This window comes from Amblyraja radiata, chromosome 2 (genome assembly GCF_010909765.2).
Source record: "Amblyraja radiata isolate CabotCenter1 chromosome 2, sAmbRad1.1.pri, whole genome shotgun sequence".
NCBI lineage: Eukaryota > Metazoa > Chordata > Chondrichthyes > Rajiformes > Rajidae > Amblyraja > Amblyraja radiata.
Window position 1 is genome coordinate 107,550,467 of NC_045957.1, and position 72,089 is coordinate 107,622,555.

The 72,089-nt window shown below is 43.0% G+C and overlaps 2 protein-coding genes across 2 annotated transcripts; both read right to left on the minus strand.

The window, feature by feature from the left end:
• Positions 1 to 3,724: 3,724 nt before the first annotated feature.
• steap2 (STEAP2 metalloreductase) lies at positions 3,725 to 26,869 on the minus strand. The gene is given in 5 exon segments (XM_033013128.1): positions 3,725 to 4,134; positions 5,130 to 5,488; positions 5,491 to 5,656; positions 11,620 to 12,113; positions 26,367 to 26,869. Coding segments are annotated over 4 exon segments (1,221 nt in total). The 5' UTR covers positions 12,112 to 12,113; positions 26,367 to 26,869; the 3' UTR covers positions 3,725 to 3,930.
• Positions 26,870 to 30,330: 3,461 nt separating this feature from the next.
• Positions 30,331 to 55,537, minus strand: steap1 (STEAP family member 1). Its single transcript, XM_033013162.1, has 5 exons — positions 55,365 to 55,537; positions 54,906 to 55,018; positions 45,617 to 46,108; positions 31,662 to 31,826; positions 30,331 to 30,981 (listed from the first exon to the last, which is right to left on the minus strand). Exons 2-5 carry the CDS (start codon positions 54,996 to 54,998, stop codon positions 30,667 to 30,669), a joined length of 1,065 nt encoding a protein of 354 aa, XP_032869053.1. The 5' UTR covers positions 54,999 to 55,018; positions 55,365 to 55,537; the 3' UTR covers positions 30,331 to 30,666.
• Between the last annotated feature and the right edge of the window lie 16,552 nt (positions 55,538 to 72,089).

The window sequence follows — 72,089 nt, forward strand, 5'->3', positions numbered from 1 at the left end:
CACCAAGCTTATGACCCAATGGTTTGCACATTGAATTCTTCATTTTTATGTAACTCTAAACCTTGACTCACTTCTCCCCCACCCCCTTTTCTTTACCCCCTCCCTTCCACCCCCCTCTCTTTTCTTTACCCCCCCCCCCCCAACATTCCATCCTCCAGCTTCACATTTCACAACCCTTCAATCCTATCTCACACCTTCTGTCTTCATCTCTGGACTGTCCAACCATCTGCCCAGCAAAACTCCCCTCACCTGTATCAACCTGCCAGGCTTTATCCTCCTCCTTTCTTCCAGCTCCCCCCGCCCCTTACAATCAGTCTGAAGAAGGGTCCAGACCTAAACATTGACATATGTACGTATTAAAAGGGCTCGACCAGAAACGTACTCTATGTTCTTCAGAGATGCTGCCTGACCTGCTGAGTTACTGCAGCACTTTGTGTCTTTCTTTCTACAGAGATAATGCTGAAACAATTGCTTTAGATATTGATGAACGCAAGGAGTGGAGATGTGAATGAACTCGTCTATCCTCCTCTGAAGGATAACTTCATAAAATGTGGTGCATTTATATCATTACCATGTCACAATCCCCTCAATCAAAACTGATGCAAGGTCCACTCTGAACAATCTAAAACATGAAAGGACGTGCTTGTTTGGGTGTATCTGCACATGTTTTGCAGTAGCTTAATCAACACTTAATCTAGAATTCATTGATATGCAATGTCGTTTAAAATACCTCAGATACTCAAATCTCCTTTGTCCTGAAAAAGTATAAAATCAGTGTAATTTAATCCAACAATAAATCTTATGAGCAAGCATGTGACCGAAGAGAATGGTTCCCCATTCCAGCATCTATTTTACACCAACACATTTAAGGCATCTACATTGCATCGTTAGGAGCAATGCTTAATTAAATTCAATTTGTCCTTTGATGATTTTTGTGAGCAGTTCTTCATAACAGTATGGTCATGTGCTATGAACATCAGATTTTAGGCATCTGACCTAATAGAACAGGACAAACGCCTGTTGACAAGTCCCGGAGTGAAAACACAGCCTAATTTCATTATTCCAGGAACATTTCTAATTTGGGAAAATCCTAACTGTCACATGATTTCTACATATAACAGCTTGTTTATAAGGAAAAAAAAACTTTATTAGCAAGTTAATCTTTTCCAATTCTCTACAGTTTTAAAAGATCCTAGATAGTTTGTTTAGGAACTTTTTGTAGTGATGATGGCACGGGTCTTTATCGTTTAACACGAAAAAAGGTTTGACAAGCAATTTAATGCCTTTAATTTGAAAGTACACATGATAAGTATGCAGCAGTTCTTCTGCAGACTTGATTTAAAGTGCAGTCAATCTGAGCAATATTTGACCAAGTTTCATTTCCTATAGTAAAGTTTTCTCCAAGCTGATATGATGATGATCATTTGGCTCAATTTAGTTCCGATTCAGTTAACCAAAGACTTGTTTTAAACAACTTTAAGGTTTCTCCACTACTTTACCACATTAAGTTGCAAAAAGCTCAACGTTACTTACTAAGTCCATATCCCTTATTTCTACTGTAATTTGATTCTAAATAATTCATGGGAATGAGGATATCTGTGGGCAACATTTATGGACTACCCATATTGTCCTTGCAAAGACGTGGCTGAACTATCTTCTTAAAATCTGCAGAGCTATTCATACTGTGCTCAGTCTGGCTTCTGGATGTTAAAACATTTTCCAAGTCAGGATGGTGTGTGACTTGGGTGAGAACATTCAGACAGTGGAGAGCTTTGCTCTTGCTGCCCGTGGCTACGTCAAATAATGATTTGTGGTGTTGTGGAAGAAGTCGTGGTGAGTTTTTTGATGGCATCTTGTAGATTTTTTTGCTGAGGAAATGCAAGATATCATGCTTTAATGATTATCATCCAGTGGCCTTGACATCCAACATTGTGACGTGCTATGAGAGGCTGGTTATGGCACACATTAAATCCAGCCTACCAAGCAACCTCGATCCACTACAGTTCACCTACCAAGTGCAGGCTCGGCGATCGTTTCGCTGAACACCTCCGCTCAGTCTGCCTAAACCTACCTAATAGAAACATAGAAAATAGGTGCAGAAGTAGGCCATTCGGCCCTTCGAGCCTGCACCGCCATTCAATATGATCATGGCTGATCATCCAACTCAGTATCCGGTACCTGCCTTCTCTCCATACCCCCTGAGCCCTTTAGCCACAAGGGCCACATCTAACTCCCTCTTAAATATAGCCAATGAACTGGCCACAACTACATTCTGTGGCAGAGAATTCCAGAGATTCACCACTCTCTGTGTAAAAATTGTTCTTCTCATCTCAGTCCTAAAAGATTCCCCTTTATCCTTAAACTGTGACCCCTTGTTCTGGACTTCCCCAACATCGGGAACAATCCTCCTGCATCTAGCCTGTCCAACCCCCTAAGAATTTTGTACGTTTCTATAAGATCCCCCATCAATCTTCCCCATACAGCCATGATCCAGAAAACACGAGAATGAATGTGCTCCTAATGGTGCCTGAACAGTACAGAGTTTCTTGCATGCTGAAATATAAAGAAAATGCTAAAAAAAAGACCCTGCAGGTTAGACAGCATCTTTGTAAAGACAAATAGAGTAAATGTCTCAGGTGTTTTGGAGACATTTGTTGTCAGGCACTATTTTCTTCATCCCAGTCATTCCTGGAATGTGGGCTTTTCTGGCGGGATGAGTATTATTGCAATTTATCAGCCTATGCCCAATGATGTCCAGGTCTAGTACTCTAGGTCAAAGCAGTTCTTCACTATCTGAGCAAATGTGAATTTGAATTGAACATGGTGCAATCTGTGTCTGTCTACACTTCTGATCCTTGGGTGGAGGGAAGATCGTTAAATGAAGCAGCTGAAAATATCTGGTGCTTGGACATTCTCCAGAAGTACTGATGTAATGATGTCTACAAACCAAGATAGATGCCTTCTACCTTCTTCTCTAAGAGGTATGATTCCATCAATCGTGAACCCCTACACCCTTCCCATTGCCCTTCCACCACTGATTTCTTATTGACTACAATTTTACTAAGCCTCCTTGTAGTAGCCATTTCTGCCACTACACTCCTTGATCAGTTACTTGGTCAAAAACTACCATAGTACTAAGGATTGTGACTCATTTCCATCTTTGAACACAGAGCACCTGTGCACAGATTACTGGAGACCAGTACCATTTGTTAACTGCTATCAATCTGCAGAAGAAAGAGAATGGATCAACATGCTTGCATCTGGTCATGTTTTTTGTGGATAGGATCTCGCTGAACAATTTTCCATTCTGTCAGATGGATGGTAGTTATAGTTGGGATAGTCCCTCCTCTGGCAGCTCGTTCCATACACCCACCAGCCTTTGTGTGAAAAAGCTATCCCTCAGATTCCTATTAAATCTTTTCTGCTTCACCTTAAACCCATATCCTCTGGTTCAAGATTCCCCTATTCTGGGCAAGAGACCCTCTGTATGCTGTACATTTGGACATATACCTTGTTCTGCTGGTAAATGTGCGGGAATCGCTGGTCAGCATGAACTAGGTGGGCCGAATGGCCTGTTTCCACGCTGTATTTCTAAACAAAACTAAATACAATTCTGCTGCCACAACAGCCTGACGCACTTTTAAAATCTCAGTTTTGCCCAATCCACCACATCTGCATAGAAACAGCTACTTGTGATGATATTTCAATGAAGAACCAGGTCATGTAAATTTTTCACCTTTTACTCCTCTCATCATCTGCCATCAGCTGAATCTGGCAGACATATACTATTAGATTTATTGGCTTTGGTCTGTTGGTAACAATGAATTGCTGCTTGCAGCAAATGAAAGCTTTTTGAACTATTTTTGTACATTTCCATTCTAATCAAATCCATTAAACAATCTAAAAATAACCAAAGTGGAGCTTTGAACATCAGTGCTGCACATCATTAATAATGAAAGAGAAACGTACGTGAATAAAGCTGAACTCCCTCCAATTCACTGAATTACTGACTGAAGGTATTGATGTAACTGCTAGCAGTGACAGTAAGCCCAGACTCATTATCCCAAAAGAAATGTACATTTCCATTCTCCACACCTCCTCTTCATTCCAGGAATTTTCAATATTGACATGAACCTATGGGAAAAAAAGTTACAGGTGAGAATTTGCTGCCGCTGGCAAGAGGCTTAGATATGACAATAAAGAAGAATTACATGGTCCATCCAAGAATGTGCTTGGTCAAGCAGCAAAATGGTCAAGAGAGGTGTAAGCAAAAGTGAATGTCATCTCTTGCTGTTCACCTTCAACATCCTTAGATAAAGGAATTTGTATAGTCTGAATTTCATACCTTGGATGTATTTGGAACAAGAAAATATCTCGGTACACATTTCATATTAGAATTTAGGTTAAAATTATAGGCCGTCGACTCAAAATATCATCTACCATGTCCTCCAACAATGCTGTCTGATCCACTTAGTTGCTCCAGCACTTTGTGTTTTGCTCAAGATTCCAGCAAATGCAGATTATTATTTCTCTCTTGAAACAATAGTCCTTTCTTTCTGCAAGTATTGCCTGACTTGCTGAGATTTCCACCAATTTCTGACCATATCAGATTCCCACCATCTGGAGTTTTTCTTTTATTTCCATTTACAGAGGGTGGATACACAAAATAAATCAGAAATGCTCAGCAGCTGATGCAGCACCAACATTGTGGATACCCATGGAACATTTGAAATGGTTTAGGTTTATTATTGTCGCACGTACCGAGATACAGTGAAAAAATGTGTTTGCAAGCAGTCCAAACAGATCAGATACTGTATGCTATACAGAATACAATCAAGTCAAACTGGTGCAATATATGGAGCAAAGGGTGGAGTTTTGTGTATCCACCCTCAGATACAGTGTGGAGAATATAGTTCTCAGTATTGCACCACAACAGTTCCTATGTCCTCAATGGGGAAGAGGTGTATCGGAGAGTACCCTAGGTTGTGGTAGAACCATTCAGCACCCTGATAACAGAGGGATAGCATGTTAACTATCTCAGGCATGAAAGAGTGGGGATGTCAACAACAAAGTGATTTTCAAAACAAAATCTGAGATAAATTTTTCTGTTTAAAAAAAAAAAGAATTACCTGCTGATAAGCCATGTTGAGGTAGAAATATCGTTCCGAACGTCGCATTGGAAGGCAAAGGCTGTAAACTGCATGAACAGAGGCAAAAAAGAAGCTCAATAGCCCAAGCTGCTTCCGACACTGTAGCCAATGTTCAAGCCAGACGGGAAACCGGCGATACTTAGTTCCAGAATATAACTGGAGAGCAGCTGCTAGCAATCCAGCCAGGTACACGAGTGAAAGGAGGGTAATAGCAACAACAGGCAAAGTCTTGTTCACTATTTCAATTGGAATTTTATAGAAGTCACTTTGTTTGTTCTTCACATAGGGATGCACAATATCACGAATGAATGAGTAGATGTAGAAAAATATGGCTAGGCCATTGCCACAAGCACAGGACCTCTCCAATGGGTAAAGAGATACAGAGGCATATTTTCTATCTCCTTTGCTGAAGACAACATTCCCATATCAACAGAATAAAACCCAACTGCCGGGCAAGTTCAATTATCAGTTTGTCGGGCTTCCACCACGTTACTGCAAATGTATATCTGATAATTAACAGAAAACAAAGCAAGTGTGAGCATATCCCAAACTATTTCCCATTGATAGCAACATGTGTAAAATATGATCAAACATACAAAAGATCTCAGAAATATTCTTATATCACATACAATGGATTAAATCTCAGTATCACACGTGCAGGGGTGGAAAACCCCGGGAGGGCCAGAGGGGACACGTTCCCCCCCATGTTTTGAGAGGTGGGGGACATATCCCCCAAAGTTTTTAAAACCCGGTGAAATCTCCGCTTTCCGCGAGACAGTGGGGGTGGGACTGATGATCAAGGGCGCCGATTGGACGAGAGAGACGTCGGTCAGTAGGCAATGGGGGCGGGACATGATGATTCAGCACGATGATTGGAGGAGGGAGGAGTGGGGGGGGTGTGGGACTGAGGATAGAGTGCGGTGATTGGAGGAGGGATACGTGGCACAGACCTGCGCCTCATCCGCAGCCAGGATCGATCCCGGCCGGCTCTCTGGCGCTGTCCTGTCCCCTCCTGAGTACCCCCCCCCCGCAGGTGGCTAGAGAGGTCAGCAGCAAAGATCCTCCGCTATAGGATCAGGAGTCAGACGGGCGCGGTGCCCCCAGGCCCACAGCCAGCGCAGAGAAGCAGCGCTTAACCCAGCTCAACTCTGCCTGTCCCACCAGGTGAGCCTACAGCCCTTCCTGGACTTGCAGGAAATATGGCCAGGGCTGGTATCCCGTCAGTCCAGACAGGGCTGTAGTTACCCGGTGAGACAGGCAGAGTTGAGCTGCATTTAGCGCTGGATTGAGCCTCCGAAGCCTCGCGCGTGTGTATGTGAGTGTGCGCATGCGCACAGTGGCCGTCAAAAATTGTGTCCCCCGGTCCCCTCCATGCTTTGATAGCGAGTTCCCCTCTTGCATACGTGATCAAACCACTTTGCTCTAACTGCAGTAAAAACATTAAACAAAGCAAACTATTTTAGCATGTAGTATAGTTTAGAGATACAGCATGGAACAGGCCCTTCAGCCCACCAAGTCCGCACTGAACAGTGATCCCCGCACATTAACACCATCCTACACACACAATTTACATTTATACCAAGCCAATTTTAACCTACAAACCTGTAATCTTTGGAGTGTGGGAGGAAACCAGGATAATGGGCAAGGGAGAGCCAGTGGATGTAGTGTACCTGGACTTTCAGAAAACATTGATTAGGTCCCACGTGGAGATTACTGGCAAAATTAGAGCACATGGTATTGGGGGTAGAGTGCTGACATGGATAGAAAATTGGTTGGCAGGCAGGAAACAAGGGTGGGAATTAACGGGTCCCTTTCAGAATGGCAGGCAGTGACTGTGGGGTACCGCAAGGGCTCGGTGCTGGGACCGCAGCTATTTACAACATATATTAATGATTTGGATGAAGGGATTAAAAAGTAACATTAGCAAATTTGCAGATGACACAAAGCTGGGTGATAGTGTGAACTGTGAGGAGGATGCTATGAGGATGCAGGGCGACTTGGACAGGTTGGGGTAGTGGGCAGATGCATGGCAGATGCAGTTTAATGTGGATAAATGTGAGGCTATCCACATTGGGTGCAAAACAGGAAGGCAGATTATTATCTTAATGGTGTCAAGTTTGGAAAAGGGTAAGTACAACGGGATCTGGGGGTCCTAGTTCATCAGTCACTGAAAGTAAGCATTGCAGGTACTGCAGGCAGTGATGAAAAGCGAATGGCATGTTGGCATTCATAACAAGAGGAGTAGAGTAAAGGAGCAAGAGGTCCTCCTGCAGTTGTACAGGGCCCTAGTGAGACATCAACTGGAATATTGTGTGCAGTTATGGTCTCCAACTTGAGGAAGGACATTCTTGCTATTGAAGGAGTGCAGCGTAGGTTCACAAGGTTAATTCCCAGGATGGCGGTCTGTCATATGTTGATAGATTGGAGCGGCTGGGCTTGTATACTCTGGAATTTAGAAGGATGAGAGGGAATCTTATTGAAACATATAAGATTATTAAGGGTTTGGGACACACTAGAGGCAGGAAACATGTTCCCAATGTTGGGGGAGTCCAGAACTAGGGCCACAGTTTAAGAATAAGTGGTAAGCCATTAGAACGGAGATGAAGAAAAAACTTTGTTACAACAGAGAGTTGTGAGTGTGTGGAATTCTCTGCCAGAGGGCGGTGGAGGCTGATTCTCTGGTGCTTTCAAGAGAGAGTTAGATAGCACTCTTAGGGATAGTGGAGTTAAGGGATATGGAGAGAAGGCAGGAACAGGGTCCTGATTGTGGATGATCAACCATGATCACATTGAATGGCGGTGCTGGCTCGAAGTGCCGAATGGCCTACTCCTGCCCTTATTGTCTATTGTCTATTGAAACCGAAGATCCGGGAGTAAACCCACGCTGCTCCCGGGGAGAATGTACAAACTCCGTGCAGATAGCACCTGTGGTCTGGATCAAACCCGGGTCACTGGCCCTGTAAGGCAGCAAATCTATGGCTACGCCACTGTTAGTAGATGCTATTGAAAAATTATGACTGGATTTTCCACCACACTCTGAGAAGTCACTTAATCCCAAAGAAAGGAATGGAGGAAATTAAAATGAAGGAATGGAAGAGAAATTATCCTTTCTACCTTGGGTTGCCTTGAGGTAGCATTGTTAAACTGCTGTCAGTATATGATCAAAAGTCAAAGTGTTACAATTCAGAACTACAACTTGTTAACAATCTGTTGACACTTCAGAGCAACTATTAAATGTGTATTATGTGCAATGGTATCTTGCTGTGAGTAAATCGTTGCCACGTTTTCTGAACAAGGGATTATAATTAAAAAGTGCTGTAGAGCTTCCCATAGTCATTATGTGCACAATATATTTTTCTTAAACTTATACGAGTTAACAACAAAAGGTCAACTACATTGAAGGAAGGCAAGGGCAACAAAAATCTCCTGATGCTGAAAAAATGAATTTAAAAACAAAATGCTAGGCTCCGGCAGCATCCCAGGCAGCATCTATGGGAAAAGAAGCCGAGATAACATTAAATGGCAGACTGTCAAATAGTTTATGTGGCATAGCGAGCTGAAGCAACAGATAGGAAAAAGGGAACATCTCCAAAAATGGTGTATACAGGATTGATGCCACAATAAGATGTTGAAGCTATTTGTTTGATTTGCTAATGAGGGCAGTTAGAAGAGACACAAACAAAGAATGTAAAAGCTATAAAATGCTGGGCTGTGGAAAATGCACATCAGATAACGCTGAGCTATTGGAGAGAGAAGAACCGTCAATATTGCAGGTACATGATTACAGAAGAAATGGTTAGTTTTGACATGGAGCAAGGTAGCTGAAGTTGTTAAATTTGATATCAATCCAGAAGGCCGCAAGGTGTCCAGACAGTAGACGGAGGTCTTGTTCATCAAGCTTACATCTGTTCTTGTTATATCAGTGCAGGAGTCAACAGATCAGAGTGGGAATGGGTTAGAAAAAATAAAAGTGGCAGGCAGCAAATAGGAAGCTCAGGACCCCTGCAAGTTAAATACATGATTTCTCCAATGCAGAGGAGGTCACATTGGAGTCACCAAAGAAGCACACTAGATTGGAAATGGAAGTGAATTGTCGATTCACCTGAAAGGATTGTTTGGATCCCTGGAGAGTGGGAAGGTAAGACACAGAGCGCAGGGTGATACATCTCCTACAATTGCACGAGACGAGGCATGTCAAGGGAAATGGTTAGTAGCGATGAAAGAGTAGATGAGAGAAACTGTGAAGAAAATTTGGTAGCATGGTGGCTCAGCGGTGAAGCTGCCATCTCATAGTGCCAGAACCCAGGTTCGATTAGGATGCTGTCTGTGTGGATTTTGTTGAGAGAGTTGAGAAGAGTCTCCACTTACAAGAACACCAACTTTATATATTGTAAAGTTCGATAGTGACCACAACTATGCTGGGGATAATAAACATTAACTGTAGTATTGAAATAAGCCCCCAAAAAAATTAAATCCAACATTACAAAAAAAAGTATAACATGTTAAGCATTTTTTATAGTCTGCAGATTAAGTTAAGGTGAAGTTGTTGAGATGAGTTGTGAAGCAAGGGGTTAAAATAATTTCAATCCTTTGAGCTGCTAGTGCAAACCTTTGAAACAGTGTTTAGATAGCGTTTTAGAGTGAAGAATAATGCTATATAAAGGTTTCATTTTCGACAGGACTATACAGAACATCTATGCATAACTAAAAACTCTGATGTTGTTATCTTCCGGTTTGGCGGTCTTTCTATTTGCGCAAAAACGGTTTGCGATAGCGCTACGATTTTTCGCCAGATCACTCACGGTTCACCAAATTTCGTTACGATTGGTTGAATGTCGTAAAAGTTAGCGAGGTTTAAAAATCTTAAAAACCACGCGTGCGCAGATCGATCGCTTCTCCTGCCAGCCAGCACCACACGGATTAGTCTCTTCCCCTGTCACTCCCGGGGACGGTCCGCCCCTTCCTGCGCCATTGCGTCTTTACTGGAGCCGAGGATGGGCCAGCGGAGGTTTCCAACCGGACTTTCAGAGGGACCCGAAGCAGCCCAGCGTCGCCCCAAGCAGCCCAGCGTCGGAGACCCTGTCCTGCCCTGCCCAGCTCAAGAGTTGGAGATGTCGCCAAATGGAAAGCGGAGACTCTGATCCCGGCATAGGAGAACAACCAGCGACCACTGTTCCCATCGCACAGCCAATTCCAGCCACTAAACCTCTGGTCCCCTCACTGGCTCCCCCCCCCCCCCTCCCCCGTGATGCCCCCCTCTCCCCATGGCCCTTCCCCCTCTTTTCGCCAAACTCACTCCTTCCGCCCCGCCCCCCCCACAATCCAACTTGCTAATTTGTGGTCAATGGTCAATTTTATCCATGTCAGAGTAAACAATGCTACTAATAGGTAAAAATATTCCAAAAGTCAATGTTAACTTATTCTAATAGAGAATCAAGTGAAAATGTTAGCAATCTTATATTTTTCCCTAGTGGTTTATCATTTACAAAGTATCACACCTTATTGACTTCATATTAAAAAAGGCTCTAGTGCTAATAACTTGGCACTTTAGACTTTTACACTTTGGAGCTGCAGCACCGAAACAGGCCAAAGGCTCACCGAGTCCGCACCAGCCAGCACTCACCCTGTGACCTAAACACTATCCTAGGGACATTTCACGATTTTCACTCTGTGTACTAAACACAAGGGAAAATTCACGATTTTACCAAAGCCAAGTAACCTGTAAACCTGTGGGAAGAAACCGAGCTCCCAGAGAAAACCCACAAGTTCACAGGGAGAACGTAATTACTCAATGCAGACAGCACCCATAGTCAAGATTAAACCTGGGACTTTGGCACTGCAAGGCAGCAACTCAACCACAGCGCCCTTATTTTATTCTCCAACTTTAGAAGGAAAAAAACGTGCTCTTTTATTTATACGAGCCATTTTTGCTTGCCATTTTTTCCCTTTTTATTTGTAAGGTTTGGCCTATTGCAATGACATTCTCTATCACCTAGACCAAGTTGTTTTCCCCTTTCCCAGTCCTAATTAAGGGTCCTGGACATGAAATGTTAACAACCTTTCTTTTCATAGATGCTACTTGAACTGCTAAGTTTTTTCCAACTTGTTCAGCTTTTATTTAAGATTTCTAACAGTTTTATATTCTGATACTCCTTTATTGTCCATTTTCCCTTATGGAACATACATTAAGACCAAGTAGTTGCACATTACCAAATAAATTGAATATTACCAGCCAAGAACCATGCTAACATATACAGGCAAAATTCTACTAAATTAAATCTAAATTAAAACACAAGCCTCTGTCTCGACATTTGATATATCCGAATTTAAGAGAATGAAACTTAAAAGCCAAATTCTTAAATGTTGCTTTGACCATTACAATCCATTTATAAATTTGTCGAGCAATTAGTCTAACCACAGATCTACAATTTGAATTCCACCGAAATCTGCAAATATTACACATCCTTACCTGTCGGTTCGCATTTCTTGGGCCAAACTGAAGTGCCCAGGCAGATATTACATTAAAGCCTTTTACCACCGTCGAATCTGGGAACAGTGAAGCAAGATATTCTGCATTGGCTTCTGGATACTGGTTTATTCGCATGTTGTTGCTCACATCCACAAGAATTTTGCCTACCAGCAAGGGCTTGAGGTCCCACAGGGAAGCATAGTGCTCGCGATGTACGGCAACAAATATGAGATCGGTTTTTATAACAGCATCCTCATGGTGCATGATTTCAGCAAGAGGAGGGAAGTACCCAACTGCTCGTTTGGGATTTCTGCTTCCTATTACAACAGAGTATCCAGACCGTATAAACCTGATTGCCAATGATTTGGCAAAATCGCCACTTCCCAAAATCCCGATGGTAGACTTGGACGATTCCTTAAAGCTAACTGTGCCATTTGGCAAAAAGGTCTCACTGGCTTCTTTGATGGTCCTCACGATGCAGATCGAGTCCATTGCTGAAAGAAAGAAAAGTTATTTTAGTACCTGAACATAATAACACAATCGATCTCCTTCTTTAAATAAACGGCCTGAAGCGAGAGATTAGGCAGAAAGATGGAAGGAAATGTTTTGATCCGCACAAAACTCTTTAAGCAGCAGTTTAACCCAAATCCAGAAAACTCCCCACTTCAAAAGGCCAGCTACAATAAGGGAAGGCATACCTCACAAAGCCACAAATGATTGGTTAGACGTCCCACAACAAGTTAGATCACATTCCTTCCCTTTCGAAGTCAAGAATATTTCCATTTTATAAATATTATATCATTATCCACCAACCCAATTCACAATTGCAAATATTCCCAGGTTGCAAGTGATCTGAAGTACAGCTTTACTTTCAGTCCTTGAGCTCCATGGCTCAGAATTAGACTTAAGATCAGCACTAAAGTTAAGAGTGTTTATATGTCATATGCACCTCAAACAGAACAATAAGATTCTTAATGTTTGGGACAAAGACCCATCGTTTATTTATTTGCCTCTGTACTCCACAATTTGAGATTTGTAATTTAAAAAAAAAAAAATCACACGTGGTTAAAGTGCATATTGTCAGATTTTTTTAAAAAGCCATTTTTACACATTTTGGTTTCACCATGTAGAAATTACAGCAGTGTTTATACATAATCTCTCCCCCCCCCGTTTGGGGATTTTTCTTTATGAACGAGAGAATTCTTCTGTCATCAGCTGTGGAGGTCTTCCTTGGCCTGCCAGTCCTTACGATTAGTAAGCTCACCAGTGCTCTCTTTCTTCTTAATGATGTTCAAAACAGTTGATTTTGGTAAGCCTAAGCTGATGTCTCTAACAGTTTTATTCTTGTTTCCCAGTCTCCTAATGGCTTCATTTACTTTCATTGGCACAACTTTGGCCCTTACGTTGATAAACAGCAATAAAAGTTTTCAAAGGTGATGGAAAGACTGGAGGAAAGACTAGGAGCTGAGAGCATTAAGGAGGCAATTAAACACACCTGAGCATTTATAGACACCTGTGAAACCGTGTGTCCCAAACATTATGGTGCCCTGAAATGGGGGGAACTATGTATAAACATAGCTGTAATTTCTACATGGTGAAACCAAAATGTATAAAAATACCCTTTAATAAAATCTGACAATGTGCACTTTAAACACATGTGATTTTTTCTATTACAAATCTCAAATTGTGGAGTCCAGACGTAAATAAATAAATGATGGGTCTTTGTCCCAAACATTATGGACGACACTGTAATAATGCAATAAACCAGTGATACCAGATAACCAGTAATGCAAACCAAAGTATGTTGTGAAACCTATACAAAGTCCATTTTAGTTAGTTAGGTTGTGGTTAGGATTGTGCAATGTGGTTCAAGAACCTGATAGTTTATGGGAAGGAACTGTTCTTGAACCCAGAGGTTACAGTTCTCAGGTTCCTGTATTTTGTTCCCAATGGTAGCATAGGGATGAGAACGTGACCCGGCTGGTGTGGGTCTTTGATTATATTAGCTGTCTTTTTGAGGCACTGCCTCCTGCAGACCCCTTCCATAGTGGGGAAGTCAATGTGTCGAGGCAATGTCCACCACTACCTGCAACCTCCGTCATTCTTGGGTGTTCGGGTTATCGACCCAACTGTGATGCAATCAGTGAGTACGCTCTCCAGCATACATCGGTAGATGTCCAATAAAATATTCAAAAATATGTCAACTCTCCTTATAACTTCTGAGGAAGTAGAGTCTTTGATAAGCTTTCTTTGTGATTGCATTAATGCACACTGCTATTTAAAAAAAAGATATTGATAGTTATATCTGTAATAATTTGAATTGACTTCTCTTAAAAAAAATAAAATCATTGATTTTAGATGTCATTGATCAGATTTCCAATTCCATTTAGAAACTGACCATTACAATAACAAATATTTAAGTGATTTGCTGCATGAATGCCTCGTCTGAAATTGAACCAATGACAGAAAAATAAAGCTGACAAAATAAAATTGTTTCTTGCTAGGTTACTTTTTGCTAGAGCATAATGTCAGGGATATAGGGGTACATCTTGTTGAAATTGGCTAGAAAATGTATTTAAGTATCTTATTTCTATGCTCAGATTTTCATTTTGGTTTTCACTTTAAAGCAACAAGACTTATCTTTTATATTCCAGAATATATGGTCAATATTTTATGATTCAACCAATGCAAAGCAATAAAAAAAAGACAGCAGAAGATCAACATTTATTATCCATTTTGTACACAAATACATTCATTGAAACAGGTTCTAAAACTAGACACTATCCTGGTTAGTGATTTAAATATTAACTGCTGAATGTTGGATCCAAAGCAATCCATATCCATACACCATTTTACACAAGACTAAAAACAGCATTTCAATGCAAAGCATTCGTCTACATTAATGCATTTAGTTTTAAGCCTACAGATGAAGCAATCTCAGTACAACACAAATCAAAGTCTTCTACTGGAACTGGATCTTGTTTTTGCAAATGTTTGGTGAATATTGCAAGCACACCGAAAAAACGATTTTCAAAAATTCTGAATGCTACTAACTGAGCTGCAACAAAGATGGCAAAACACATGTAATTCTGAACAGAACATAGTTTTAAGAAGGACCAATGCAGGAACTGACCTTGTTATATTTCTTTTTCTGATCTCTCAAGATAGTTACTAGGAATGTCTAATGGAACTGTGATCTGGCAGAAAGAGAAAAAAAGGTGCATTATTTATATTTGGATGACGGCGTGTGACTTTGAAAAATGCCTTTTCTGACCCGAATGACTGATATTTTTTTAATTGGAACATTAGGAACTTGTCTGTACGCAGTGTCCTGCCCAGCAGCCTGTTACAAACCCATGGAATGAGTCATTTACCAGTCTGTTCCATTTATTTTCCTCCCTCTCTCCCCCCCCCCTCCCCTCTCACCAGTTTACAAATATATTCATCATTTGAAACACATTAAACATCAGATTTAAAATACACAAGAAACGGCAGATGCTGAAACCTTGAATAAAACAAAAGCAATGTGCTGGTAGAACTCAACTGGGCAGGCAGCATCTGTGGAGGGAATGGACAGATAACGTTTCAAAACTGGACTTTTCTTCAGACTGAAGAAACATAGTCTGACCATTCCCCTCAAATGCCTCCTGAACAGCCAAATTCATCCAGCACTTTGTGTTTTGCTCAACATCAGATTTAGTTAATTCCCTAAGAATTTCAAACTTTTCATGGGCTGGCGAACACTCTGGTACCCTACTTGCACTTTGAAGAAAACATGGATGCTGGTTGCATTGTGCCCTCCACTGGACTCCTGCACCAAAGAATTGCCTCATGGATTGCTGCAGAAAAGCTGCCTGCATAGTCGAGCAGTATAGCTGCTCAGTGCTGAGATGTTGAGCTTGTTGCTCACCCTGGGTGACACGATGAAAGTACTTGTTTTGCTGGAGACTGGCAGCACCTGATCAGAGTTGACAAACTACCTTGTTCCTACAGTCTCTCATCATCATCTGTTGGATGTGATAGCAATTGGCATCTCCTACTCTTTAGTTGGTTGCACAGATATTCTCAGCCCATAAATGCTACTGTGGTAAACCTTGTGTCATCAAGGTTTGCCAGATAAAGAAATCTCTTAGCAGAGGACTATGCAACCAAAAACAGGGTGAGACAGTAGTTCCATCACATCCAGGTGGGAGGTCAGAAGAGAGACCACAGGATAGAGGCGGCTGCCAAAGTATGGATGAGATGCTGCTTATCCACTGGAACAGTTGTCATGATTGTGCGAACCAGAATGCACCTCTGAGCGCCATGTCTCAGCAACGGAGAGTCGGATTGTCAAGGAAGACTCTCTCTAACTTCTACAGGTGCACAGTCGAGAGCATGCTGACCGGTTGCATCGTGGCTTGGTTCGGCAATTTGAGCGCCCTGGAAAGGAAAGGACTACAAAAAGTAGTAAACACTGCCCAGTCCATCATCGGCTCTGACCTTCCTTCCATCGAGGGGATTTATCGCAGTCGCTGCCTCAAAAAGGCTGGCAGTATCATCAAAGACCCACACCATCCTGGCCACACACTCATCTCCCTGCTACCTTCAGGTAGAAGGTACAGGAGCCTGAAGACTGCAACAACCAGGTTCAGGAATAGTTACTTCCCCTCAGCCATCAGGCTATTAAACCTGGCTCGGACAAAACTCTGATTTTTACCAACCACTTTCTGTTATTTGCACTATCAGTTTATTTATTCATGTGTGTATATATTTATAACATGGTATATGGACACATTTATCTGTTTTGTAGTAAATGCCTACTATTTTCTGTGTGCTTAAGCAAAGCAAGAATTTCATTGTCCTATACAGGGACACATGACAATAAACTCACTTGAACTTGAACTTGACCAGCTGCACCATTTTCTCCAGCCCACCCAATATCAGCCTTCATGAGCAGCCTCGCCATATGAATCATTTCTACAAGAAAGTCATTAGAGCTCAGGCATTTTCATCATATATCCTACAATGACCCCTTTCAGGCCCAATTCCACTAGCACTCTCATTCCTTCGAATACATCCAGAGCACCAAGCGTCTTACAAGTGTGCATTTGTAATCTGCATGCAAATGGCATTTATGTTATAACTGCATTTCCTGGATTACAGCGAAATCAGAATGCTTTTTTTTAAACTTTAGAATACATTTTGCATGTCCACTGAGGGGCTGAAATGATGATTCACATCCACAAAGTATAAAACTGTTAAGTTACAATACAAAATAAAGCTTCCAGAATTGCATACTGTTTTTTTTTTTGCTGACATCAGAAAATCTGGAACTGAAACAACAATTGACCATTTACATATATACATTTTAGCCAAACATCAATTTTAATCATTAGATGTACTGTGTTGTTATTACGGGCAATGTAAAACTACCAATATGATTGGGAAGAATAAAGATCATACCAAAATCAATAACTGAAGTGGCGGCGCTGTTAACAGCTGCGGCTCGCCTGCAGTCCGTCTGTCTTTACTTTTTTGTTGTTGTTTTTTTTGTCTTGTTTGGCTAAATTTTAGTTTATTAGGTTGTGTTATGGGGGGGGGGGGGGGGGTGAAACATGTTTTTTTGTCTCTCCCTTCGGGGGAATGCGACTTTTTCTTGTCGTATCCCCCTTCTCTGCCTCCGTCTGCGCTGAGGCCTAGTGGTGGAGCTGGCGGTCTCCAACCTGCGACCGACCTCGAGGCTCCGGAGGCAGAGCCAGCCAGGACTCACCAACGCGAGGCTGGCCGTCTTTGGGGCCGAGGCAGCGGTGGCCCGAATCGCTGATGCGGCGTTCCAGCTTTCGGCAGCGGCCCGGAGCTGAGGCTGCGGGACTCGGAGCTGATGCAGCGGGAATCGGAGCTGATGCAGCGGGAATCGGAGCTGAGGCTGCGGGACTCGGAGCTGTTGCAGCGGGACTCGGAGCTGTTGCAGCGGGACTCGGAGCTGAGGCTGCGGGACTCGGAGCTGAGGCTGCGGGACTCGGAGCTGTGGCTGCGGGACTCGGGGCTGATGCAGCGGGACTCGGGGCTGAGGCTGCGGGACTCGGGGCTGAGGCTGCGGGACTCGGGGCTGAGGCTGCGGGACTCGGAGCTGTTGCAGCGGGACTCGGAGCTGAGGTTGCGGGACTCGGAGCTGCTGCAGCGGGACTCGGAGCTGAGGCTGCGGGACTCGGAGCTGTGGCTGCGGGACTCGGAGCTGAGGCTGCGGGACTCGGAGCTGTGGCTGCGGGACTCGGAGCTGAGGCTGCGGGACTCGGAGCTGTGGCTGCGGGACTCGGGGCTGATGCAGCGGGACTCGGGGCTGATGCAGCGGGACTCGGAGCTGAGGCTGCGGGACTCGGAGCTGTGGCTGCGGGACTCGGAGCTGTGGCTGCGGGACTCGGAGCTGTGGCTGTGGCGGGCCGACTCGGAGCGGAGACGACGTTCCGGCTTTCGTCAGCGGCGACATCACCACGGAGGTCCGCTGGACTGGAGAGCGGCATCTTTGGCCTGGATCGATCGCCTCAGCGCAGAGAGAGAACAAGGAGGGAAGAGACAGAGACTAAGACTTTTGCTTCCATCACAGTGAGGAGGTGCTTGGTGAACTCACTGTGGTGGATGTTAATTTGTGGTTATTGTATGTTTTGTTATTTATTGTTACTGTGTATGACTGCAGGCAACGTAATTTCGTTCGGACCGAAAGGTCTGAATGACAATAAAGGAATCAAAATTCAAAATATTATTTAAAAAAATTGTTCTATATCTTTCCAACAGAAAATGAAACATAGAAACATAGAAAATAGGTGCAGGAGTAGGCCATTCGGCCCATTCGAGCCTGCACCGCCATTCAATATGATCATGGCTGATCATCCAACTCAGTATCCTGTACCTGCCTTCTCTCCATACCCCCTGATCCCTTTAGCCACAAGGGTCACATCTAACTCCCTCTCAAATATAGCCAATGAACTGGCCTCAACTACCTTCTGTGGCAGAAAAGTTTCTTCTAAAACAACATCCGAAGGATCTCAACCCATTCCTTCTCGCCAGAGATGCTGCCTGTCCAGCTGAGTTACTCCAGCTTTTTGTGTCTATCCCTTTTGAATGTTCTTTTTGGAGACCTGCTTGTATACTTTAAAGTTAACTACAGCTCCTCTCTTTCCAGTTACTAATATTTTTATATTACAAATTTCTAAGGAGCAATGGTTAACTCAAATTAGCCAAAGTCTTCAAAAAATGTGACATAATTTTCAACTACAGTAGAAAAATCAGGAGCTCAAATGTGTATGGCCATGACCTTCCAGTTCTTATACTTCATAATTGCAATGCTGAGAAGCGAACATCTAAATGATGCAATTTCTTATGTAATTTTTCACCTTGATTTAAAAATTACCAAGATTTTTTTTTTGCAAAAGAATGCAACTTTTGGTACTTGATAACTCACCTCCCAACTCCTTTTCCGAAATTTCTGTTCCTGAAAGTTTTATGCTTCCATATAACCATATAACAATTACAGCACGGAAACAGGCCATCTCGGCCCTACAAGTCCGTGCCGAACAACTTTTTTCCCTTAGTCCCACCTGCCTGCACTCATACCATAACCCTCCATTCCCTTCTCATCCATATGCCTATCCAATTTATTTTTTAAATGATACCAACGAACCTGCCTCCACCACTTCCACTGTAAGCTCATTCCACACAGCTACCACCCTCTGAGTAAAGATGTTCCCCCTCATGTTACCCCTAAACTTCTGTCCCTTAATTCTGAAGTCATGTCCTCTTGTTTGAATCTTCCCTATTCTCAAAGGGAAAAGCTGATCCACATCAACTCTGTCTATCCCTCTCATCATTTTAAAGACCTCTATCAAGTCCCCCCTTAACCTTCCGCGCTCCAGAGAATAAAGACCTAACTTATTCAACCTTTCTCTGTAACTTAGTTGTTGAAACCCAGGCAACATTCTAGTAAATCTCCTCTGTACTCTCTCTATTTTGTTGACATCCTTACTATAATTGGGCGACCAAAATTGTACACCATACTCCAGATTTGGTCTCACCAATGCCCTGTACAATTTTAACATTACGTCCCAGCTTCTATACTCAATGCTCTGATTTATAAAGGCTAGCATACCAAAAGCTTTCTTTACCACCCTATCTATATGAGATTCCACCTTCAAGGAACTATGCAGGGTTATTCCCAGATCCCTCTGTTCAACTGTATTCTTCAATTCCCTACCATTTACCATGTACATCCTATTTTGATTTGTCCTGCCAAGGTGTAGCACCTCACATTTATCAGCATTAAACTCCATCTGCCATATTTCAGCCCATTCTTCCAAATGGCCTAAATCACTCTGTAGACTTTGGAAATCCTCTTCATTATCCATAACACCCCCTATCTTGGTATCATCTGCATACTTACTAATCCAATTTACCACACCTTCATCCAGATCATTGATGTACATGACAAACAACAACAACAAAGGACCCAACACCGATTCCACGTTTATAATTCTAAGTTATTTCTCTTTTGGCAGATAATTTTACTCTACATTCATGAATCTCATTTAAATTGTACATTCATTATATCTCTGGAAATTTCCAAGATTTTTGATTAAAAAAGTAGGACATTATTTTCCTGATGATGGAGCTAGTTACCAAGCAAGATCAATGGTCAGAAAATATAACAATATAAAGAGAAAAAAATCCTAACACTCAAGATACTTTGCCCAAGAAGTAATTTTGGCAAGATACATTGCACCTCAACATTCAGCAAAGGCCAGATTTGGGAGTAGTACTCATGTGCCGACACTAATTTACCACCCAATTTTCTGCCCATTTCTGCTAAATGACCTCTCAATCTTGTAAAATCAGCCTTCACTGTATCAAGGACATTTGCAACATGATTATCTTTTACATAACTGTATTACATCTAAAAAAATTATGATTTGTGCAGGCAGTATTCTCCCACTGCCTAATCCTCAAATATTTAATCCAAAAACTTATTTTATCGGCTTTGCTATATTTGTTTGTTTTTTTAAGCTAGGTTGATAGATTTTGATGTTAAAAGGGATATGGGGATCAGTCAGGGAATTATTATTGAGGCAGATGATCAGCTATGATCAGGGTGAATAACAATGGGCTAAATGGCTTAGTTCTCCTATCTTACAATATGTAAAGACTTGGATATGTAAAGATATTTCGGCACGGACTTGTAGGGCCGAGATGGCCTGTTTCCGTGCTGTAATTGTTATATGGTTATATGGTTATTGGATAATTGAATATAATATTTATTTATTTTTGTCCCCATTTGATAGGTTTACCCAAGCAGAAGATGAAATGCAAAGATATCTACATCAAATGAGATTCTTCCATCTCCTCTCAGTATCCCCACGTGCTCAGCTCATCTGCCAAAGGAAACAATCAATCACTATTGGCCTCTTAATTTTTTTTCTCAACTCCAGACCATACAAGCTTGGTCTCTCCAAAGGTCAATGCCCTTGTGCCAACATTAAGTCAGGAGAATCTTTATTGCACTCCCTCAAGTCCATTACATATGGAGTGCAATTACAATGAATTTCATAAGCCTGGCTACTTAACATAACTTGTGGAAAAGGCTAAAGAGAAAATAAAAACAGTTGATGGTTGGTTACAAGGGAAAATTCTTCAACTAAAGATCAGGAATTATCTATAACAGGCTTCTGCTGTACCCTGAGCGTGCGGGCCGACCGGACTTTGGATAATGGCGCTAAAAATGGCGGCAATTGCATGTGTAATATGCAAAAATAATTTAACTGTTCAGTTGCATATGAGTATTTTTACAATACTGGAGAGATTTTGAGGAACTAGATTATTATTCAGGTTTTTACACCAATACACAGTTTTTAACAAAAATCTATCCATCATGTGAAACCTTACAAATAACAGATATAAATTAGATAACTTCAAGACCTAAAGTCAAAAACTTTTTTCATAACAGATAAATTTTCATCGTTTTACCACCATTTTGGACACCAAAAATGTGACATAAAAACTCTGCCACATTTAGTCATGAATATTTAATTCATAAATAAACTTCATATGGCCCCTCATACATATACGTGTTGATAATGATCTAGGGAAATATCTTCATCTATACCAGGAGAAAAATACAGTGACACGTCTGGTATTCCGGCTAGCAAAGATCCCATAACAGTCGTTGTGCTTGGTGTCCATTGTCGGGGTCGGTACCTCCGTAAGTTAAACCATGGAGGCTCCAAACCTCTACTGCTTTTCACAAACCCCAACGATGAATCCTATGGTAGTAGTGATTTTTGGGCGAGCTAATTATTTTTCTTATATTCACATTTAATATGTCAAAAACATCATGGTGTCAAAAATGCAACGACTGTTTATGATATGTTTTCTGACTTTTTAAAGTCAATAAAAAAATTATTTTGGGCATAAATTGGTCATCGAAACTAAGAAACTGAGCCAATCTTCAATTTGACAACACACGGTCTCTTGTTTACCTTTCGTACGGACCAAGTCGCTAACTTCATTCCTTCCTGTCAACCTTTGGAAGCTGCACAACGACCGTTACGGAGACATTTAACATACTAAAAAATCATCCCAAATCAAACCTCCTGACGAATCATCAGCCATCGATATAGCTCAAATCCATAAGGTAATGTACTGTTTTTTCTATCTATGGATATATTTTGGTTTTCTCTAATGTAATGTTTCTATGTAATGTTCGTTTTCTGGGACACCAAAACTTTGTGGGTTACGTTTGTGTATATGATCGTGTAATACGCGTTGCGGTGTCCACTCAGATGGATGCAGTATTCTACTACATGGTCAGGAGAATGAAGTCGAAACGGTGTTTGCAGTTTTATTGTTCCATGTGGTATTCATAACCATAGAAAGGAATAAGAAATACATGCACTTACTGTGCCAACCAGGTCACTGGTGGACACCACGTGACAACCTTTACACAAAATGTATTTGTGTATTCCGATGCCAATTTTAGAAACTTGCCATCAATATGCTGTCTTTTCTTATATTTTTTGTTGATACTATGTTAGTCATGAACCCAATAAAGTGCTTGTCACCTTTTTTGAAGGAATTTGAAATGTGACCCCCTTTGTCACATTGTGTGCCAGTATTGAAAACATACACATATGCGACAAATAAAACAGCATTGAACCGCTGTATTGCTTACCCCACTTCTGTATTATATATTCCTATCACAGGATACTGAAGCTCATTTCAGATGCATTGAAAAATAATTGTATACAGACTTTTCAATTTCCATTGGAAACCAAAATTGTTGGAGCATCTCTATTTTGTTTCCTTCCCAACATCAACCTTGTTTTCTCTGTTGCTGAAACAACCAAGGATATGATTATCATGTTAAATGCTTTCGAAAATTCTTTCTACGTAGCATTTTGAATTAATTTGCTAAAACAAATCACAAAATATTGTTAGGTTCAAAACTTGTTACCAGCCACAATAAAAGTCACATAACAGCCTGCCGGATTCTACACATTTCAAAATCAGTGAATCCAAACCCAATTTGAAATAAAAACAGGAAATGCTAAATAAGACTAGCCAGGCAGTAGCTGTGGAAAGAGAAGCAGTTAATGTTTTGGATCAAAAACCCTTTAATCATAACTTCTAACGTGACCATGGCCAATCTAAACATGACGCAAGCCCAAGAACATTATTTTACCCAAATCTGACCAAAAGACTGTCATAAACATAATGTTTAAGAAAGAACTGCAGATGCTGGAAAAATCGAAGGTAGACAAAAATGCTGGAGAAACTCAGCGGGTGAGACAGCATCTATGGAGCGAAGCAATAGGTGTTGTTTCAGGTCGAGACATTTCTTCAGACTGGAGAAGGATCTGAAGAAGTGGAAAAGCTTTTCCCACTGAGAGTAGGGAAGATTCAAACAAGGGGACATGACTTGAGAATTAAGGGACTGAAGTTTAGGGGTAACATGAGGGGGAACTTCTTTACTCAGAGAGTGGTAGCTGTGTGGAATGAGCTTCCAGTGAAGGTGGTGGAGGCAGGTTCGTTTTTATCATTTAAAAATAAATTGGATAGTTATATGGATGGGAAAGGAATGGAGGGTTATGGTCTGAGCGCAGGTATATGGGACTAGGGGAGATTATGTGTTCGGCACGGACTAGAGGGGTCGAGATGGCCTGTTTCCGTGCTGTAATTGTTATATGGTTATATAAGTCTCGAACCAAAACATCACCTATTCCTTCGCCCCATAGATGCTGCCGCACCCGCTGAGTTTCTCCAGCATTTTTGGCTCCCTTCACCATACTATTGATCTGCTTGCAATGAAGTACCATTTACTGATCAAGAGCAGAGGGGTCTGGGGTATTAGCAAGCAACTGTGATCTGGACAAATCACTGTCAGGCAGGTACATTCCGACCCAAAATTGTACATTTAACTGAAACGCAAAAAGTCTCCTTGGACTCTGGGTGAGTAGACTTCACATCACACATATTTAGCCTGTGGCATCAAAGGAGTTGCAAATTGGGGTGGTAGAGAATATGGTTTGGAGATGAAACCACTAATAGGCTGAATGTCAAACAATGACAAGACAAATTACCTGAAGGATATAGAGAGCTTATGAGGCAGCATTACAAGAAGGTGCTAGACACTGACTTCAAGCAGCAGGGTAGAGTTCACACTCCAGTCTCCATTAATGGTCCTGAAGTGGAGATGGGCAAGAGCTTGTTACTCCCAGGCAGTGGAGGACTGGGTCTAAAAATATTGGTTGCCAGGAGACAAAGGGGGCCCATTTGATATAGGGGCCCCACTTCATCAGGGGCTCACTTGCCATCGGGCAAGCTGACACCCTGGCCAGTCCGCCACTGCTCCCAGGAATAATTATATTACCAACAATTGTCCTGGTCCAAACACACTGACACTATGACTAGAATCCACATCAACACCTTAACTTCCTCAGAAGACTAAAGAAATTTGGCATGTCTCCAAGGATTCTTACAAATGTTTACAGATGCACCATAGAAAGCAACCTAGCTTGGTTTGGTAACAACTTTGCCCAAAATGGCAAGAATAACAGAGTTGTGGACCCAGCTCAGTCTCACGCAAACCAGCCTACCACTCCCTCCCTCCCTCTTCCCCCAAATGGACTCCATCTCACAGTCACGGAAGCAGGCAACATAATAAAAGACCACCCACACCCTGGTCATTGTCTCTTCTCCACTGGGGTGGAAGATGCAAAAACGTTTTAGTATTGTTTTTCCATGTGGCCTGTTATCACTTCCTTCATAGTAGCCTTCAGTCAGCATTTTTATACAACTGATATACCAAGTTAACTAGTACCCCATGTTTCTCTCCTTCCTCAAATAATTATAGCATCTCCCAAACACGTGACATTTGTAACCAAGGCCAGTGACTGTATAGGAACAACGGCATCTGCAGACTTCAGTCATGCATATCCCGACTTGGATATAAATCACACCCCCCCCCCCCCCCCACCTTGCTCACGTCCCCACACACTACCCACCCCCATCTTCATTGATGCCAGGTTTAACTCCTGGAACTCCATTCTGAATAACCTCAGAAAGGGAGTTACCTTCAGAAACACTGCAGTGGGTCGCCATGGTCTTCTGAACACCAATAAATACTGGCCTTGGCAGTGATTCTCTCCCCACAAAAAAAAAATGATTGATAATAAAAAGCTCTGCTCCCAGTCAGTCCTTCACTCCACATTCCAATAGTCAGGCCAACTGTTTTCCTTCTTTCTCCCACCCCCCATCAGTCTGAAAAAGGGTTTCGGCCCGAAACGTCGCCTATTTCCTTCGCTCCATAGATGCTGCTGCACCCGCTGAGTTTCCCCAGCAATTTTGTGTACCTGCCAGTAACCTACTGCCAGGTTTAAGTAAGGCCGCATGATCACGCTGAATCACTACAGCACTTAGGTTTTGTAATGCTTGATTAAAGACACAAACAGGAGCCCAGCTTTTGTCCTAACATTTTAGGTTTAGGTTTGCAATTGTCACGTGTACAGACGGTGAAAAGCAATCAAATGAAATACTATATGTGTAGGAAGGAACTGCAGATGCTGGTTTAAACCAAGGATAGACACAAAAAGCTGGAGAAACACAGCGGGCCAGTCAGCATCTCTGGAGAGAAGGAATGGGTGACGTTAGTCTGAAGAAGGTTCTTGACCTGAAACATCACCCATTCCTTCTCTCTAGAGGTGCTGCCTGACACGCTGAGTTGCTCCAGCTTTTTGTGTCTATCTTCAAATCAAATACTATACATAGATAAATGATCCTAAGGAAACTTCAGTCAGCCAACACATGAGTAGCAGTCATTTCGCATTAACCTTGACCAAAGATCATAGATATAGCTCCGAGTCTATGATCTTTGACCTTGACTGCTCCAGATTTGATCCCCACTCGATAGGCTCCACCAAAGATTATAGATCGGGCTCTACCTTTCTTGAGTCACCGGTGCCGGCTGTGATTTCTTCTGTATCTTTTTATATCTCTAGATTCCCTCTCCCCTGACTCTCAGTCTGAAGAAGGGTCTCGACCCGAAACGTCACCCATTCCTTCTCTCCAGAGATGCTGCCTGTCCCGCTGAGTTACTCCAGCTTTTTGTGTCTATCTTCGGAGTAAACCAGCGTCTATAGTTCCTTCCTACACAGCAACTTTAACCTGACCAGGTTTTTTTTTAAAGTGTTGCTGGGATTAGGCCAAATTTAAAAAAATCTTACCCGTGGTCGGTTTGTTTCGGTCCGTTCTTGAACATGTTTGTTCTAGCAGCAGACTGCAACATCACACCGTGCCTTCGCCGTTACCATTTCCTGCCTTCTCTTCAATGGGGCCCAATGTTTACCCGCTGTAACCACCCCGCTCATTGTCAATTTCACAAAGTAACTGCGAGCAACCTCGGGCACATTCGTTCCTTGACTCCCCTCCCTCCCTCTCTATCCCAGTCCGAAGGCAGTCTCCATTCCAGCCCCGATCCGAGGGGGTGATCTCTCCACTCTACACGGGCATTGCAGAGGTTGGAATGGAAGCACGACCGAAAAAAAGCACCGATGCGCCTACTGGAAACCCGCTCTCGCATACCAGTTTAAAATAACACAACCACGTTGCAAATATCTGAAAGGGGAATCCGCATTCGCTCAGCAGCCACTTCCCCGCCTCGCCTGCGAAATGAATCCCGCCAGTGTCAATTTCATCAAACACTTCCACCTTCAGAAATCGGAATTAAACAATGAGCTTGCTGTTACCATCCTTTGAAATGGTCTAGACGCTTATTTTCAGTTGCGTCCAATCGAGCTGTAATTTAATTAAAACATTTCACCTTTTAGATCACAATGCTGTAATTTTCCTGCCGTCGCTCTTCGGCCGATTTCACATATCAAACTCTAAATAATATCTTCCGATTAATTTCTTGATCAGTCATGAAGATTGGAAGGCCGCCCGCGTTGTATTAAAAAGTCGCTGATGATTACCCTATACGTACCATCGATGGTCGACCCTTTACACTAATTCAGATACACGTTATGTTATACAGATCAAAAATAAAAGGGGACCAAAGCATTTCACTCGGCCTGGGCTCAAATTCTGTTGCGAACTCTGCCTAAACCCGATTACGCTCCTATATTGAAAGGTTTCCAAAATACGTTCGTTTCGGCGATTGAGCGTTGCCAGATTTAAAATACAACTCATCACGAACACAGTTTCGAAAACGGAATGCTTTATTCCGGCTACAATTATCCATTGCCATAAAGGTTATTCAGAATATTGGACCTTCCTTCGTCCACGTTTATTTTTTGTGGCAAAAATAGAAATATCAACCATGGGAACAATAGACCCGTTGATATTGAACAGGGATGCAGTGTAGCAATCTATTTCAGGGGATTCCCATCTGTAACATCATAGAGTACTTACACTAAATAATCCACTTCATTCATTCCGGCTGAAAACGAATGGCTGCACAAAGGAGGACGTACCCCAACCCCAATTGCTTAAAGCACATTACTGGCACGTGCATCCAAGCCTTTATTTACCATGAGACCGCTTAAAGTGTCCCACTTAAGTGTCAAAATGAGAGTGGTGCAACCGCCCCAAAGGGTCTGTTGCAAAAGGCCACAGTTCACGGCCTGCCATCATTCAGTGCCAACGGACTGGAAGCTGCGTAAATACCCTAGTGAGATTTCCACTGGAGGAATGTGTGCAAAGCAAAAATTGTGTCATTGCTGACATACTGTAAGTGGAATGACACACCGTGTACTGAACATAATTACATGAAAATAGTGTATTATATACATATGCACGTTTTGGATAATGATGGATCATGTAGAGTTGAACTGGTCAGTTCTGATATTAAACGAGAAAGGGAGTAAATGAGATGGTTGATTTCACTAGTGAGGTCCGAATGCTATAACAAGCCTATACTAAAAATGAAGTGATGTTCCTCAATTTTACATTGGGGCTCAATATAACAATGCACAAGGCAACAGGTAAATACATTGGAGTGGGGTTGAGAGTTAATGCGACAGTAACTGGAAGCTGAATGTAGATGCTCTGCAAAGTGGTCACATAATCTGCAATTGTTTTCCCCATTGTAGAGATCACATTCAAAGCTAAATGCAGCATCACCACCAGTTGCATTCACCAGAGTATCTGGCACGCTTATGCTGTGTTGAAATCAGTGAGAACCCATCAGCATTAATCCCATTTTCCAGTTCCTGGCCTGTAGCTCTCTGTGCCAATGCAATTTAACAGCTCATCCAGACACTTCCCAAATGCTGTCACCAACTCTGTCTCCACCATTCTCTCCAGCAGTGCATTTCAGGTACTTGCCATTCTCTCCCCCTCCCCCTCCCCTAGCATTCCTTCCTCTAGCCCCACAATTTGCAACTGCAATACTTTTGTCTCTGTCTTTTTATCTCTAGCCTATGTCCAACCATCTGCCTATCATAATCCTCCCTCTCCTGTATCCATATTAGTTGTCAAGGCTTTGCCCTGCCCCTCCTCTCTCCCAGCATTTTCCCTCCATCCCCCCCCCCACCACAATCAGTCTGAAGAAGGGTCCTGATGCCTACCGTCACATATCCATAGATCCTGACTGACCCACTGAGTTACTCCAGCACTTTGTCTTCTACCATCTTCCTGTCTCCTACTGCCAAGCTAATTTTAGATCCAATCTGAAACTAGTCCTGGATCCCATGGGGCCCTAACCTTTTGACTTTCATGTGAGACCTTACAACATGTCCCTCATCAATGCACTTTGTTATTTCCTCAGTTCAGTTTAGAGATACAGCGCGGAAACAGGAACTTCGGCCCATCATGTCTGCACCGACCAGCGACCCCCACACATTAAAACTAACCTACACACACTAGGGACAATTTGACATTTCTACATTTATACAAAGGCAATTAACCTACAAACCTTGGAGTCTTTGGAGCGTGGGAGAAAACCAAAGATCTCAGCGAAAACCCACGCAGGTCACGGGGAGAACGTACAAACTCCATAAAGATGAGCACCCGTAGTCAGGATCGAACCCGGGTCTCTGGTGCTGCAAGGCAGTAGTTTTACCGCTATACCACCATGCCACTTATATTGGTCTGACAAGTTTTACTCATGACAAAGCTATGCTGGCTAACTCTCATCAGTCCCTGCATTTCCAAACAATCCTTAATCCTGTTCCTCTGAATTTTTTTCAATAATTTCTCTGTTAATGCTGTTAGGCTCCTGGGTCTGTAATTGCCAGGCTTTTCCCTGGTGCCCTTCTTGAAAAGGGGGACCACATTTGCCATCCTTCAGTTCAGGCTGGTTCTCTGGATGCTTTCAAGAGAGTTAGATAGAGCTCTTAGGGATAGCGGAGTTAAAGGATTTGGAGAGGAGGCAGGAACGGGGTACAGATTGTGGATGATCAGCCATGATCACATTGAATGGCGGTGCTGGCTCAAAGGGCCAAATGGCCTACTCCTGCACCTATTGTCTACCTGTCACCTACCTTGAGACCAGTGGAGATTTTTAAAAAAATCTCAGTTAAAATTCCAACAATCCCTTCACTTGCATCCCGTAGCAGCCTAGCATAAATCTCATATGGTTCTAGTGATTTGCAGTCAGCTAAAGTATCAAGTGCCTATTTATGGACAACAAGACTAGAGTTTCACTTTCTTCTTAGCTGAGTTCTCCAACTGCAAATGAAAACACAAAGAACTCCAGATGTTGGAATCTTGAGTAAAAGGCAATGTGTTGGAGGAACGCAACAAGTCAGGCAGCATCTACAGAGGGAATGGATGGGCAACGTTTTGGGTCGAGAACCTTCTTCAGCCCGAGTCAAAGTCTGTTTCCTTAGGGAATACCAATTAAAGTTATTCACCTTGGGTCTCATCGATACTTTGTGGCTCCATGCACAGATTGCCCATGTTGCCTCTAATGGACATTACTCTCTCTATGGAATGCTCACAAGCCAGAGATACGAACCGAAGATGTGAGGCAGGTTTGAATAGTTGCAGATTATGAATGGTTGCAGATTAGGAATTAGAAACATAAAAATGGAGTATCCAACTTCTTACCATTGGGAGGTTGTGAGTTACCCAAGCAAAATATGAGGAATATTATAAATTAACCATTTTGTTTTTGGTATTTTTATTGGGAATAATTCTGAATTTCAATATCAAACAGAATAAGAAATATGATGCCAGGATTCAATATTGAAGAGTTAAAAAACTTTATTTTTTATTTTTAACATTTCAATAATCAGCTTGTATGCTGACTATAAACCATTTAAAATACCTTGGTTACTGCACAAATTGTATGGAATATGAAGTCACTTTGCCTTTGTAGTGAAGTCACTTTACCTTACCACATATATTAAATATTGTTTTAGTATACGTGCATACTTTACTTATTTAAACAACTCAACAAGAAACATTTAATAAAAGGAATGATATCCAGAACAAAAGATGTTTTACACAAAGACAAATGTACTTTCCACGTACATATATCACAATAATCAATTGGGAGTTCTATTCATTTGTACTATGGAGTTATTGTTGATCTCCCACTGCATGCATTAATCCTTTAGTTGTTGACTTATCTTCCATCGCATTAGTACTAAGAGCAGGATCCATTTTATATTTTGACTTCCATTCCCATCCTCTTCGAATTCTACCCAATCTTTTTGCAAGACATGGGAACAGAAATATAGTTTTGCACAGTAAAACTATAACAGGCAAAAAAACTGCAATTATAAATGTTGGCGGTGTATACCAGATGAAGTACTTGAGCTCCACCCATTTTCTCCAAGCATACACCAGTGCATGAAGAGTACAGAGGAGTAATGCGCAATATCCCATCTTTGACTGTAACACAGACATGGTATAAATATGTTAATGTTTTTGCTTAATGATAATACCTCTCATTCATATCAAAAGTGAACCTCATCCATTTGCCACATAAAGGCATGTACAAAATAACTGCTTCTCCAAGGAGAACTATATCAGGAACAAATGAGAAGCTTCTCCAATGATTATCTAAATGTATTTATTACTAGTCTATATTATTAAATCTTTGAAGTTATGTGAGTTTCATCCAAAACTTTGTTCATAATCATTTGAGCTGTTGGAAATTTATGGACATTAGTTAATTCGATGGGTGTTTAAATAAGTCCATGTGATGATATCTAGAAGGGCATTGTTTGCATACTACCAGGAGAACCCTCTACCTACATTCAATTACCATATATGATGTTAGCCCATGGATATCCTGGGTATCCATAATCCTGCTTCATCAGCTTCAGGAGATTCACAGATGTTGCTTAACTAAAATCTCCTTCTGATCTTCTATAGCCTGAGGGGAGGAAACGTTGTGTCTCCCATTTTGCTAGAACTGTACTTGTAATTCAAAATTCTATAGAATATAAGGCCTTCCCGTGGTGGTCTCATATGATTATGGGTGAAATAATCGATGACATGCCCTCACTCCATGGTGATGATCCTCTAATAAATGTACACGCACCATTTTATATTTGTCAAATAAGTACCTGTATGCATTGGAATTCTCTCCAATTCAATGAGTTAGTGACAGAAGGAACTGAAGTCGCAGCCAAAACAGAAAGAAGTGCGAGACCCAAAATTCCCAAGGAAACATAAATTTCCATTCTCCATACATCATCTTCAATCCAGGCATTTTCCTTGTTTTCTTTTACCTATTATAACAATATGCAAATAATTATTTAAAATGCATATCAATATGGCTTATTTAGATATAATATTAATAGTTCTGCTGCAAATGGAAGTTCCCTGTTCTATCCAAATATGTTGCTTTGTGAAACTCTATAAACAGTGCTATTAATAAATCCATGCTTTATTTTTAAAGGGCTACTCCCATCATAAATCCAATGACATATGCCATGGAATCAGGAACTAATGTTACTTGACTAGAGACAAGTGATAAATTCTCAAATCTGAATACAAATCCAGAAAGGCGGTGAAAACAATGCTTTAAAAACAAACTAAATGTGAGTTCAATGCATTATTCTACAAATTCTACAGTTTCTAATGCTTATCAAATTGTGTGTCTGCTATTTGCATTTCTACAGAATTTCTGGTATTGTTCACTTAGTTTATAAATTTGAAGCAGCTACTTCAATTGAACGTTTCTCAAATAGTCACTGGGCAACGTTCAACATGGTTCCTCCTGAACTTCCAGTTGCAAGTAAGAAAATATCTGCAGAAACAAAGAACTAAAGATGCTGGTTAATACACAAAAGGTCTGGTGACACCACTGTAAAGCAGCCTATTCTGATGTACAAATCCTGTTGTGGAAACTCCAGGCTACAAGCTCCAAGCTCCTAAGATCTTACCCTCCAGTTAGTTGGGACTAAACATTCTCCTACACTGCTGCAGGCACGCAGGCCCTGTGATCCAACAGCTACAGATTTGTTTAATTTAGTTTAGTTTAGTTTAGAGATACAGCATAGAAACAGGCTCTTCGACCCACCAAGTCCACGCCGACCAGCGATCACCCGTACCCTAGTTCTATCCTACACAGTGGGGCCAATTTACAGAAGCCAATTAACCTACAAACCTGCACATCTTTGAACTGTGAGAGGAAACTGGAACACCTGGAGAAAACACATGCAGTCACAGGGAGGACGTACAAACTCCATACAGCCAGCACACATAGTCAGGATCGAAGGCACAAAAGTAAGGTTGCAGTGAAGGGAGGTTGCATTGCTAACATCATGAGTAGGTTGTAAAACAGGGCAGATTGTGAAATGAGAGAAGAGGGATCAGGATTGAGAGCATTGCCATGTTTAACGGTCTCAGCTCCACCATTGTCCATGGAGGTGAGGTGGCAGCATGTCCATGTCCTGGGGATTTTGTTCCTGGTGTGCATCTTATTTGCAGCTTCCTTGTATTGAACTAGACTATTGAGGACTTCATGACTCCCTTGGGAGAGTGGAGTTCTTTCTTTCTCTCCAATTCATTGCCAAAGACCTCAGAACTGCTGGAATTTAGAATGTTGAGGGAATCTTATAGAAACATAAAATTCTTAAGGGTTTGGACAGGCTAGATGCAGGAACAATGTTCCCCATGTTGGGGGAGTCAAGAACCAGGGGGTCACAATTTAAGAATAATAATAATAATAATAAATTTTATTTTTATAGCGCTTTTCTAAGACTCAAAGTCGCTTTACAATAGTAACAGACAATAGCAAACGGAGAAGCGGCGAACAAACAGCGCCAGCGTCCTCTCCGTGCAGCACATAAAGAAAGAATACAGACATAACAATAATAGACATTTAATCGGAATAACATATAATCGGAATATAACAAATAATAAAGACATCACAGAGACACAAATTAAAAACAGAATTCAATCCAAAAACAGAAAATCAAAAACACAGTGTGAAGAGAGAGCAGCGGCAACCAATTCGTGCCAGCGTCCACTCTCCCTTCACGGCAGCCATCTTGGACACAGACCTACAAGACTACAGTTAGACAAAAAAAAAATCATCCCCCCACAGTGGATAGCACTGTGGGAGAAGGCACAATGTCCAGTCCCCACCCCATGTTCACCCCAAAGTCAGGCCTATTGAGGCCACCGCAATTGCCTCTACGGAGGCCCGATGTCCCTGGCCGTTCTCACCGGGTGGTCTTGCCCCGGCGTCGGGAGAGTCCTTTCGGCGGCTGGGCCACTTGGAACGGCCGCTTCCTGGTTGGAGCCCGCGGCTGCCGAAGCCGACAAGGCCGCGCCGGTTTGGAGCTCCCAGGCTCCCGTTGTTGAAGTCGGCGCCTCCTCTCCGCTCCGCAGCCCGCAGCCCGCAGCCCGGAGTTGTTGCTCTCGGCGGTCCAGCTCGCCAGAGCTCCAGCGCGTCGCTCCAGCGCGGCGACCCAGGCAAGGGATCGCCCGCTCCGCTCCGCTCCAGCGCTCCAATGCTGTGCCGCCGCCGAGGCCGAGGTGCTGGGCGGTTCCCGCCAGGAAACGGCGCTCCAAGCCCGCAGGTAGGCCACGAGGACGGATCGACGGGCAGCCCGGAGAAGAAGCTGCCTCACCGACCAGGTAGGGACCTAGAAATTAGGTTTACACCTACCCCCCACATTAAAAAGACCAAGGGGTAAGGGGTAGGCCATTTAGGACTCACATGAGGAAAAATTTTTCACCCAGAGAGTTGTGAATCTGTGGAATTCTCTGCCACTGAAGGCAGTGGTGGCCAATGCACATGATGTTTTCAAGAGAGAGTTTGATTTAACTCTTAGGGCTAACAGAATCAAGGGAAATGGGGAAAAAGGAACGGGGTACTGACTTTGGATGATCAGCCATGATCATATTGAACGGCGGTGCTGGCTCGAAGGGCCAAATGGCCTACTCCTGCACCTATTTTCTATGTTTTCTGTGTTTCTAATCACATAACAATATTGCAATCTTGTCTGTCATCAGTCAAATTCTATTAAGAATGGGAATGTTGTGGGGTGAGGTGTGCTGGGGGGGGGTAATTATTTCAAATTTCAAAAGTTTATCATGGACCAGATAGCATAATGGAGTGAAATTATCAATAAAACAAAAATGAAGGAACCAGTAGATCAATATTTATTCCCATCCAAGTGAACAAATAGGAAAACACCTAAAAAGTAAGGTCTATTCCAATGTGCTTGCTTAAAAGGGATCTTGATTGAGATTATCAGTGACCTCGGTCAATGGCATATCAGGCTGAAGACACACATTTATGTTCCTAAGTACTTTATGAGGAAGTAACCAGGCAGTAAGGAGCTGAAGGTACACAAAAAAGCTGGAGAAACTCAGCGGGTGCAGCAGCATCTATGGAGCGAAGGAAATAGGCAACGTTTCGGGCCGAAACCCTTCTTCAGACTGATCGGGGGTAGGGGGGGCGGGGACAAGAAAGGAAAAAGGAGGAGGAGCCCGAAGGCTGGGGAATGGGAGGAGACAGCAGGTGGACTGAGGAAGGGGAGGAGATAGCAAGGGCTAACAAAATTGGGAGAATTCGATGTTCATGCCCCCAGGATGCAGACTCCCCAAGCGGAATATTCCTCCAATTTCCGGTGCTGCTCGCTGTGGCCAGGACAGAGAGGTCGGAGATGGAGTGGGAGGGGGAGTTGAAGTGCTGAGCCACCGGGAGGTCAGCTTAGTTATTGCGGACCGAGCGGAGGTGTTCGGCGAAACGATCGCCCAACCTCCACTTGGTCTCACCGATATAGATCTGCTGACATCTAGAGCAGCGGATGCAATAGATGAGGTTGGAGGAGATGCAGGTAAACCTCTGTCGCACCTGGAACGACTGCTTGGGTCCTTGAACGGTGTCGAGGGGGGAGGTAAAGGGACAAGTGTTGCATCTCTTGCGGTTGCAAGGGAAAGTGCCCGGGGAGGGGGTGGTACGAGATGGAAGGGAAGAATTGACAAGGGAGTTATGGAGGGAGCGGTCTTTGCGGAAGGCAGATATGGGGGGAGATGGGAAGATGTGGCGAGTGGTGGGGTCACGTTGGAGGTGGCGAAACTGACGGAGGATTACTTTTTGTATGTGACGGCTGGTGGGGTGAAAGGTGAGGACTAGGGGGACTCTGCCCTTGTTGCGAGTGGGGGGATGGGGAGAGAGAGCAGTGTTGCGGGGTATGGAAGAGACCCTGGTGCGAGCCTCATCTATGGTGGAGGAGGGGAACCCCCGTTCCCTGAATAATGAGGACATTTCAGATGTCCTGGTGTGGAACGCCTCATCCGTGGAGCAGATGCGGCATAGACGGAGGAATTGAGAGTAGGGGATGGAGTAAGGAGCTGAATGTCACCCGAGCTAAATTATATTGAAAATAATGAATTCAATCCAATCAGCTGTTTAAGAAGGAACTGCAGATGCTGGATAAATCGAACGTAGACAAAAATGCTGGAGAAACTCAGCGGGTGAGGCAGCATCTATGGAGCGAAGGAATATGTGAGGTTTCGGGTCGAGACCCTTCTTCAGACTGATTAATCCAATCAGCTGAAAAAAGACAATGGATAGCAAGACTAATCTGAGGAAGGACATTCTTGCCATAGAGGGAGTACAAAGAAGGTTCACCAGACTGATTCCTGGGATGTCAGGACTTTCATATGAAGAAAGACTGGATAGACTTGGCTTGTACTCGCTAGAATTTAGAAGATTGAGGGGGGATCTTATAGAAACGTACAAAATTCTTAAGGGGTTGGACAGGCTAGATGCAGGAAGATTGTTCCCGATGTTGGGGAAGTCCAGAACAAGGGGTCACAGTTTAAGGATAAAGGGGAAATCTTTTAGGACCGAGATGGTGGGGTCACGTTGGAGGTGACCCCACCATTTTTACACAGAGAGTGGTGAATCTCTGGAATTCTCTGCCACAGAATGTAGTTGAGGCCAATTCAATTGGCTATATTTAAGAGGGAGTTAGATGTGGCCCTTGTGGCTAAAGGGATCAGGGGGTATGGAGAGAAAGCAAGTACAGGATACTGAGTTGGATGATCAGCCATGATCATATTGAATGGCAGTGCAGGCTTGAAGGGCCGAATGGACTACTTCTGCACTTATTTTCTGTGTTTCTATGTTTCTAAGACCTTCTTCATACATGAATAGGCATTCCATAAGGAAAGAAACAGTGATGGTGACTATTGTTGTGCCAGTCAAGTACTAGAGATTAAGCTACATAGAGATGTCAGAGTTTAGGAGAGTCACAGAGTTACAGGTCATGCAGCACTGAAATGCTTCAGCTAAGTCTGCACTGACCAGCATTCATCCACTTTACACTAATCCCATTTTTATTGCCCCACATTCCTATCAACTCCCTCCAGATTTTAACACTCGCCTACACTCGAGGGGCAATTTAGAGTGGCCAATCACTATAGGAAGGGAATCAGAGAACTCACAGAACATAGACAAGTACAGCACAGGAATATGCCCTTCGGCTCACAATATCTGTGATGCCAACTAAATTCATTTTGTTTGCCTGCACATTAAACCCACGTTGTTGGAGATGTATAGTAAGTGCACCTCTGTATAGGCCCATGTTCTGCATAATAATCAAGAGGAGCAGGAGTAAAATAAAGAAGTTAAAAGCCTGAGTGATGGCGCTGATTTCAAGTTAAGCATGAAGTGAAATTGAATGAGGAACATATATTATCCAGTGCATATATTATCAACGTGTATTCCAACGAAAGCATTCAGAGCATTGTTGAAATCTTGACAAAATGCCATTTGAAAAGGAATAAAGGAACAGGTCATGACATTCAAAACTTGAGAATTTATAATTATAATCAGAAGTGAAAAGACTGGCTTGCTGAAAAACAGCAATATAGAATTTTTGTGAACATAAAACAGCACAGGAATAGGCCCTTCAGCCCACAATGTCTATGCTAAACGCAATGTCAAATTATAGTAATACCTGCCTGCACATGATCCATATCCCCCCCATGTCCTGTATGGGTATGGCGCCGTCCTGTATGGGTATGGCTGCCCAGCCTGCAGCTGTCCGTTTTTTTCATCTCTTTTTAAAAATTTTAGTTAGTGGAGTTTTTGTTTTTCGGAGTTCTAGTCTTTTTTATGTGGGCGTGGGTAGAGGAAGGGGGAAACTGCTTTACAGGGTCCCTACCTGGTCGGAGAAGCGGCTTATCTCCGGGCAGCACCTTCGACCCATCCTCGCTGCCTACGAGCAGGCCTGGAGTGGCGTTTCCTGAGGGGACCGGCCAGAACCTCGGCTTCGGCGGCAGCGCAGCGCTGGAGCGCTATCGCGGAGCAGAGCGGGCGATGCGTTGCCCGGGTCGCCGCGCTGGAACTCCGGTGAGCTGAAGACCGCCGATTAAACATCGCGAAGCTGCGGTCTGTGGAGTGGCCAGCTGCGGGCGGCGGCACTGAACCTTAACATCGGGAGCCTGGGATCTCTCGCCGAGATCGCCAGTTGTGGAGCTCCATCCAGCGCTTCGGAAGCCGCGGTCTATGGTAAGGAAGCGGCCGTTCCAGGTTTCCCAAGCCACTGTGAGGGTTCTCCCAACGCCGGAGTACCATCATCCGGCGAGAACGGCCTGAAACATAGGGCCTCTGTAAAGGCGACTGCGGAGGCCTCAATAGGCCCAACTATGGGTGGACATGGGGATGGGGACTGGACTTTGTGCCTTCCCTCATAATGGGAACCATTGTGGGGGGATGTTTTTTATGTTAAATTTCTTTATCATTGTTATGTTGTTTTCTTTTTTATGTGCTGCAATGGCAATATGCATTTCACTACACCAATTGGTGGGTGTGACTAATAAAGAACCTTTGAACCTTTGAACCATGTACCTATCTAAACACCTCTTAAATGCCACTGTAGTATTTGTTTCCACCACCATCCCTGGCAGTGAATTCCCGGTTCTTACCACTCCATGTATAGGTTTTATGTAGTTCACCTTGATTAGTACACGTGTCAGAAGTTAGGAGGAAGAGATAGATCAGCCATGATTGAAAGGCAGAGTAGAATTGATGGGCCGATGACCTAATTCTGCTTCTATCACTTATGATCTTATGATCTACGTGTAAAAAAAACTAGCGCCACACATCTCCTTTAAAATTAGCTCCTCTGACAAATCTACACGCTATGACCTTGAACATTTCCACCCTGGGAAAAGGATTCTGATTGTCTTTTCTTTCCATGCCTCTCATAATTTTATTACTTCTATCCTGTTTTTCATCAACCTCAGACATTTTAGAAAAAACAATCAAAATTTGTCCAAATGTCCTTGCAGCCAATACCGCAGCATTCTGGTAAACCTTTTCTTCACTTTTCTAAAGGTTCCACATCCTTTCTGTAATGGAGCGGGCAGAAGTGCACCCAATACTCCAAATGCGGCCTAACCAAAGTCTTATAGAGCTGCATCCTGACTTCCTGACTCTTATACTCAATGCCCTGACCAAGGAATACTCACCACCTTTTGCCCCACCAGCCTCTGCACCCAACATATCATACTCAACCATTTCCATCACCTCCAACATGATCCCATCACAAGGTACATCTTCCCATTTCCACCTTCCACAGAGACCACTCTCTCCGCAACTCCTTGGTTCACTCGTCCCTTCTCACCCAAACCACCCCCTTCCCTTTCTCCTGCAACCGCTAGAAATGTAACACACGTCCCTATACTTCCTCCCTCACCTCCATCCAGGAATGCCAGCAGTTTTTTCTAGGAGAGACAGAGTTTCACATGCACCTCGTCTAACCTCCTCTACTGCATCTGGTGTCCCCAATATGGCCTCCTGTACATCGGCAAGACCAAGCATAGACTTGGCAACCATTTCGCTGATCACTTGCGCTCGGTTCATCAAGGCCTAATGGACCTCTCAGTCGCTAACCATTTCAACTCCCGTGCCCGTTCCCATACTGTCGTGGGCCTCTTCCATCATCAGAATGAGGCAAACTAGAGGAACAGCACCTCGTGTTACACGGGTAGCTTACAACCCCATTGTATGAACATTGAATTCTCCAATTTTAACTGATCCCACCCCCCCCCCCCCCTCCCTCCTCTCATTCTCCCCCCTTCCCTCTCCAGGGCCCCACCTGTAATTCAACTGAATTCTCCCCCCCCCCCCACACCCCCTGCTACTTTCCCCAGGCTTCACAATCTGCAACACTTTACATCTATCTCACACCTTTTCTTCAATCTCTGGCCTTTATTCCAACCAACCATTTGCCAAAAAAAAGCACTTGCTTGCCATGTGTTGCCCTGCCTCTGCCCTTTTCCAGAGGTGAGTGCTCAACTCGACTCAATTACACTGAAAACCACAGACAAAGCCAGAAACCTTGGTGTAGTTATGGACTCGGATTAGAATTTTAACAGCCATATAAAGACCATTACCAGATTTGCCTATTACCATCAAAAAAATATTGCAAGAATCAAGGGATTTCTGTCCAAAGAAGACACTGAAAAACTTGTTCATGCATATAATTTTAGTAGGTTAGATTATTGTAATGGCATCTTTACAGGTATCAATAAAAAATCAATTAAACAACTGCAGCTTATCCAAAATGCCACTGCCAGAGTCTTGACCAACACCAAGAAAATGGACCACATTACACCTGTCCTTAAATCTCTGCACTGGCTCCCTGTGTGAAAGAGGATAGATTTTAAAATTCTGTTACTGACCTACAAGGCACTGAATGGTCTAGGTCCAAAATACATCTCTGACCTACTTGTTGTATATGAAGCGCCTAGACTCCTCAGGTCTTCAGGGACAGGTTTACTCTGTGTTCCCAGGGTCAGAACTAAAAAGGCTGAAGCAGCATTCGGTTTTTATGCTCCACACCTGTGGAACAAGCTCCCTGAACACCTGAGGTGTGCACAGACTGTAAGCGCATTTAAATCAGGCCTAAAAACACTGTTGTTTACTATAGTTTTTCCATAACCCGACATGCAGGTAATCTTAACCGTCTAATTTTAACCCTTTTATGTGCTTTTTAAAATAGTTTTATTGTTTCATTGACATTGTTTTATTATTGGTATTGCTTATTTTGCAATTTTTAATTATTGACTATTTTATTTTTTCTTTCCTGTAAAGCACCTTGAATTGCTGTTTGCACGAATGGTGCTATACAAATAAATTTGCCTTGCCTTGCCTTTTCCAGCATTCCTCTCCCCCTCTACAATGTCTGAAGAAGGTTATGTTAGTCACCTATTACGTAAGTCAGGGAGTGCCTGGATTTATCAAACAATAGAAGTCCTTGCAGAGACTTCCAGTCAGAATAACATCTTGCTACCATTACCCACTGTCATCTATGGGCAAGCCAGTTCTGACTCCAAACTACCAAGACACTGTGAATCTCACTTGAATAGCACTTCCTTAAATGGCTTTACACAGAAATAAATTATTATGAATGAAACCAAAGGAATCTGGATGGAAGATTAAGTTAAAAAAGTTTAAGGGAGACAAACAAGATTTCTGTTTTGGCCGAGAGGACACGAGCCAGGCAGCATGGTTTTGTAGCATTTACAATTCATTGCCTGAGGTGATGCCTTCACCAAGAGATTAGCACTGCTAACAGAGACAATAAGGTAGTTTTGGCATGTAATAAGAAGCAGAGTGTAAATTTTAGATTAGAATCAAACATCATCCCACCCACTATCTGTGGCAGAATGTGTGGTTATATGTTTCTCATCAATCATCCCAGAACCCACACAGTTAAAGCTAAAAAACAATTTGTTTTCATCAATTTCCATGGGAGCAGGCCATGTGGTTTTGTTGATGTAATCAGAGATAGCAAGTTGATAAAAAGAGTAACCAACAAAATACTACTCTTAAACTATGAATGCACATTTTAAATTTGTCGAGTGCAATTTGTTTATTTTTATTTTTTTAATGAATATGAAATATCTAAAGGATTAAAAAAAAAAAATAGTAAACAAATTACACTCAACAAATTTAAAATGTGCATTTGGTTAACCAATGTTCATAACCACATAAATCATTAGGTGTTAATCCAGGAATAGACCCACCACAACCAATTTGTATGATTATGTGTAGGAAATGCAATTAAGCGTTTGTTTGATCATTTGGGTAATGGACATCATCAAGTCAATGGAATAAAACAATAGGCAATAGGTGCAGGAGTAGGCCATTTGGCCCTTCGAGCCAACACCACCATTCACTGTGAGCATGGCATATCATCAATAATCAGTACCCCGTTCCTGCCTTCTCCCCATATCCCTGACTCCGCTATCTTTAAGAGCTCTATCTAACTCTTTCTTGAAAGCATCCAGAGAATTGGCCTCCACTGCCTTCTGAGGCAGAGAATTCCACAGATTCACGACTCTCTGGGTGAAAAGGTTTTTCCTCATCTCCGTTCTAAATGGCCTACCCCATATTCTTAAACTGTGACACCTGGTTCTGCACTCCCCCAACATCAGGAACATGTTTCCTGCCTCCAGCGTGTCTAATCCCTTAATAACAGGCTAGGTGCAGGAAGGTTATTCCCGATGTTGGGGAAGTCCAGAACAAGGGGTCACAGTTTAAGGATAAGGGGGAAATCTTTTAGGACTGAGATGAAAAAATCATTTTTTACACAGAGAGTGGTGAATCTGTGGAATTCTCTGCCACAGAAGGTAGTTGAGGCCAGTTCATTGGCTATATTTGAGAGGGAGTTAGATGTGACCCTTGTGGCAAAAGGGATCAGGGGGTATGGAGAGAAGGCAGGTACTGGATACTGAGTTGGATGATCAGCCATGATCATATTGAATGGTGGTGCAGGCTCGAAGGGCCGAATGGCCTACTCCTGCACCTATTTTCTATAATCTTATACGTTTCAAAAGATCCCCTCTAATCCTTCTAAATTCCAGTGTATACAAGCCCAGTGTATACAAGACAATTATGATAAAGAATTGAAACATATTATTATTGAAGCAAATACACAACAAGATTGATTACTGGAACCAAAATGTGTAACACACGTGGGAAAATGCTTTAGGTAGCATAATGTGGATGGCAGTTTAGTGCAATGATCCCTTTTACAAGTGATTTTATTGCACACGAGGCCCAAGGCATTGTGTACAATAGAATAGGCCCTATATATTGAAACCTGCACAAAGGGCCTCTTATCTGCAGGTTCCTGTTATTGCACAGATCATGGAGGAAGTAAGGTCACCAGCATAATGAGGGTGTAGGGGAGGAGGTGTATGAAAGATAATTTGGAGGGTGGATCATGAGTAAAGGGAGAAAGTAGCACAGGAGTGGGGAGATGATCAGAGAGTGGAGAGAATGGGTTGGTCTGTGAGATATTGGGCAAGGGTGAGGTGTGACATGCGTTTCCATAGGATTTGTAAGGGAGAGGCTTGAGGAGTATGTGTGCTCAGGAAGACAGCTGGAGACAAGGGAGTAAACGTGATTAAGAAGATGCTCAATGCTCCTGAAAACTTTGAGAGTATAGATTGGGAATTGGGAGAAACAGGTGGGTGGCACTGATGACTAACAATATTATTTAAACAAATCACTTTGGTGTGAAAAGATGGATGCCTCAAACCTGCCAGAAGCAGCTCAGATAACATATAACATAGAACAGTACATCACAGTAACAGGACCTTCGGCCCACAATATCTGTGCCAAATACGATGCCAAAACCAACTCTTATGGAGGTATACATAATCATTATCCCTCCATTCCTGCAGATTTATGTGCCCATCCAAAATGCCACTATTATATCTGCCTCCACCACCATCCCCAACAGCACATTTCAGCCACTCGCCACCCACTGTGTAAAAAATCTGCCACGCACTTCTTTAAACTTTGCTCCTCTCAACTTGAAGCTAAGGTCGCATTCACTTTAAATAATGCCGAAAATACTTCATCTCTCCAGTTAAGACCTATTTTCATGTGTGAAACCTGTCCTATTTGTGAGCCTCAACTCACTGAATTATTTTGTGTAAGTAACTTCAAAACATGCATTGCTCTCCATTCTATGTTATCCTACACATGGAAGGTCTGAATAAAATAAAATGCAGGAATGCACTATTGGTGGAATTAACCCCGTAGAGTTCATCGAAAATTTCCATTGCACCCAACACAAAAAAACATGTCACACAATAGAATTTCTAGGTCAATGTTCTTTCACATCTGGATCATCAGCTGAAATCTAGTTTGTGTTGATCAGAATAAACCACATTATGATTAATGCTGCTGTATGAAATGACTGAATAATTATGATCTCTAATAGATTAAACTTTATAATGTCCATAATAGGTAGGAACAGGCAACATCATTTCTATAACTAGTATTAGCGATGTTACAATTCCTACCTTCAGCGGCGCTGCAGTTCTGCCATTGGCCGTGTGCACGACTTTGGCGCCTTTGAGGGGGGGGACGGGATTAAAATGCCGTTTTGTACTGCCTATCGGAGGCGGACTTCCTCAGGCTGCTAGCTGCTGCAGAAAAATCGATCCGCCTCCTGTTCGCGCTATACATTAAAAGTTTAATTTAAAAAAAAATTAATTGCTGGACAATTTAGTATTTGGATTAAAATAAAAAGCTACTTCGAATGCCCTCAATGCCTAAAACGTGATGGATTGCAAGAACGGGATAAAACAAAGTATAAGTCGTATATTTTACATATAATCTTGCTTCTTGGGATGGGTTTAATCTAATTTAACGTTGCGAAAATGTGATTTGGGCCCCATACAAACCGGCAGTGTTTTTCCTGCCGATATGGGGTTCAAATTAATCAAAAATCCAACGTTCCAATCGATCGCGTTCCAGAAGCAAGATGATTAAAATGCCCATTTTATTTTGAGATAAGCCATCTAAATTGTCTATATTGTGTGTTATTCTCTCTCTCCATGATCATTATTTTAAAACTAAATAATCACAACAGTTTGAGCCACATGTATTGTGCAAAAAACAATAATTTGATTATATTTTGGGTGGATGTTTCGAGATTAATTTATGGGAATTAAATATTAAATTCCTTCCATCTGGGATATAAATTCATGGCAGTGAGATTTAAAAATCATGTTATATTGTGAATTCTTGTGTGAATAGGATTAGTTTGTTATTTGGATACTTAGGCTATTTAAAAAAAATATCCTTTTCTTAAGAAATGGAATCTACAGGACATTGGTAATGGGAAAGTAGTGGGCAGAAAGGCATGTCATGTGGTTTGAAGAGCAAAAACTTGTAGTTTGTAATGCCAAAATTGAAAAGTTGAGGAAAAACGAGTTGCTTATTGGTTACAATCTGAGGAGTAAGATGATGCTACTGATTATGATATGCCAATGCACCAACTGATCTTCTCCATAAAGACTTGGTCTATTGCTAGAAATTTTAATTTATTTCCCTATCTGTTACGGATTTACAGCATATAATACAATAATATTAAAGTTCTGATCTTGAGAATATCACATTTTAGAATTTTCAAGGCAGTCTGGGTATTTATTACTATATCCGTCACAGCGGTCAATTTTGTAATTAGCTACAATTAGGTAATTAACTAATTATATGCTTTAATTTCAGGTCATCCAAGTAAGATGTTTTATATTTGTTTCAGAATGCTTCAATCTATAATAACTGAAAATTTCATTCAGTTCTCTTAATTTTTAAGAATGTTATGAGCTTTTGACTGTCCTCGATCACAGCTTTTATGTTAAGTCAATGGAAAAGCAATAGGGAACAAGATGCTAATTTCCGAGTATGAAAATGGCCATAACTTTTTTAATACTGAAGATATGAAAGTGAATTAGGTGTCAAATGAAACTTCTTTTTATGCTTTAACTGATGAGATAAATTGCAGACTTGATTTTTAAAATCTCAAAATGTTGTAACATTGCTACTAGTATGTGAACAAAAAGTATGCCTTATGTGGTTTCTTTGTTTGAATGAACTGACATTATATATATTTTTGATGTTAAACTGCCAGTCCAAAGAACATTCCATTCCCTGGGAAAGAATCAGCCTTCACTTTTATGGGCATTAACAAAGCTGCAGCTTTTAACAATTTAAATATCCTGATGTTCCAGGAGCTCTTACCTGCTGATAAGCCCAGTTCAGTAATTTATACCTGTACGATCTTCTCATGGGATAGCACAGACTGAAGAATGCATGTAGAACAGCATAAAAAAAGCTGAGCAATCCAAGTTGTTTCCGTGCTAACATCCAGCGAGCTAACCATTGAGGAAATCGTCTGTACTTTGTACCAAAATAGAGTTGGAAGATGGCTGCCAGAATTCCTGGCAAATAAACTAAGGCCAAAAGTATAATCGCAACAACTGGCAGAACTTTGTTCATGACCAAAATTGGAATTTTGTAAAATACATTTTTGTTTTCTGTCATGTAGGGATAAATGATATCCCTGAGTAAAGTGTAAACAAATGCAACTATGGACATGCCCCCAGCTAGCTTAGCAGGAAAATGCCAGTGAGGGAAAAGCTCCAGTTGTCCATCCAGATGTGATGGATATTCAAGGTTATCAAAGGGAAGATGATTTGGTGTTGCCAAATTTCCTGTTGGCATTCTGGAATTCTGCAAAACAAATTAGTTAGAATCAGTGAATAGAAGAATGTGGTTGACAAACAAATAGGTTCACAGCTATAATATTCCATTCACTTTCTCCAGATCAAAAGGGTAGCTGATGGGACTCGTATAGGCCCAAGCCACGTCTGTCTTTTTGTGGGATATGTGGAACAGACTTTATTTCAGTTCTACTCAGGTTCACTTCACCAAGTCGTCTTCTGATACTTCGTAAACCATGCATTGATGCTGCTCCTTCATCAGTACCAATCTCAAAAACGGCAACTTTTCTGCTGCCAATTTTCACCCTACACTTTACCTTCACATGGTTTACTATTGACTTTTCTCCTTCCTTTCTCTGTCTCTGTCTCCATCTCTGGGGGAATATTTCCGACCAACATCCACTACAAGCCCACAGACTGCCACAGCTATTCCTCTTCCCAGCCTGTCTCCTCCCAGTGTTCCTCTTCATTCTCTCATGGCAGATTTCCTCATCCCCATCACATTTATTTTATTGATGGGATATTTTCCAATAGGTGGCTCTGAAATTTCCTGCACCCCTGCTCGGAGCAGGATTTTCAACCATACATGCTATTTGCAGGCTGCTCGTGCAGATAAGGTCATAAGTAGTAAGAACAGAATTAGGCCCATCTATTTCTGCCTTAAAATGATGATGCATGCATGCAACGTCTGCTTGAAGATTACTTCAGTTTAATTTAAAGGAGTCCTGCCTGAGCAGGTAAAAGCACAATCCACCCACAGAGCTCAACCCTTGCTTAAACAATGCCAATCCCAAGTTATGACCCATTAACCTCTGAGTCACATATCCCTGACATGTGGATCTGTCTCATCTCCAGCTACGAACCATCTCCCACCTGCAAGGTGATCTCTGCCAGATGATCCTCAGTCAAATGCATCTCACAATCTTCCAACCCAACTAGTCTCCTGGTGCTGGACTAACCACTACTCCTTCATTCTTGGTTTGACCTCCACTTCCAATCCTTTCTTTTCCTAAAACATGGACAATTCAGCAGACCACCAAGCCTTGGGTGTCCGAGAAGAGTCTTGGAAGCTATGGACATCTGCTGCTCCTGGTTGCAAGCCGTTTTATTGCTCCTACCCATTTAACCTGTTCGCCTCATCCATCTCCACTGCTAGGATGAGGCCAAATGCAAATTAGAGGAACAGCCTCAGAAGCCATCTCTGGTTACCCTTTAGATGGTGGTGGCAGTGAGTTGTTTCCTTGCACTCCTGCTGTCTTCGAGGTAAAGCTAGTGACAACGTGCAGGGAGTTCCAGGAGATAATAAATGACCAGCAATATATTTCCAAGTGAGATTGAAGGTGAGGGATAGGCTTTGTTTATTTTTCTAGGCAAAAGTAATCATAAATCTGGGAGGTGGCACAGTGGTGAAACAACCCTGATTGGACTGGTCCAGGATGGGGTGGAATCTGCCTACAGACAGGAAGTGACACAGCTGGCATCCGGGTGCCACCTCAAAGGTAGGAGTTTCTCGACTATCATAGGCAACTCTTTCTCCTCCCCAGCTAGCCTCTGCTGTGGGGTTCCACAAGGTTCCATCCTTGGCCCCATTCTCATCTCCCTGTATATGCTCCCGTTAGGCCAAGTCGTTGAAAGGCACGGCATCTCCTTCCATTGCTACGCAGAAGATACACAACTCTATCTCCCCCTGAAGCCCAAAAACCAATTAACCAAAAAACCCAATGACCCATTAACCTTACCTTACCCGCTGCCTCGAGGATATAAAGTGCTGGAAGGCCCAGAACTTCCTCCAACTAAATGAGAGTAAGTCTGAGGTCATCCTTCTCAGCCACTCATACTCAAACAAAATGATAGCAGGCAGCCTTGGAAGCCTTACCCCACTACTCAAACCTCACGTCAAAACCCTCGGCGTGATATTTGACTCAGAAATTTGACAAACAAGTCAATGCCGTGGTAAAAGCTAGCTTCTTTCAGCTTCGGACGATAGCTAAAATAAAGCAATTCCTCCACTTTGATGACCTCGAAAAGATCATCCACACATTTATCTCCTCCCGCCTAGATTGCTGCAACCCTCTTTACATTGGCATCAGCCAATCTTCCCTGTCCTGCCTGCAACTGGTCCAAAACACCGCAGCGAGACTCTTGACGGGCACCCAAAAAAGGGACCACATCACCCCGATCCTGGCCTCTCTCCACTGGCTCCCTGTGCGGTTCCGTATACATTTCAAGACCCTCCTCTATGTATACAAAGCCCTCAATGGGCTTTCCCCCTCCTACATTAAAAGTCTTCTCACCCACCACTCCACCTCCAGGTCCCTCAGATCGGCCAACTTGGGGCTGCTGAATATCCCACGGTCTAGGCATAAGCTTAGGGGCGACCGCGCCTTTGCGGTTGCAGCTCCTAGACTGTGGAACAGCATCCCCTTTCCCATCAGAACTGCCCCCTCCATCGACTCCTTTAAGTCAAGACTAAAAACTTATCTATACTCCCAAGCCTTTCCTGACGTCCACTGAGCGAGGGCTATATGTATATATGTATGTAGTTTGTTTGGTTATACTATTCTTATAACAAATGTAAAGCACTTTGGCCAACGCGAGTTGTTTTTTAAATGTGCTATATAAATAAATGTGACTTGACTTGACCGCAAGAACCTGGAGCTCAATGGCCTTAAGACGGTGGAATTGAATGTAGCCTTTAGGAGAGCTCCCCCTCCCTTCCCCCCCACTCAACATCAACAACAGTCACATCTGTGGAGTCATTTAAGTTCCTTGGAACCATCATCTCCAGGGACCTTAAATGGGAGGCCACCATCGACTCCACAATCAAAAAGGTCCAACAGAGGATGTACTTCCTGCGGCAGCTGAGAAAACACATTCTGCCACAGGCAATGATGGTCCAGTTTTATATGGCCATCATAAAGTGTCCTCACCTTCTCCATCATGGTCTGATTAGGCTCAGCCATCAAGCATGACATTCGGAGGCTGCAGCGCATCATTCGATCAGCCGAGAAGGTTGTTGGCTGCAACCTTCCCCCCATCGATGAACTGTACACTGCAAGGGCCAGGAAGGGAGAGGGTAAGATCATCGCTGACACCTCTCACCCTGGCCACAAACTCTTTGAAGCATTTCCCTCTGGAAGGCAACTCTGGACTGTCAAAACTGCCACAACCAGACATAAAAACAGCTTTTTTTTCACGAGCTGTAACTCTACTCCACAGTCAAAAGTCTGTAGCCTCCTTGTGCTCTGGTATTTTATTTAATTCTTCACATGTTTAAATTATAATATTTTATTTTTAACTGTCTACTGTATATCATGTTGTTACTTGCGAGCAAAGCACCGAGGCAAATTCCTTGTATGTTTACATATTTGGCTAAAAAAACGTATTAATTAATTAATTCATTACAATTCAATTAATCCAGAGGCCTGGGCTAACAAATCCTATCACTGAGTTACTAGTCTAGAATTTGGAACACCAACAATTAGTGTTGGTGATAATGATCACATAAACTGCTGGACTGCTATGTCATGTGACCTTTAAAAGCCACTCAGCTGTACCATTACAGCTACATTGACCAATAGAGTAAAAGGACTTAAAAAAATTGAACACAAATTAAGGCAGTGTGACTTCCCACTTGAAAACATTAAGGCTAAGGGTGTTTGACAGTTAAAACATCACACCATTAAAATCCACATCAACTCAAATGTACTGGAGAGCTGTTGGGGTAGTTACTACATCTGCCTGTCCTCACATTGGTTCCAATACTGAATCGATTGCAGGGGTACAAATATACTAAAGCTGTGCAGCAGCAGGGCAATTCTGGCAGTAGCATGTTTAATGCATATTTTTTCAGGATCTGGAACGGCCTGTATTTATTTCCCATCCCCAAGTATCCTTGAAGCAACTGTCTAGTCAGCCTGTTTCAGAAGGCATTTAAGATTCAACCATGCATTTATTTGAGTCTGGAGTCACATGTTGACCAAATGGGGTAGCACTTGTAGATTTTCTTCCTGAACAACATTAAGTAAGTATATTGGCCTTGTATTCACATACAGGAATTTGCCTTGGTGCTCCGCGCACAAGTAACAGCATGACATACAGTGACAGTTACGAATGACTCAGAAAACATTAAACATTAATAATAATAAAACATTAATGATGAAACACCATTGATCAAGCATGTGAAGCAACAAAATACCAGATCAAAGGGAGCCTACAGATTTTTGGCTGTTGAGTAGAGCAACTACTCATGGATAATAACTGTTTTAATGTCTGGCTGTGGCAGCTTTGACAGTCTGGAGTCGCCGTCCAGAGGGAAGTGATTCAAAGAGTTTGTGGCCAGGGTGAGAGGGGTCAGAGATGATCTTGCCCGCTTGCTTCCTGGCCCTTGCAGTGTACAGTTCATCAATGAAGGGAAGGTTACAACCAATAACCTTTTCTGCTGATCGGATGATTCGCTGCAGCCTCTAGATGTCGTGCTTGGTGGCTGAGCCAAACCAGACCATGATGGAGAAGGTGAGGACAGACTCTGCGATGGCCGTATCGAATTGGACCATCATTGCCTGTGGCAGATTGTGCTTCCTCAGCTGCCGCAGGAAGTACATCCTCTGTTGTGCCTTTTTGACTGTGGAGTCGATGGTAGTCCCCCACTTAAGGTCCTTGGAGATGATGGTTCCCAGGAAATTAAAAGACTTCACAGATGTGACTGTGGTGTTGTTGATGGTGAGTGGGGTGAGGGGAAGGGGAGCTCTCCTAAAGTCTACAATCAATTCCACTGTCTTAAGAGCATTGACCTCTAGGTTGTTGCGACGGCACCAGGAGACCAGCTGTGGCACATACGAGTATTTAATGACAGCCCTGGTCGTTTTGTGATCAAAGTATTTATTTTCTTACTGACAGATTATTAACTGAACTTAATGGCCCTACCATTCACTGTGAAGAATCTTCCCTGGCTTGACTGCAACACATCACATTTATCACAGCCATGATCATATTGAATGGCGGTGCAGGCTCGAAGGGCCGAATGGCCTACTCCTGCACCTATTTTCTATGTTTCTATGTTTCTATCTGCATTAAACTCCATTAGCCATTCTTCAGCACACCTGCCCAACATATAGATCCTTGATAATTGATTTTTGATAACCATCTTCACAATCAGAGATACCGCTCATTTCAGTGTCATCTGCAAATTTACTAATCCTGCCTTGTACATTTTCATCCAAACACCACAACAGCAATGGGCCCAGCACCATACTGAAGCATACAATTAGTCACAGGCCTCCAGTCGGATAACAAACTTTCACCATCACCCTCTGTCGTCTCCTTCCGTGAAGCCAATTTTTTATCCCGTCTGCCAGCTCTCCTTGGACTCTATGTATTCTAACCTTTCAGAGCCACCTACCATGTGGAACCATCAAATGCCTTGCTGAAGTACATATAGATAATGTCTATGGCTTTGCCCTCATCAAACATTTTGGATACTTCTTCAAAAAACTCAAATTCCTATGACACGATCTCCTCTGTACAAAACCATGCTGACCCTGTCTATCCAAATGTATATATATCTTACCCCCCAAAATCCTCTCCAGTAACTTGCCTGTCACATATGTTATGCTCACTGGTCCCAGGCTTTTCCAGGCAGGCCTTTTTAGTGATGCAACGTTATCCAACCTCCAGTACCTCATTTGTGTCTAATGATGATTCATATATCTCAGCCCGTACCCCTACAATTCATTCTTTAGTTTCCCACAGTTGTCTCAGATATATCTGGGAGATTTATCTACCTTCATGGGGAAGTCCAGGACAAGGGGTCACAGCTTAAGGATAAGGGGGAAATCCTTTAAAACCGAGATGAGAAGAACTTTTTTCACACAGAGAGTGGTGAATCTCTGGAACTCCCTGCCACAGAGGGTAGTCGAGGCCAGTTCATTGGCTATATTTAAGAGGGAGTTAGATGTGGCCCTTGTGGCTAAGGGGATCAGAGGGTATGGAGAGAAGGCAGGTACGGGATACTGAGTTGGATGATCAGCCATGATCATATTGAATGGCGGTGCAGGCTCGAAGGGCCGAATGGCCTACTCCTGCACCTAATTTCTATGTTTCTATGTTTCATACACCTTAAGAGGTCTAGTGTATACGTACTGCTCTCGAGGCATCTCCATTAACTCTCTTCTTCAGTATTCATGTCTTTCTCCGTGGTAAAATCAGAGGAGAAATACTCATTGAGGACTTTGCCCATCTCCTGAAGTTCCACCCAGAGATGCCTACATTGGTTTGTGAGTGGCTCTCTTGCTACTCTACTTACCCACTTTTTCTTAACGTACATAAAATCATTGGATTCTCCTTGACATTATCTGCCTTCTTTTCCTGACCCGAGCCTCAATTTATCTCATCATTCAAGCTTCCTTGCTCCCACCTGCTTTGCCCTTTACTCTAACAGAAACATGCATGCCTTGAACTCAAAACATCACACTTTCAAAACAATCCCACTTTCTTGACATCCATTTGCCTTCAAACATCCTACTCCAACCAACTTTAGCAAGTTTATGTCTAATAGAATCTGAAGGAAAGAGAGAGACTGCACACCTCAGAAGGTATGGGGCAAGACCAACAGAGGGGGAGGTTATGTTTCCCCTGGATGGTGTGTTCTGATCAACCCCTGAGGATAAGGGGTTGGCCAACGGAGTGAGATTCAGGATAAGTTGTTGGCCATTCAGGACAGAGAAGGAAGGTCTTTATCTGGGTAATGCTGAATCTCCGGATTTCTTTACTATGGAAGGTTGTAGAGCAGAAATAATTGGGGGGTATTTAAAATGGCAGTGAACAAACATTAGAAAGATTGGTTAATTGTGAGCATAGAAAGAGAGATATGGCCTGGGGTAGATCACCCATGATCATTTTGAATGGTGGGGCAAGGTTGAGGGGTCAATGACTTAGTCCTGCTTCTAATTTATTTTGTTCTTTGGACAAGTTTTAGATATTAAGGAAATCAGAGGATATAGTCTTAATTCAGGAAAGTGGCAATGAGGTAAACAATCAACTCTTGTTCTATTGAGTGACAGAACAAATATGTGGTTACAGCCCAAGACTCCCTATGTAATGAAGGAAGTGCTTTTGATCAAGAAAGTGCAGTGAAATCTTACCAGATTGATTTCTGGAATAGTGTGTTAGTGTGTTAGTTAAACGCAAAGAGAATATAGTCTATAATCTCTCAGGTTTAGAAGAATGATAGTCTCTAAAAATCTCCTTTAGGCCACAATTGAAGTATTATGTGCTGTTCTGGTTGCCCCATTATAGGAAGGATAGGGGCAGCACAGTGGCACAACAGTAGAGTTACTGCCTCACAGCACCAGAGGCCCGTGTTCGATCCTGACTATGGGTGCTGTCTATAGGGAGTTTGTACATTCTCTCGTGACCTTGTGTGTTTTCGCCAGGTGCTCCGGTTTCCTCCCACTCTCCAAAGATGTACAGGTTACAGGTTAATTTGGCTTTGGTAAAAATTGTAAATTGTCCAGAGTGTGTAGGCTAGTGCTAGTGTACGGGGATCGCTGGTCGGTGTGGACTGGTTGGGCCAGAGGGCTTGTTTCCATGCTGTATCTCTAAACTAAACTAAAAAAATATGGACATTCTGGAGAAGTTTCAGAAGAGGTTTACCAGAATGCTCTCTAGATTAGGGTGTATTAGTTACAAGGAGAAATTGGACAAACTTAGATTGTTTTCTCTGGAATGCTCGAAGTATATAAAATTAAGAGAGGCAAAGATAGGTAGATGGCCAGAACCTTTTTCCCAGACTAGAGGGCATAACTTTAAGATGAGAGGGACAACGTTTAAAGGAGATAACCAGGACAAGGTTTTTACATGGAGGGTGATGTGCAGCCAAGGATCGTGTTTGAGGCAGATATTATAGTAGTGTTTAGGAGGCTCTTAACATGGATATGTAGAGAATAGAAGTATATGGATCATGTGCAGGCAGAGGAGATTAGTTTATCTTGGCATCATTTTCGGCCCTGACATTGTGGGCCAATAAGCCTGTTCCTGTGCTATACATTTCTATGTTCTATGAAATATATACAATTCTTGCGTGCTTGACAGGCAGAGAATTCCAGAGTTTCAGCATCCCTTGGCTGAAGAAATTAATTTTCTTCTTTGACTGTTCTCCAGATGCTTGCATTATTATTCTTATTTTTACTGTTCTTAATATCCTGCATTAATCCCATATCCTTGGATTCTCTTAATATCTAAAAATCTAACAGTCTCTGCCTTGACACAGTAGAAGATGCAAAGAAGGGATGCGAAGGATTTCAGGGTATCACCACCTTCTGATTGTTCAAAGGCAATCGAGTGTGCACCAGCCAGCATGTCTCTTCAGCACGGCTAGCCACAGCCACAGCCAGCATTGGGTTGAGTTTGAGTTTAGTTTATTATCACTTGTACTGAGGTACAGTGAAATTGGAAAGATATGGAGATTTGAGAAATTGCAGAAGAGAATGCTCTCTGGATTAGGGAGTATTAACTACAAGGACAGGTTGAACAAACTAAGAGGAAAAGGTTTTGTTGTGTGCTAACCAGTCAGCGGAAATACAACACCTGATTACCATCAAGCCATTGGTCATTTTGTTTATGTAAATAATTACACTTTTTAAAAAAAAATTAAGAATGATGATAATCAGACAAAAAAACAAAATTAAATTCTTACGTTCAGTATATTTCAGAATGAGATGTCAAACCACAGTAACATAGCATGAAAATGTTTGCTAAACTTCCAGTAAACCTTACTTCTGAATAAAAATAGTTATGTGCTATTTTACCATTCTTATGTCATCTGCTCCACTTGTAGACAACTCCATTGTACACATTTCATCTCCGTTATTGCCAGCAGGACAAGCACTCTCAACATCCATTGGGGAGCCCGCGTTAGTACCTGGAAAAATCAACAGAAGTATGTGCAGTATCGCAGGTCCTCGCACAAATTCAAACTAGAATCAACGTTTAAAGCCTCTGATTTTCTTTAAACATGTGATATAAGTGGCCGCGCAAATATAACATTAAAACAAACTAGAGCTGGAGATATTTTACAGTGAGATGAAATTGGATTGTCAATGGAAACTAATGCAACTAACACCAGCCGAACCATTCGCGCCCAGTTTCCTGTCTGTGGGGCTAACTCGCAGCTCTACCCTTCTAAACTCTCTCCAAGCGCAGGCGAGCGTCGCTGTGCGGCGAAAGGTAGCATAGTGTAACAGGGAGAGTCGATCAGAGCTGCCAACTTGTTGCCCCGCGTTTCCCAAAGTGTTGTCAGACCCTATCAGCCAGGTGGTTGCGACAACCCAAACGCAAGGCACTGCTGACCAGTTCCCGAGTTCCCTCGCCTGGCTTGAAACATACCGTAGAGTGAGTGTGAGTGAGCGTGTGTGTGTGTCAGTGTGTGGTGTTCATCCGATTCCCCGTCACTCACTTAGCCAAACTCCACCCTCCTACACCTTGATTGGCTCAGACATTCTGTCAATAGTATCCACCCTAGCAGACACTCTTGCTCATTCAGGGTTGACAGTGCAAATTACAACACAGCAGTCCACAGCAAGACTTTCCTGCACTGGAGCATGTGGCCGTTGGAGACTGCAAATATCAACGCACTTCCTTTAACATAGGAACACGTTATTCATAAAATGTGCCGGAGCCCGATCGTCCAGAAAGGCGCGATATAAATGCAAACCTATTTTTTTCCACCTGGTGGAGGAAGGAATTAATAGTCCCGCTTTTTCTACCAGAAATAACAGTGTGATTATTTACATAGCAACTGAAATTATCAGGGAAATATGTGGTTGAATGGCAACATCCCGGAATTGCTGTGCAGTTGCCTTTTTAGTTGAACAGAAATACCAATTTTACAGCATCCAACTGGCCATTCCTTGAATGTGAAATTGACAATTATATACAATACAATACAATACAATTTATTGTCATTTGAGCCTCAGTGAGGCTCAAACGAAATTCTGTTTCCACAGCCGTACAAACAAAGACAATTCCTAGACATACATACAATTTAGTTCACACAAACATCCATCACAGTGAACCCACTGTGATGGAAGGCAAAGTCTTTTCTCTCCCCTGTTCTCCATGTCTCTCCCGATGTCCAAGCCCCAGGCGGGCGATGATAAGTCCCACGGCCATTTTAGGCCGTGCCGGGCGATTTACGGCCCCGCTCCCAGTCTAGAAGTCTCGAAGTTGGAGCCCCCGGCGGGCGCTGGAATGTCCCACGGCCATGAAGCCGTGCCGGGTGATGTACTTCCCCGCTCCGGGTCGTTCCAACCCCGCGACACGGGCTGGAGAAGTCGCGTTGCGGGAGCTCCGGGAAGCGGTCTCTCTCCCCGGACCCGCGAGCTCCCGATGTCCCAGTCCACCGGACCTGCGGCTGCGTTGCTGGAGCCTCCGAGCCCCAGGAGTCGAGTCGCAGCAGCGAGTCACCACCGCTCCCCCGCCAATAGATAATCTCTAAACTCAAGCACATGTATTAATCAATTGCTTAGGTATTCATGATTAACTATAAGAGGCGTGCAGTTTCATTCCTTCAGATGGAATACTGTTTTAGGAAATATTAAAGATGTGTGGAAACAGTGTATAATCAAGGAACTGCAGATGCTGGTTTACAAAAAGATGGCACAAAGTGCTGGAATAACTCAGTGGTCAGGCAGCAACCCTGGAAAACATGGATAGGTGACATTTCGAGTCGGGACCTTTCTTCAGACAAGACGTGTGACATTTATTGTCATGTCTTTCATCCCCCTTGATCCACATTTAAACTCCCTGTCAATCCAATCTTTCTCTTGACATAAATTCAGCACTTTATTTCATGCTTTTCCTGGCCTTCTTGTGTTTATTTGCTCATTCTTTCATCTAATTAGGTGAATAGATAAGCTTTTGGATGTCTCGTTCATTCAGATCCAGAGAGCCTCACTGCACTATCATCATATTGCTACTTGGGCATACAAGAGATCTTCTTAACGAGTCCACACACAAGATTAAAAGTTGTTCAGCCAGAACTGAGCACACTGCTTGGTGTCTGTCTTGCTTTTTGTGCGTGGTGGTGGAAAGATTGGTGAAAACAGGGCTACGACGTGAACGTTCTTTCCTTGACCCCACACAAGAGATGGCAGATGCTAAAATCTGGTGCAAAAAAATAAACTGTTGGAGGAATCAGAAATCGAGCAGCATCTGCATATGGCTGTATATACTATTTTCCTTCCTGATGTCCTACTCAGTCCTGATGTAGATTCTTGACCACAAAGTCATCCATCCATTTGCCTCCATAGAAGCTGCCAGACCCGGCGCCATCTTTGTTTTTTGCTTTAATTTTAAATTCAACCCTTTAAAGCTTGTCACCAACCTTGAGCTGCAGCGATCAGTATCTGGTTCAGCGATTCAGGGTTACTACATGCTTGGTGGCAAAAACATCTCAACGTTGGAGGAAAAGATCAAATATTTTGGCATGTAGAAACAAACAAATGCGGATGTTGGTAAATAATGGAGTAAGTCAACAGGTCAGGCAGTATCTCTGGAGAACATGGATCGGTGACGATTCAGATTGAGACCCTTCTTTAGACTTCAGCTTTTGGCACATTAAACTTTTACAAACTTATTTTATGTTTACAATTCTATAGCAGATAGAATAATCAATCCAGCTCAAAGCTATTTACATTTTCTAAATTATCTTTTGTAGAAACATGCAGCAATGTACAAAACCGAAATGGGCCCTTTCCAGGATGACTGTAATGCAATTAAGGGGCAGCACAGTGGCGCAGTTGGTGAGCGGCTGCCACATGGTGCCAAAGTCCCAGGTTCAATCCTGACCTCGTGCTGATTGTGTAGAGTTTGCACGTTCTCCCTGTGACTGCGCAGGTTTTCTCTGAATGCTCCGGTTTCCTACCCCATCCCAAAGATGTGTGGGTTTGCAAGTTAATTGGCCTCTATAAATTGCCCCTGGTGTGTAAGGAGTGGATGAGAAAGTGGGATAACATAACATTTGTTTCAATAGGTGATTGATGGTGAACGAGGACTCGGTGGGCCGAAGGGTGTGATTCCATGCTGTTTCTCTAGACATTAGCATGCTTATACACATTATTAGCCTGCATTAGACATTTCAGTCTATGCTGTTCGTATCCAAGTACCCATCCAAATGCCTTTTAAACATTGTAATTGTATCTGCCTCCACCACTTCCTCTGGCAGGTCGTTCCAGATAAGTAGCATTCACAGTGTGAAAACCTATCCTGTCTTTATTGCCCATAATTTTATAAACCTCTGTAAGGTCACCTCTCAGTCTCATAGGTGCCATTGTGAATAAACCCAGCCTATCCAATATCTCCTTGTAACTAGGAGACCTTGCAGATCATATTCCAGTGAATCAAAAATGCTACCCTACTCTTCCTGCAGTGTGATGACCAGAACTGTACACAATACTCCAAGTGTGGTCCGACAAATGTTTCATACAACTGCAATGTGATGAGCCAAATCTTTCAGTGCATCTTGTCTTACCTCGCCTGGGATCCTGTCCTGATGCATTTCTAGAGCTGGCTGTGAAGAATGAGATACTCAACAGTGTCCGAAGACCAGCTTTGTTTTACACTTCATCTTGGGTCATTCTATCTTGAGAAAGTCTGAGATTTGGAACTCAGAAGATCTATCCATATTTTCAGTACTGATACCAAGTTGGCATGGTATTTGATTAGCCTCTCTGATAGAGGGCACCTACCTGATACATGGCACCTGAAAATAGAACTATAAGAAAAGATTTTAGAAGGTGTAATGTTTTATTTTTACTTATAAGTTGTTTTATTTAATTTGTCCCTATATTAAGACATAAGTCTTTAAAATTAGCCTTCAATCAAAATATACAGGGGAAACATCACCCAGACTAAATCTATCTGGTTTCACAGGTGATATTAAATATAAAGAGGAATAATAGCTTCAAAATGATTGTGCATCACAATGCATATACTATATAATTGTGTTCAATGAACTAATAACAATTTCATTTATTGGTTTGAAGGGAGTCAGTGGTCAGGACTGATCAGGATTCGAAGTCAAGCTAACCATATAACCATATAACAATTACAGCACGGAAATAGGCCATCTCGACCCTTCTAGTCCGTGCCGAACACGTATTCTCCCCTAGTCCCATATACCTGCGCTCAGACCATAACCCTCCATTCCTTTCCCGTCCATATAACTATCCAATTTATTTTTAAATGATAAAAACGAACCTGCCTCCACCACCTTCCCTGGAAGCTCATTCCACACAGCCACCACTCTCTGAGTAAAGAAGTTCCCCCTCATGTTACCCCTAAACTTCTGTCCCTTAATTCTCAAGTCATGTCCCCTTGTTTGAATCTTCCCTACTCTCAGTGGGAAAAGCTTATCCACGTCAACTCTGTCTATCCCTCTCATCATTTTAAAGACCTCTATCAAGTCCCCTCTTAACCTTCTGCGCTCCAAAGAATAAAGCCCTAACTTGTTCAACCTTTCTCTGTAACTTAGTTGCTGAAACCCAGGCAACATTCTAGTAAATCTCCTCTGTACTCTCTCTATTTTGTTGACATCCTTCCTATAATTAGGCGACCAAAATTGTACCCCATACTCCAGAATTGGCCTCACCAATGCCTTGTACAATTTTAACATTACATCCCAACTTCTATACTCAATGCTCTGATTTATAAAGGCCAGCACACCAAAAGCTTTCTTTACCACCCTATCTACATGAGATTCCACTTTCAGGGAACTGTGCACAGTTATTCCCAGATCCCTCTGTTCACCTGCATTCTTCAATTCCCTACCATTTACCATGTACGTCCTATTTTGATTTGTCCTGCCAAGATGTAGCACCTCACACTTATCAGCATTAAACTCCATCTGCCATCTTTCAGTCCACTCTTCCAACTGGCATAAATCTCTCTGTAGACTTTGAAAATCTACTTCATTATCCACAACCCCACCTATCTTAGTATCATCTGCATACTTACTAATCCAATTTACCACACCATCATCCAGATCATTGATGTACATGACAAACAACAGTGGACCCAACACAGATCCCTGTGGCACCACACTAGTCACTGGCCTCCAACCTGACAAACAACCATCCACCATTACTCTCTGGCATCTCCCATTCAGCCACTGTTGAATCCATCTTGCTACTCCACCATTAATACCCAACCATTGAACCTGCTTAACCAACCTTCCATGAGGAACCTTGTCAAAGGCCTTACTGAAGTCCATATATACAACATCCACTGCTTTACCCTCATCAATTTCCCGAGTAACCTCTTCAAAAAATTCAAGAAGATTAGTCAAACATGACCTTCCAGGCACAAATCCATGTTGACTGTTCCTAATCAGACCCTGTTTATCCAGATGCTTATATATATTATCTCTAAGTATCCTTTCCATAAATTTGCCCACCACTGACGTCAAACTAACAGGTCGATAATTGCTAGGTTTACTCTTAGACCCCTTTTTAAACAATGGAACAACATGCGCAGTACGCCAATCCTCTGGCACTATTCCCGTTTCTAATGACATTTGAAATATTTCTGTCATAGCACCTGCTACTTCTACACTAACTTCCCTCAATGTCCTAGGGAATATCCTGTCCGGACCTGGAGACTTATCCACTTTTATATTTCTCAAAAGTGTCAGTACTTCCTCTTCTTTGAATCTCATAGTTTCCATAACTACTCTACTTGTTTCCCTTACCTCACATAATTCAATATCCTTCTCCTTGGTGAATACCGAAGAAAATAAATTGTTCAATATCTCCCCCATCTCTTTTGGCTCTGCAGATAGCTGTCCACTCTGACTCTCTAATGGACCAATTTTATCCCTCGTTATCCTTTTGCTATAATATAGCTGTAGAAACCCTTTGGGTTTACTTTCACCTTACTTGCCAAAGCAACCTCATATCTTCTTTTAGCTTTTCTAATTTCTTTCTTAAGATTCTTTTTACATTCTTTATACTCCTCAAGCACCTCATTTACTCCATGCTGCCTATAATTATTGTAGATCTCTCTCTTTTTCTGAACCAAGTGTCCAATTTCCCTTGAAAACCATGGCTCTTTCCAATTTTTACTATTTCCTTTCAACCGAACAGGGACATAAAGATTCTGTACTCTTAAAATTTCACCTTTAAATGTCCTCCATTTCTCTGCCACATCTTTCCCATAAAACAAACTGTCCCAATTTACTCCTTTTAAATCCTTTCGCATCTCCTCAAAGTTAGCCTTTCTCCAATCAAAAATCTCAACCCTAGGTCCAGTTCTGACCCTCTCCATAATTATATTGAAACTAATGGTATTGTGATCACTGGTCCGGAACTGTTCCCCAACGCAAAACTCTGCCACCTGACCCGTCTCATTTCCTAACAGGAGGTCCAGCACCGCCCCTTCTCTAGTAGGTACTTCTATGTATTGCTGCAAAAAAACTATCCTGCACACATTTTACAAACTCCAACCCATCCAGCCCATTTACAGAATGTGTTTCCCAGTCTATGTGTGGAAAATTGAAATCTCCCACAATCACTACCTTGTGCTTACTACTAATATCTGCAATCTCCTTACATATTTGCTCTTCCAATTCTCGCTCCCCATTTGGCGGTCTATAATACACCCCTATAAGTGTTGCTACCCCTTTCCCATTTCTCAGTTCCACCCAAATAGCCTCCCTAGACGAACCCTCTAATCTATCCTGCCAAAGCACTGCTGTAATATCTTCCCTGATAAGCAATGCAACACCTCCACCTCTTGCCCCTCCAATTCTCTCACACCTGAAGCAACGAAATCCTGGAATATTTAGTTTCCAATCACAGCCCTCTTGCAACCATGTTTCACTGATCGCCACAACATCATACTTCCAGGTGTCAATCCAGGCTCTAAGTTCATCCACCTTTCTTACAATGCTCCTAGCATTAAAATATACACATTTAAGGAACCCACCCTCTCTTATTCTCTGTTTATTGTCTTTTTCTTCTCTCTCCCCTACATTTTGGGTCAGAGTGCTACCATTCTCTGCCTCCTGCCTCACACACTGACTGCTAGCTTTCCCAATTTGAGTCCCTCCCCCCAACCATACTAGTTTAAAGTCTCCCCAGTAGCCTTTGCAAGTCTCCCCGCCAGGATATTGGTCCCCCTCGAGTTTAAGTGCAACCCGTCCTTTCTGTACAGGTCACACCTTCCCCAAAAGAGGTCCCAATGATCCAGAAACTTGAATCCATACCCACTGCACCAGTCCCTCATCCACTCATTTATCCTCCACCTCGCTCCATTCCTACTCTCACTGTCGCATGGCACAGGCAGTAATCCTGAGATTGTTACCTTTGCAGTCCTTCTCCTTAACTCTCTACCTAACTCCCTAAATTCTTCTTTCAGGACCTCTTCTCTTTTTTTACCTATGTCGTAGGTACCTATATGTACCACAACCTCAGGCTCCTCTCCCTCCCATTTCAGGATTTCTTGGACACGTTCAGACACGTCCCTGACCCTGGCACCAGGGAGGCAAACTACCATCCGGGTCTCCTGTCTGCGTCCACCGAATCGCCTATCCGACCCCCTGACTATAGAGTCCCCTATTACAATTGCCCTCCTCTTCTTTTCCTTACCCTTCTGAGCAACAAGACCGGTCTTTATGCCAGAAGCCCGGCCGCTGTCGCTGCCCCCAGGTAGGCTGTCCCCCCACCTTTACTCAAACATGAGTACTTATTTTCAAGGTGTACAGCCACCGGGGTACTCACCAGTCCCTGCCTCTGCCCATTGCCCTTCCTAACTGTGACCCAGTTTTCTGTCTCCCGTGGTCTTGGAGTGACCACCTCCCTGTAACTCCTATCTATGACCTCCTCGCTCTCCCTGAGCAGACAGAGGTCATCAAGTTGCTGTTCCAGGTTCCTAACATGGTCCCTTAGGAGCCCCATCTCGACGCACCTGGCGCAGATGTGGACGTCTGGAGGGCACTCAGACTCCATGACCTCCCACATCTGACATCCAGAACAGTAAACTGCCCTGGCCCTCATTCTCCCCCTTATCCGAATACAATAAAGCCTTACCCGGGATACAAGCCAATCAGCTGCTTCCTCTAGTCCGTTCGACCAATCAGAGGCTTCCACCAGACTCCTTCTCTGGAAGTGAGATCTGCGAATGGAGATCTGCTAAGTCAGCAATCATTTAACTGGTTGTGATGCATGTGGGTGTAGTGCAGGTACGGGGCCAGGAATCAGATAGTTGGTAGGTTAGGGGCCTGCAGCATGTTGGAGCGGCAGTGAGTACGATTGCCTTGAAGAGCCTCGGACTATCCTTGATCGGACTTTGCCGGCTTAACCTTGCATTAAGCGTCATTCCTTTATCATGTATCTATACACTTTAATGACTAGATTGTAATTATGTATTGTCTTTCTGCTGACTGGTTAGCACGCAACAAAAGCTTTTCACTGTACCTTGGTACACGTGACAATAAACTAAACTGAAACTGAGATCTGATAAGGGCTGAATTTAAGTCAGCAATCCAGTAAAATACTAGGAGATTGGGGATTTGCAGTAGAGTTCAGTAATATTCCAAAGTCCATTAGGTTGATCATCAGAGTGGTGTATTTTGTAAACTGGAAGTTTGGGGAGTGGAGAAGTCACTGGATGGAGATGCTTGGGGGAATTAATTGTGTGGCTTAGTGATTAGTGGATGGTGAGAGCAAGTCCATAGTATGGAAAATAGTCTCATGATGAATATATAAATATAAATATGAGAATCATCTTAGTTAAGACCCAGTCTACCATTGTTCTAAGAAGCTTGATAGTTTTGGATGTGAAAAATGATTGATGCTGCATGGACAACCAGTCAGCGGAAAGACAATACCTGATTATAATCAAGCCATTGGTAGACAAAAATGCTGGAGAAACTCAGCGGGTGCATCTATGGAGCGAAGGAATAGGTGACGTTTCGGGTCGAGAGAAGAGTCTCTGAAGAAGGATCTTGACCCGAAACGTCACCTATTCCTTCGCTTCATAGATGCTGCCTCACCCGCTGAGTTTCTCCAGCATTTTTGTCTACCTTCGATTTTTCCAGGATCTGCAGTTCTTTCTTAAACAATCAAGCCATTGGTCATTTTGCTTATGTAGTTTTCATTTCCCCAGTAATTTCAGTGCTGGAGCAGCAGCGGGAAATTTCAAAAGTCACCGTTAAACTGGTTGAGTGAATAGCCGGACCCTAGGGAACGTGTTAGTGCAAGGGTTCTTGGAGGGCAGGTACATAATTCCTTGTTTGGAGAAATTTCCCCTCAGGTCTCTTTTAAATCTTAAATTAGTATCTGTCAAAGTACTTTTTAAAAACAATTGTTAAATATATTTTCAAGTAACAAATTCCAGATTATGACTACTGACAGGAAAACAAAATCCTAATCTCACCTGCAGTTCTTTAGCAAATCACCTTAAATCTGTGTCTCTTGATTCTTGAAGCTTCCATCAATGGAAACAATTTCACTTTCTTAAGCCATTCATTTTCTGTACTGTTATGGTCATTTTTTGAACATTTATCGAAACACTTCTCAAGCTTATCTTATCCAATGAGAAAAACTTCAGTTTCTCCTATTTAATTATTTCTTGAGCTCTGAGTATCTTTCTACTAAATCTTTTCAATACTCTTTGGAGGCCCTTGACATCCCTCCTGTGGTTAGGTGATCTTCACCATTGAAACTGTGCTAGTAAATGTCTACTGCACCCCTCACGGCAAAGTGTGATGCTCAGAATTAGACACCATTTTGCAGCTGGGGCTGATAATAATAATAATATAATATATTTTATTGTCATTGCAACGAGATTTAGTATGCAGCTTCCAACCGATGTAAAAGAAGAGTAAAATAAATAAATAAACTGTGCGACGTGACCATCCGAGGGAGACAGTCCAGGGGGGGTGGGGGCACTCAGCAGGGCCGGTTCAGAGCAGCTCCAGCTGTTTCTGAGTCTGGAGGTTTGGGCGTAGAAGGCCTTGTAACGTCTGCAGGAGGGAAGTAGTTCGAACAGTCCGTTACAAGGGTGTGAGGAGTCTTTATGGATGCTGACGGCCTTCCTGAGGCACCGTGTGTGGTAGATGCCCTCCAAGGCTGGTAGCTGTGTCCCAATGATCCTCTGCGCTCTGTGGACGACGCGCTGAAGAGCTCTCCTCTCCGCCTCCGTGCAGCTGAGATACCACACAGAGATGCCATATGTTAATATGCTCTCTGTGGTGCAGTGGTAGAACGTTGTCAGCAGCTGTTGGGGCAGACCAGTCTTTTTTAATGTCCTCAGGAAGAACAGTCGTTGCTGTGCCTTCTTGACCAGCGCAGCGGTGTTGGTGGACCATGTGAGGTCCTCAGAAATGTGAGTGCCCAGAAACTTAAAGCTGGACACTCTCGCCACACTTTCCCCGTAAATGGAGATTGGGGCGTATTCTCCATTATGGGACCTCCTGAAGTCAATAATCAGCTCCTTGGTCTTGGAGGTGTTTAGTGACAAGTTGTTACATGTGCACCAGTCCGCCAGGTTCTGCACCTCCGCTCTGTATTTTGTTTCATCACCGTTGGTGATCAGCCTAATCACTGTTGTGTCGTCTGCAAACTTCACGATGGCGTTGGTGTCGAATGCAGGAACACAGTCGTGAGTGAAGAGGGAGTAGAGCATGGGGCTTAGTACACAGCCCTGTGGTGTGCCCGTGCTCAGGGTGATAGTGGAGGACAGGTGCGGGCCCAGTCTCACTGCCTGCAGTTGCTCCGTCAAAAAGTTCAGGATCCAATCGCATATCGGCGAGCTGGGGCCTAGCTGGTGGAGTTTGGTGGTGAGCTTGGTGGGGATGACCGTATTGAATGCAGAGCTATAGTCAATGAAGAGCATCCTCACGTACGTGCCCTGTCTGTCCAGGTGAGTCAGGACTGTGTGAAGAGCCAGAGAGATGGCATCCTCTGTTGATCTATTTGCCCTGTATGCAAATTGATGAGAGTCCAGTGAGGCAGGGATGCTGGATTTGATGTGGATGAGGACCAGCCTTTCGAAACACTTCATTGGGATTGGAGTTGGGGCAACCGGGCGGTAGTCGTTCAGGTTGGTGACTTTGGACTTTTTCGGCACCGGCACTATGGTGGCTGTTTTCAGGCACTTGGGGACCGTTGCCAGAGATAGAGACAGATTGAAGATTCTCGTGAATACCTCCGCCAGCTGTACAGCACAGTCCTTTAGTACCCTTCCCTGGACTCCATCCGGGCCTGCAGCCTTGCGTGGATTGATCCTACGCAGAGCGCCCTGTACCTCCTGAGTGCTCAGTGTTAAGGCCTGTCCCTCCGCCATGGCCGGGGTTATTCCACTCCTGGTGGTGTTGCCAGTTTCAAAGCGGGCAAATAAGGTGTTTAGTTCGTTGGTCAGTGCGATATCACCGTGGGGGCAGGCGGGGCTGCTCTTGTAGTCAGTGATGTCCCTGACACCCTGCCACATGCTTCTGGTGTCCGCGGTATTGAAGTGGTCTTCAACCCTTTGCGTGTGGATGTTTTTGGCCTTTTTTATGCCTTTGTTCAGGTTCGACCTGGCCGCACTGTAGGCAGAAGTGTCCCTGGATTTAAAGGCATTGTTGCGTGCCCTTAGCAGATCCTGAACCTCCTTGTTCATCCAGGGTTCCCGGTTGGGGAACATCTTTATTTGCTTGTCCACTGTGACAGTCTCCACACAGCAGTTGATGTAGGAGAGCACAGTGGATGTGTACTCCTCCAAGTCTACCTCTGTACCACTGGAAGCCTGTTGTGTAAACAGGTCCCAGTCGGTGCGATCAAAGTAGTCCTGGAGTTGTAGGGTGGCGTCCTCGGGCCATATTTTGACCGTCCTTATTGCAGGTTTGGTCTTGCGGATGAGGGGTTTGTATGCAGGCAGTAGAAACAGTGAGAGGTGATCGGATTGCCCAAGGGATGGGCAGGGGAGAGCTCTGTATGCGTCCTTGATGTTGGTGTATACTTTATCCAGCGTGTTTGAGCCCCTGGTAGGGCACTGCACATGCTGGTGGAATTTGCGGAGTGCGGCTTGTAGGTCGACCTGGTTAAAGTCTCCTGCAACAATGAAGGCACCATCGGGGTGAGCATCCTGCTGCTTACCGATGGCCGAGTGCAGCTGTGCTAGTGCTAGGTTAGCATTAGCCTGTGGTGGGATGTATATGGCCATGATGATAACTACAGTAAACTCCCGAGGCAGGTAAAACGGCCTACATTTAAGCAGTAGGTATTCCAGGTCTGGGGAACAGTAGCTCTCTACTGCAGTGTGGTTGGTGCACCAGTCATTGTTGATGTAGATGCAGAGCCCGCCACCCTTGCTCTTACCGGAGTCCTTTGTTCTATCAGCACGATGCAGTGACCGGTTGGTTAGGTCCACAGCCCCATCGGGAACCAGCGCGCTGAGCCAGGTCTCTGTGAAGATCAGCACACAGCAGTCTTTCAGGGATCGCTGGGTGTTGATCCAGAGCCTTACCTCATCCAGCTTGTTGGTGAGTGACCGGACATTCGTGAGAAAGACGCTTGGGAGCGATGGTCTTTGTGGAGCCCTCCGTAGCCTGTCCTGCACCCCCGCTCGCTTTCCACGCTTCTGCTTTCGCTCCCGGCACTTGCTCTGTCTCCTACCCTCCGGAGTGGTGATCCAGGGGGCTGTTCTGCCCAGCTCCATCGGGATTTTGGTAAGGGTACTGTGGTACTCACACGCCAGTTTCTCGCAGCCACGTCCGATATTAAGCAGTTCCGTGCGGCTCAATGTGCAACCCGTCGGGATTGTGATGCGGGTCCTGGATTTCCTCGTCCTGGAGGTGAGTTTCTTCCTATGGTTTCTAGGGGTTCTGAGGTTTTTAATTACCTTACTTTCACAGCCGCGTTCGGTACCGGGCTGCACCGAGTTAACTCGAACTTGGGAGCGCAAAGCCGCTGCGTCTGAACGTGCCGCCATCTTTCTGACTTTCATTATGGATAATGAATTTCTTAACTCCCATTAATATATCTCACTTTGGCCCAGTGCCTCCAGTCCATGACTTTTAAGACTCTATACACACTTCAATAAAAGTGGTATTAATTTCAAAAGTTGACTATCCGGTTGTGAAATCACTCAACCTACATTCTTAATAATTAAGTTCATGAAGAAAAGATATGCCTAGCAAATATAGAAATGTATATGAAAGAGGATTAAGAATTGAATTTATTGGTACCCTATAATAGGAATTGTGTATGAATGTGAATTAACATTTTTTTTTTTTTGTCTCGTTTGAATGTAGTTTATAGTGGGGTTTTTTGGTGGGTATGTGTGTGGGGGGTGGAGGAAACTTTTAAAATCTTTTCCCTGTACGGAGAACCCGACCTTTTCTCTGTCAGGTCTCCGTTGTCGTTGGGGCCTAGCACCGTGGGCGGCCTCCAACCGGAACGACCTGGGGCTCCAGTTGCGGAGCCTGCGGACTTACTTACCATCGCGGAGCTGGCCGAGTTCGGAGCGCGGAGAGCTGTGGTGGCGCGCTGCTGCGGCTCGACCCCGGAGATTCGGAGGCTCCAATCCCAGGTCTGGTGGACGGTAACACCGGGAGCCCGCGGGTCCTTGGTGGGAGACCGCTTTTCGGGGCTTCCGCAATGGCGACTTCTCCCGCCCGAGTTGCAGGGTTGAGGATGACCTGGAGCGGGGCCTTACATCGCCCGGCGCGGCTTTAAATGGCCACGGGACTTGCTAGCGCCCGCCGGGGGCTTTAACATCAAGACCCGGACCGTGGCCTTGCATCGTCCGGCGTGGCTTTATTGGTCGCGGGACTTATTTACCATCGCCCGCCGGGGGCTTTGACTGACATCGGGAGGAGAATGGGAAGTGCAGGGGAGAGATAAGACTTTGCCTTCCATCACAGCGAGGAGGAAATTTGCTGTGATGGATGTTTGTGTAAATTGTGTTGTGTCTTGGTTCTTCTACTTGTTTGTATGACTGCAGAAACCAAATTTCGTTTGACCTCAATGAGGTTCAAATGACAACAAATAAATTGTATCATTGTATCATAATACACAACATATAAAGGCAATGACAAACTAATATGAATGCGAATTAAATGTATTGTAGCTCTCCAATTGCCTGAGGTATTCCAGTCTCAGTCATGTCACAAATAAGACTGCAAATTTAAATTCATAGAAGGTACGATGGTGCTTTTTGATGTGAAATTGAAAAGTATTGAGAAATGTCTAAATGATACTTAAATGTTTTATGAATAAATTCTGTTTCTATTACTTTATCAAAATTGTCTGACTTGTTCTTAAATTTGCCTTCAAGCTGCTTAATTCACAATATTAGGAAATTGTTTAGCCATAGAATATAGAAGTTGATAAATGCAAGTTCATCCAAGCACAGTTATCTGTCAAAGAACCAAAATACTAATCAACACACTATACAAAGAAACAAGGATTCAATTACTGTCATACCAGATTTTAAATAACAGTTGAAAATGGTTTATCTCTGGCTTTTGACTGAATTAAATGTTTCTATAGTGCAATGGCCATTTGCTTGATGCCATTGTCTTTGTTTATTTTGTTATAACTAATCTTATGTTCTTCCAGATCAGATCATCATGACAAATATATAATTTTTAATTCAGAAATATATTTCCATTGAATTCAGCATTAAGATATTGCTGATGATATGATCATGATGACATGCTAGCACAATAAAATATAAATAATACATGCTCTGCACAGGTCTTGTGCAAAGTTCTTTGTCGATACATTTTACGATACGATATGATACTATACGATAGAACTTTATTTAACCCAGGGGGGAAATTGATCTGCCAACATAAAAAAACACAAAATATGTGAAACATGAAATTAAAGTGACAAGCAGAAAGGCTTGGGGGTTGTGCTTTCCCATCACATTTAAGTAATTACTTAGTCACATTTCTTGCTTATTTGTGGTCCATTGCCATTTATAAATTGGCTTCTGTGTTTGTCAGTAACTATAATTCAAAAACTGATTCCTCCATTGCAAAACAGTTTTGGAGCATCTTGAGTTCATAAAAAGGTTCAAAGATAGGTTCACATTTTTATTTGTAATTCTTGGCTTCCAGGCAAAAACTATTCTCCATCTACTCGCAATTCTGAAAAATAATGTAAGAAATGAAAACATAAGTAGGAAATCCAGATGCACCTTATTATTCAATAATATCACTGCTAGCTTTCCACCTCCACTCTATACTTTTAGTCTAAATCCACATCCCTGAATCCTGCAGTGTTTGAAAATCTCTTGATATGTGTGGATATCCATCACACTACGGCAGAGAATTAGAAAAGTTTGTAAACAACTGAATAATTAAATTTTTCGTAAGGTCCCAATATAATGCCACCATGCCCCCCCCCCCCCGGCCCAGAGCCTCGCAGGCCTGAGCTTCGCGGACCAGAGCACCTTGGGTCGGAGCCTCACAGGCCGCAGCTCGGGCCTCGCAGACCGGAGCCTCGCGGGTCGGAGGTGGACCCTCATGAGTCAACGAAGCTTGCGTCCAATGGCCCCTGTGTCTGTGGAGCCCGTGGCTGGGGCCTGGGTCGGCACCACAAGGCGTCCGGAGAGGACCCGGCAGTGTTAGTGGAGGGGTTGGTGTGGTGGTCGATGATGGCGCCGATGGACGGACGAGGGTGGACAAATGGAAGTGAGGACGCCGCAGCTGGGGGAAGGAACAAAAGAGGATCCGGCGTGGGGGGAAGGTCGTGAGGGAAGGGGAAGAGCAATGGACATTGGTGGAACCTGTGTGGGGGGAAGGCTGTGAGCGAGTGGGAGGGGGGTGACAAAAGGGAACCTGGTGTGGGGGTTCTTTGTAACTTTGTAAGCGCCCTTTATGAATGATTATTTACATACCTTGGGTATGCAAGCAAAGAATTCCACTGTACATCGTCACATGTGACAATAAAGTATTCAATTCAATTCAAATGCTAGGTTCCCCAACTTTCAGTATCTACCTGTCAATCCCTGCCAGCATTTAAAATAGAACATAGAACAGGAACAGGCCCTTTGCCTGCAATGTCTGTGCTTAACATGCTTTGATGAGATCGTAGAGTGAAAATAATTATTGTGAGAATAGGATTTAAACAGCACAATGTATACAATATAATACTCAATGGCAGAATCCCCTATTTTTCCATTTGAGTATTGGTAATTTTCTTACCTACAGCACCATCACGTGTTCTTGAACAGAAGTGATTGAATTCAGAATGTTAATTTGCAGTAGGCACAATTTTACATGCTCTTCAGTTTCACAGGGTCTCAAAATGCAGAATCCATCCCTAATTAAATTTTTGTTATGAAAATGAAATAACATATAGCCACCATGTGCATTAGGAATGACAGTGGTAAATGTGTGCTCCTATTATATTTGAAAATCAGTAAGTAAAATTGCAACATGACTTCCTGATGGTGATAAGGGCTGATAACATGGGAAAGTGAAGTTACAGAGTAGCTTACCTCAAATCTAGATGATTGTTCAGGGATAACCCTCTCCTGCACTGTATTATTCTATGACTCTGGTATCTTCAAGAGAATGAATGCACATTATGTCCCTGGGGTAGGGCATAAGTGAAAGGTTGACAATATTTTAAAATATTTACTTCCAGGAACATATCATGCTTTGTAAAAAAAGATTTGGACAAGATACTCATGCAAAAATAGCAGACAGAAGAGGGTGAGCACTAAAAACTACTGTTGAAAACTGCAATGGGAGTATTTTTTACAAGAAGTAATGGTCTTACGTGTTAGAGATTATGTAATATTTTTTTAAAAGATAGGTTATCTTAGTGCTCACTTTGTAGCCAAAAAGTGCCAGTACACACCTTTAATAAACATACGTGTCACATGGACGGAAAACAAACATAATAACCTTTAATTTGTTAGAGCTGCCCATGATTAATTTAGAGGTTTTCAATACAAAAGGCAAATATTTGGAATATTGTAACTTCTGATTGCCC

Excerpts from the sequence above, each read along its gene's own strand:
- steap1 (XM_033013162.1), bottom strand. The coding sequence starts at position 54,998 with ATGGATGTTGAGAGTGCTTGTCCTGCTGGCAATAACGGAGATGAAATG. Across the intron at positions 46,109-54,905 it reads GAGCAGATGACATAAGAATG|AATTCCAGAATGCCAACAGG; the intron begins GTAAAATAGCAC and ends TTTGTTTTGCAG. Across the intron at positions 30,982-31,661 it reads GAGAATTCCAATGCATACAG|TCAAAGATGGGATATTGCGC; the intron begins GTACTTATTTGA and ends TCTGTGTTACAG.